Source organism: Phaseolus vulgaris, chromosome 11, assembly GCF_051622355.1.
Source record: "Phaseolus vulgaris cultivar YP4 chromosome 11, ASM5162235v1, whole genome shotgun sequence".
Lineage (NCBI taxonomy): Eukaryota > Viridiplantae > Streptophyta > Magnoliopsida > Fabales > Fabaceae > Phaseolus > Phaseolus vulgaris.
The window spans coordinates 38,314,872-38,386,960 of record NC_143508.1 but is presented as its reverse complement, the minus strand read 5'-3'; positions in this window follow the sequence as shown (position 1 = coordinate 38,386,960).

Here is a 72,089-nt window from a genome sequence, read left to right as displayed (position 1 = left end):
CGACATACAACAGATCTGGAAGAATTGTTTGCCACCATCTCAAAGTATCGCCTCAAACTGAACCCAGAGAAGTTTGTCTTTGGGGTTGAGGCAGGAAAGTTTTTAGGCTTCATGCTTACGGAGAGGGGAATTGAGGCAAACCCTGATAAGTGCGCAGCCATCATCGCTATGAGGAGCCCGACATCAGTGAAAGAAGTGCAACAACTGACAGGGCGAATGGCAACATTATCAAGGTTCGTTTCCGCGGGAGGAGAGAAGGGGCACCCCTATTTCCAGTGCCTCAAGAGAAATAGCCGTTTTGCGTGGATTGACCAGTGTGAAGCAGCATTCCTCAAGTTGAAAGAATACTTGGCGACACCACCAGTGCTTTGCAAACCAGTGGCAGGCGTGCCCCTCCGACTGTACTTTGCGGTAACAGAGCGGGCCATCAGTTCTGTGCTGGTCCAGGAGCAGGACCAAGTACAGAGGCCCATCTATTTCGTAAGTAAAGCCTTGCAGGGCCCGGGGACGAGGTACCAGACGCTGGAGAAGGCAGCATTGCCCGTGGTATTCTCGACCAGGAGGCTCCTCCACTACTTTCATAGTTTTACAGTAGTGGTGATGACGAACTTGCCCATCCAAAGGGTACTACAGAAACCTGACGTTGCTAGAAGGATGGTTCGCTGGGCAGTGGAGTTGTCAGAGTTCGATATTCAGTATGAGCCCAGGGGGTCCATCAAAGGGCAGGTGTTTGCAGATTTTGTTGCAGAGCTCTCACCAGAAGGCGTTCAAGAGGCGGAGGCAGGCTCCCAGTGGATGCTCTCAGTGGATGGGTCCTCCAATTAGCAGGGGAGTGGTGCAGGCATAGTCTTGGAGGGACCCAACAGGGTGTTAATTGAGCAAGCCCTACGCTTCGCTTTCAAAGCAAGCAACAATGAGGCTGAATATGAGGCGCTGATCGCTGGAATGCTCTTAGCCAAAGAGACGGGTGCCCAGAGCCTTGTGGTAAAGAGTGATTCACAGTTAATAACAGGACAAGTGACAGGGGAGTTTCATGCAAAGGACCCCTAGATGGCGGCGTACCTAAAGTATGTAGAGATGCTAAGGGGACTTTTGTCGCCTTTGAGCTAGTACATGTCCCAAGAGAGCAGAATGCCAGAGCTGACCTGCTTGCCAAGCTCGCCAGCTCAGGCAAGGGGGGTAGACAGAGAACAGTAATCCAAGAGACGCTCAAAGCTCTGCGGAAATTCGTGGAAGATAACAGGGTGGATGTCCTCCATGTTTGTGCAGCGAGAGGGAGACCGAGGAGCCATCGTTCTTTGACTCAAGATACGATGAAGGCACCTCGCATCAGCACATATGCGGACGCACCCGAAGAAGGAAAGCATGCGCAAGTATGCACTGTGGTCGAGGGGGACACTTGGATGACACCATACAGGCAGTACCTGGCAGACGGGATTCTCCCAGCGGAACCAGAAGAAGGTAAGAAGATTAAGAGGAACGCTGCAAGGTATACCCTAGTAGATGGGATGCTGTTCAGGCACGGGTTCGCACACCCTATCCTGACATGCGTAAGCGGTGACGAGTGCACCAAGATAATGGTTGAACTCCACGAAGGTATTTGTGGGAGCCACGTAGGAGGAAGGTCTTTAGCCTCTAAAGTGATACGTGTCGGCTTCTACTGGTCAACAGTGAAAGAGGATTGCGTGGGGCACGCCCAGCGTTGCAAGCAGTGTCAGAGGCACGCTGATTGGCACAAGGCGCCACCAGAGGAGTTGAGATCCATATATAGTCCATGGCCCTTTCATACGTGGGGAATCGACATCCTAGGCCCATTCCCACTGGCGGTAAGACAGATGAAGTACTTAATCGTCGCCATTGAATATTTCACCAAGTGGATAGAGGCGGAGCCCGTGGCCCAGATTACCGTGCACAAGGTGCAACACTTTGTTTGGAAGAACATCGTGTGTCGCTTCGGTGTGCCTAGGCGGCTGGTGTCCGACAATGGCACCCAGTTTGCAAGCCAACAGCTGAGAAACCTGTGCGTAGAGGTAGGCATCAAGCAGGTGTTCGCATCAGTCGAACACCCCCAGACAAATGGGCAAGTAGAGTCAGCGAATAGAGTTTTGCTGAGAGGACTGAAGAGAAGATTAGAGAAAGCTAAAGGGGCGTGGGCAGAAGAAGTGCCAAGGATTGTATGGGCGTACCATACCACACCCCAATCTGCCACCATGGAGACGCCTTTCAGTCTAGTATATGGGTCAGACGCGATGATCCCAGTCAAGATCCACAAAAGCTCGCCACGTTATCAGAATTTTGTGGCTGAAGAATCCAATGAAGAAAGGCGAGTGAATCTGGACTTACTAGACGAAGCCAGGGAGGAAGCAAGAATAAAGGCTGAGGCAGTAAAGAGAAGAGTTGAGCGACAGTATAGCTCCAAGGTGAAGCCGCGGCAATTCCAGGTTGGTGACTTAGTCATGAGGAAGTCTCACCCATATGAGCTGGAGAATAAGTTGTCTCCCAAATGGACCGGACCCTTCAGAGTCACCGAAGCCAAGGGGAATGGTTCATACAGTCTAGAGACTTTGGAAGGAGGTCCCATTCCGCGCAGATGGAATGCGGCCAATTTGAAATTTTATTTCAGTTAAGTTATGTCAGTTGAGAGTAATGAAATACAAGTTGTAAAGGGGACACTCTTTTTCCCTCTCGGGGGTTTTTTAATGAGGTCACCCAAGTAAAAAAGAAGTTCAAGAAAACTTTGTCTCAGTTTTGTCTCCTCCCACTCAAAGTGTAAGACCAAAAGCTAAAGAAGCAAAAGACAAAGACTCAAAGCAGCGTCAGGCGTCGCCAAGATAAGGCATCGCCAAGATGAGGACGTCGCCAAAGTGAGATGTCGCCAAGGTGGAACATCGCCAAAATGAGATGTCGCCAAGGTTGAACATCGTCAAAATGAGATGTCGCCAAGGTGGAACATTGCCAAAATAAAGAGTCGCCAAAGTGAGATGTCGCCAAGGTGGAACATCGCCAAAATGAGATGTCGCCAAGGTGGAACATCGCCAAAATAAAGAGTCGCCAAGGTGAGGTGTCGCCAAACATAGGCACCGCCAAGCAGGGAGCAGACATCAGAATTCGAAGCAAGTAGTAAGAGCACACGCGTGCGCCTAGAGGTCAATATGAGAGGTATGTCCAACATAAGGTGCGATCCGGGAGCTTAGTCCTTGAGCAGGGGTTAAGGGATTCCTTTGGGACGCCCCCTCCTCAGGTATGAATAGCTAACCCCGGTATCAAGCATTTGGTGAGCTAAAATCCGGGAGCTTAGTCCTTGAGCAGGGGTTAAGGGATTCCTTTGGGACGCCCCCTCCTCAAGTATGAATAGCTAGCCCCGGTATCAGATGTGAACAATTTGCTCTGGTGTTTTTAGACACCCTGAGGACGACACGGCGCTTCTGTAGTGGGCCTCTCCTCAGGCATGGGCACCAAGCATGAAGAGATAAGGGACAAGTTGCCTTGGTGTTTGAGACACTCCATGGACGATACGGCGCTGTTGCACAGGCCTCTCCATGGGCGTGGGCACCGAAGCGCGACTTTTGTCCCAAGTGTTAGACACGCTAAGGACACCCAGGGCAGGTCTCTCCTCGAGCGTGAACACACAGCACAGGTGAGATAAGCCTTCCACGCCCTCGAGCGATGTCGAGGCCACAGAAAAATAGATACGTCCTCCCTCGCCCTTGAGCGACGTCGAGGCCAGAGAAGAGACGAAACCCCTCTTTCCATCTTGAGGGGATGGAAAAGCCAGCTGTGCCTTTGGCAGTAAGTACCCGAGAGCTGGAAACAAGTAAGTAGAAAGCCAGTTGAAGGCTTTCATGAGCCCAGAAGGCCAGGGAGAATCGAAGAGTAAGAAAAAGAAGAAGCGTGAAAGCGTGAGATGCCAAAGGCAAGGAAAATACGAGGGCCAAGTGAAGCTCTAAGAGAAAAGATCAGGAGAAGGGGATGCAGACTCAAAAGAAAGGTGAAGAAAGAAGGGCGCGTGCTACCTAAAGGTTTATGATCAAAGCTACGAAGAGGTGTAGGGTGGATAACGCATTCGTTATGGTAAAGAAGGTAGAAACAGATGAAAAGACGAGAGAAGATAAAAGCGTACAGGCGTAAAGACAAAATTCAAAGGGGAGTTAAATAAGCAAGGTAAATTGTCAGAATTATCAACAAGTACAAATGTATGTATAAAACTACAGGGAAAGATTCAAAGAGATGTATAAGTTAAGCATTCTTCATTCCCCAAGGTCGAGGGGCACGACCTTCCCATCGGCGATGTGATTGCCAGGGTCGCAATTGGAAGTATTAACCCCCGGATTCTCACAAGCGACTTGGGCCAGGGCTTCCTTGAACCCCTCTTCGAAGGTGCCGGCCATGTCGTCGATAAGCTTTTTTCTGACCTTCTCCAGCTCCTCGATGGTAGAGTCTCTGGAGGCCACCCGCTTCTCCAGAGCCTCCTTCTCCACCTGGAGCCTGCTGACCTCAGTTTGGAGTTTGTCATGTCCAACTTGGAGAAGGCCAAGTGCCTTGACCTTAGCAGCCAACTCCCCCTTCATTTTCTTCAGCCTCTCCTCCCGTTCGCAACACTGATGTTCCAGGTCCTCCTGATGCTCCTTGGAAGCCTCGGCCATGTCCTCAAGATCTGTTATTTGGACCTGGAGAGACACCGCCTGAACGTAGAGGTCAGCCTGGATTCCCAGGGCCTCATCCAACTTCTTGGCGCTCCAAAACCTCTTTCTTCTCCTTCAGAGCGGCCACTTCTTCCTTCAGGGCTTGAAGGGCACGAGCGTTGGAAGTGGTGTTTTGGGCTTGAGCGCGCTAGTCAAGGGCAATAGCCAATAAGGCTCCCATGTAATAGGGCATTCCTTCTCTCCTGTTCGAGCCCTCTGGCACCAACCCTCCGTTGAAGCCCCTCATCAGTTGCCTGATAGAAGGAGGAATGGCGATGAGCTCTGGAGCAGCAGGGGCAGAGGCAGGAGCAGTGGCAGTTTCAGTTAGCAGTGGCGGCGGTGCAGACTCGGCCCCATTGCCCCTTTCCTCTTGGACTGTTGAAGGTGGTGGAGAAGTAGCGCTAGGGGGATGGTCCTTGAAGGACCCACCGCCCTGGAGGGATGCTGTTGGAGGGGTAGAGGCCCTAGCAGCCCTTCTCCTCTTGAAGACTATCCCACCGCTGTAGTCCTCATCGTCGGAGATAACTTCCAGCACCCTCTTTCCTTTGTCAAGGGGGGCTGGAGCAGGGAAAGAAGCCACAGCCAGTGGAACTGCGGCAATGCGTGGAGGAGAGTTGGGGGATTGAAGTGTTTGGGGACTGGGTGGAGGTGGTGAAGATGGGCCTAGTGGAGTTTTGGTGGTGGTTGGTGTTGGTGAGGTTGATGATAGGGGAAGATGGGGTTCAACAGGGGGGAGTGGTGGATGCGCCAGCCTTCAGAGCACGACCCTTCAAGGCCTTGGCCAGGGCAATCCTTGTCGATGAATCCATTACTGATCTTGCAAACCAAAGAACAGAGGTCAAAACCACCCCAAGTCAAGCACAAGGCATCAGATACACCCGAAAGCACAGGATACCAATCCCACCACTGACGCAGATTCATAGATCAACAATGCACGCAGGTAAATTAATATTAAAGAGGATAATCAAAATGCTTAGCAATAAAGGAAACACGTTGAGCGACAGACAAACTGTTCAAGCAATTCAAGTATATTCAAACAAGTTCAAGCAGAAGCAACCAAGGGCCAGTACCAAAGTAGGTGGAGAGGCCGTGAGCATTGAACTCATTGGCAATGAGCTTGGCAGTGTCGAAGACCACTCCGAGGCCAGCCAAGGCCTTGCATACCTCCCTGTCAGCAAAGGCAAGCTCATCCAACGCCTTGGGCTTTGTCAGTTTGGGTTTCTCCGTCCAGTATAGGGGAAAGCCCTCTAGTGCAGTGGGGTCGAATTTGGTGGCTCGCACCTTGAAGAACTTTCCCCTCCACCCCTTGAATGAATTTTGGAAGAGGGTGAGGATACTGCGGCTGGCGACGCCAGAGAAGCTTCTCCAGAGACTCTTACCCTGTTTCTTCACTTCGAAGAAATGAAGAAAGACATCCACAGAGAGGAGGATGCCCAGGTACCCGCAGAGAATTTGGCCTTACGAAGGCCCAGCTGTTGGGGTGAAGCTGGGCAGGGGCAATGTTAATCTCAGTCAGCAACTCCCTCTCGAAGGGAGTGAGGGGCAGGCGCAGACCCACTCGCCTGAACACCATTTGGTAGACGAAGAAGAAAGGGCTTCCCCCAGTCGCCCTTTCGTCTACACAAACGGGCTCCCCCGGCCTTGCACGACATACAAAGATGTAGGAGTCGTGGGTCTTGTGAAACTCGTTGAAGTTGTAGAGTGTGGGGTCCCCCCTGTAGGCTTCAACGTCTTCGACAGAGGTTAAGGTAGAACACTCCGCGAGAAGTTCATCAGAGGCCCAGCGGTATTCCTCTTTGTAGTTGGACCTGGGGGGTGGAGGATTAGCAGTAGTCTTGGTTTTTGCCATCAACTCAAGAGCTGAAGAATGAAGAAAAAGAAAGGGTTCAGCGAAAGGGGGTTTGAAGAAGAAAAAGGGGGAAAAAAGAGAAACCCTCGACAAACCCTACCCACGTGAGAAAGAGGAGAACGATGGGGGAACAGGAAAACACAAGAACAGTACAACAGAGCAAGAAGATAAACAGTCCCAGGCAGTTCATCCATACATCATAATAATGCAGTAAAGAGGGAGAGTCATCGAGGGGGGAAAAAACCATACCTTTGAGTATTGGAGTGGTTGAAGAGTGGAAGTGAGAAGGATGAAACAGAGATCGCAGAGAGAGAACTCGAGAAGATGAACAGTGTGAGAATGCGAAGAGAGTGAATGAAACAGTGGCTTCGAGCGCGGGGTTGAGTAACTTAAACGTTACGAGGGAGTGCAAAAGGCAACAGATGGTGATCGTTTGATGAGGCCACGTGTCACAGGATTAGGCGCTCACTGGGAGTGCAAGAGGCAAAGGATGGTGACCGCATGATGGGCCACGTGGCGAGAGATTAAGAGTGATCCAAAGCATCACTTTTCCCGCTCAGAGAATGTCCCATCAGCCATTAAAAGGATGTCACGTCAACTGTTTGGGGAATGTCACGTCAGCAAGAATGACACGTCACCAAAGTGCCTCGTGGATGGCGCGGGCGAGGCCTTAGTCTTTTCGCTGAAGACAAGTCATCAGCTCAAGACTGGTGGGCTTGTGTACCGTCCCGTCCCCGGGCATTGACCAAAGTCAAAGTCAACAGATTGATCGCATCAGGCGTCGCCTAGAGAAGGCGTCGCCAAAACAAGGCGTCACCAAGATAGGGCGTCGCCTAGAAAAGGCGTCGCCAAAACAAGGCGTCGCCAAGATAGGGCGTCGCCTGGAGAGGCGTCGACGGTGTTACTCCCTGATACCCATGGGTAGGAAAGACCATGGAGGGAGTCACACCACGGGGAGGCCTCAGACCTCGACAACTCAGAACTGTGATAAAGAGAAGAGTAAGGTGGCTTCAAGGCCATAGTACTAGCGTCAGTAGGGAGTAGCCTGACTCGTGAAGTACCCATGCCACCTCAAGGAGACCCTTGGGATAGATACGACTCAAGAGAAGGTCATACCCAGGGGAAACCAGGTGCAGGGTGCGAGAGGAAGGTGGATACACGTCCAGGGCGAGTGACTAGAGGTTGGGGCGCATGAGTTGGCACCCAAAAAGTCACCCCTTGCGCCAGATGCACTCCAAGGAATGAGGACTCACACGATGAAATATCCCTAAGTTGGGTTACGGTGCTGTGAGGCCCTCCACGTAGACTAACGGTCAAGTCAGGAGGACACGTGGCGGGACAAACAGAAACATCAAAGTTTTCCAGATAGTTTGTCAGGTATGCGGTAATTAAGATTATGTCAAAGTAATTAAGTTTACGTTTTGAACGCTTTAAAGCATTTTAAACACCTTAAGCGTTTTGGACGTCTTAAAGGCGCTGAACGTTTTATCCTTAAATGCGCTTTAAGACGCTTTAAATGCTAGGGGCGTTTAAAGGGGACTTTAGACGTGGGATAAAGGGATCGGGAGTTTTTGGGAGAACACACACAGATACACTCTAGTTGCTTGCTCGCGCACCCACTGTACGCACAGGCAATTAGGGAGAAAAAGCATTAGTTACTCAGTGATTAGACCACCTTCAGAGCATTCATTTGCGGTGCTCTGATACGGGGGTGTGTCACTTTGATGTGTCTCGCCAGCTGACATGATCGTCGGAGTGCAAACAGCCGCGAGGGCGCCCCTTTGTTCACTTGTTTTTCAGGTACACACAGACGGTGCAGAACGAAGGTGCCGTAGGTTGCGGGGATAGGCCACGCGCAAAGACGTCCCTGGTCAACCGGTCGGAACAAATTATATCCTTTGTTGTTGTCCTATTTCAAATTGAATTGTTTCTTTGCTTTAAATTTGTTGACCTCTACTGTTGGTGAAAGTTTTCAAAAGTGGTGCTTGGTTAAGTTTGGAATTAACTTTTGAGGTAAACATTACTACTTAGTTGGTACTGTTTTGAAGATTTAAATTGACTAAACTTGAGAGGTTGAACAAGGGTACTGCAGCAAGTGAGTTTACAAAAATACACAAAAAGTGGGTGCCAATAGAAAGAGTCACAACAAGAAGGAGTACCAAAAGCAAAAGAAGTGCATAGAATAGTTATTCTAAATTTTACTTTTGTAGTCCAATTTCCATTGTATTTCTTTTGAATTGTAATTGCATTCAACTTTGATTAATTAGTGGAATAATTACGCATTAGACGGTGAGTGTGTCTTCAACGGCTTTAAGTGTCTAGAAGCCTCACCTTAGGAAACGCCTAACTTTAAAGTCTTTGTAGTTAGTAATCTTTGATTGTACTTAGTTAATTGCTTTGCTTTGTTACTTTTTTTACCGATCAGGTAATCGGAAGTGATGACGTGGCAGCAAGCGATAATATAGGCGTGTTGAACGGGACACCTGGCTAACAGAAGGGAGGTGCATCGGGAAGTCTGTGTAGTCACCAATCGCTGAGTTGGCGTTCTCCGATCTCTAGTGTGTGTAACCGGCGGTCACCAGGCTTGCGTCATAGTCGCTGTATATGAGTTCTAGGAGATCAGGTGGTTAGAGACCGCCGAAAGGGGCACATCGCCGAAAGATCAGGAAGGCTTGCTTAAGGCTTTCAGGAGATACAAGTACGGAGGACGAGGGAAGGGAACGGTTTCCCAGAACATGCATGATGTGCAAGTAAAGCAGATCGTGATAGCGGCAGGCGAGACCACAGAGAAGGTGTGTATGGTGACACCCCGCACTCGCCACTTAAGGGGTCGCGCTCCAAGGAAGCTGTGCACCAAGTTACTCCTTGCATGGGTAACTTAGTCGAATAGCTTGAAGAGTAGAAGTGACGCTCAAGTGGAGGGGGCTCCAGATGGTGACACGTGTACAGCTGGATACGAGCCACGTGTTCAGAGGTGTAATCGTCAGGAGAGAGAAAGTGCTCAGGTGTATAAGGAACTCTAACAGACTTTTGAGGTACGCGTTTCAGAACACTTCAGTACGCTTTTTAGTACACTGAGATTCACTGCGCACGGTTCCTTGAGTTTTGATATTCTCTCTGAGTTTTTGGTGATTCCGTCACTGACTTGAGCGTCGGAGCGCAATCGGCCGTAGCGGCGCCACTCTGTTTCTTTGTTTTCTTCAGCGTTCCACGAGGAATTGAGACGTGAAGATCGGAGGCTAACGTGGTGCGAAGCTGATCCAGAAGGAGAAACCTTTGATGTGGCAAGACTCTTGCACTCAGGTCAACCGGCAGGATCACTTTTTTATTATTGTTCAATTGCTTTGCATTTTTTCTTGCATAAAATAGTGTTTTCCATTCTTAATTGTGATCTAAGTAAATTACTTAGAAAAATATTTGTGAAAAGTCTTGAGGGATAGATTTTGGCAAGGTTCTTAAGAGATCCTAGTGATCCACCTCTCTTTACTGGAAAGGTACCTTCATTACTCTCCTTGTCTTTTTTGGGGTAAATTACTTTTAACACAAAACATTAACCATGTCAGCCCATTCTTCTAGATCTAGTGAAAGTGATCTAAATTCCATTTAAAATCTTTTAAAACAATTATCAAAGGACTTTCAATCACTCTCATATAGATGTCTGAAACATGAGAAGAAACTCAAAGAGCTGAAAATGGCTAAAGAAAGGGATGAAAACTCTAGCAAATCTAAAAAGAGTTCACATACATCTAGTTCTAAACATCATGAATCTTTTGGGGAAGAAAGTCTTAGGATAAATGAATATTATCAACCATCCCCTAGGCGAACTAGAAGAGAAAGACAAGAAAAAGAAAGCCTAAAAGAGGTTAGGGTAGATTTACCTCATTTCCATGGAAAAGAAAATGTAGAAGTGTATTTAGATTGGGAGATGAAGGTAGAACAATTATTTACTTGCCATAGAGTAAGTGAGGAGAGAAAGGTACCCCTAGCCACTCTAAGTTTTCAAGGCAATGCTATGTATTGGTGGACAACCCTTGAGAGAGATAGGTGTCTTCATAAGGACCCTCCCATAGAATATTGGAATGATCTTAGGGAAGCCATAAGACACCGTCATATTCCCTCCTACTATAATAGGGAGTTAATGGACAAGCTCCAAAGACTCCAACAAAAGAACATGTGTGTAGAGTGTTGAACAAGATGCTTTGATCTCTCCAAATCCAAAAGGAAAGCTTGAAGACCTTATGTTGAACCTTGTGATGTTCAAGTTTTGAAGAATCCAAATCCTTTGAAGGATGTTGAAGCCTCTGCTTTGCTTGATGTTGCTGTGCTGGTTTAAGCTTTGTTCCGGGGTAGTTTATATGTTGTAATCCACCCTTTGATTAAATCTAAGGCATTAGCATTCTCAATCTTTGTGAAAATAAAATGTTTTTCAAACTAAGTTAAAACAACCGATTGTTATGTCGAAACAACCGATTGTTTATACTTAGGTGTTTTGAGAAAAAAATTGAAAACTGTTTTGAATGGTTGAACTGTTAAAGTACCAAAACAGTCGATTGTTTGTTTTGGGACCATAACAGAAAAACTGTTTTCTGTTTGACTAAGCTTTAAATGATCTAACTGCTTACGCTCCAGTCATTAAATGCTTTGACCAATCTTTTAATGCAATTTAAGAGATTGTTAAGATTTGATAACAAACTACATCTTTGAATATATTCAGAAAAACAGATTTGACAATTAAGAATCTTTTGACAAAGTTTTTCTAAAGAGTTTTTCAAAGTCCTGAGATTGCTAAGAGTTTGTGATTGATCAAGGTGTTGGAATAGGATTCAGTTTGTATTGATTTCACATTGTAATCCTTGTACTCTGTTGAACAATTCATTTTCTGTGTTTGCTGAGATTGGCTGTGTTCTTGAGGTGTTTAAGATCAGTAATCTTAGTGTTGGCCAAGGAGAGTGTGTTTCTTGAGGTGTTCAAGGTTATTCTCTTGGTTGTGGTGTAAGTGATCAAGTGGTGATTGCTTAGTGGATTTCCTCAGGGTTTCTGAGAAGACTGGATGTAGCTCTGGTTTGGAGTGAACCAGTATAAACAACTGTGTACAATCTCTCTATCTCTAACTCTTTAAATTCAGTTTATTTGTTGTTTGTTGGTATAAACAACCGATTGTTTCTACGAAACAACCGATTGTTTTTTCTGGTACTACAGCTTTTGCTTGCTGTTTTGGCTAACTGAATTGCTGAATCAATTGGTTCCTGAGATAAATTCATTCTAGTTTTGAAAAGTTTGCGAAAACCCTCTTTAAACAATTCACCCCCCCTCTAGTTTAAAGCCATATTTTCTAACACCTTACTGCTGGGTTTGTGTGTGTGTTGTCTAGTTGTTTGAAACTTGTTAATTCACTCTTTAAGTTGATCCAAGTTCATTTGAATCTTTAACCTTTTGAAAAGATGTGTTTTCTAAAAAGCTGTCAAAATTTCAACAGGTTGTTTTACCTTAGAAGTTTTTGAAAAGCTTGGTTGACTTTGCCGTCAAACCAAAACAATCGATTGTTTCGACAAAACAACCGATTATTTTCCTGCATGTTGAACCAAGTGGTGTTCAAGCTTTGAAGAATCAAAACCCTTTGAAGGATGTTGAAGTGTTGGCTGTGCTTGGTGTTGTTGTGCTGGTTTAGTATAGTTATGGGGTAGTTTGAGTATTGTAATCCACCCCTTGATCGAATCTAAAGCATAAAGCACCTCAATCTTTGTGCAAAAAAAATGTTTTCAAACTAAGTTAAAACAACCGATTGTTTATACTTAGGTGTTTTGAGAAAAATATTGAAAACTGTTTTTCAAATGGTTGAACTGTTAAGAACCAAAACAACCGATTGATTCGAGGAAACAACCGATTGTTTGCTTTGGGACCATAACAGAAAAACTGTTTTATCTTTGACTAAGTTTTAAATGATTTAACTGCTTACGTTCTAGTCTTTAAATGCTTTGACCAATCTTTTAATGCAAATTAAGAGTTTGTTAAGATTTGATAACAAACTACAACTTTGAATAAATTCAGAAAAAGAGATTTGAGAATTAATCTTTGACAAGTTTTATCTAAGAGTTTTTGAGTTTTTCAAAGAGCTGAGATTGCTGAAAGTTTGTGATTGATCAAAGTTTGTGGAATAGGATTCTGCTTGTATTGATTTCAGATTATCTTCTGTAACAAGTGTAATCCTTGTACTCTGTGAAACAAGTATTCGTTTCTGTGTTTGCTAAGATTGGTTGTGTGTTCTTGAGGGGATCAAGATCAGCAATCTTTGTGTTGGTGTGTTGGCCAAGGAGAGTGTGTTTCTTGAGGTGTTCAAGGTCATTCTCTTGGTTGTTGTGTAAGTGATCAAGTTGTGATTGCTTAGTGGATTTCCTCAGGGTTTCTGAGAAGAATGGATGTAGCTCTGGATTTGGAGTGAACCAGTATAAACATCTTTATGCAAATCTCTCTATCCCTAACTCTTTAAATTCAGTTTTATTTGTTATTTGTTGGTATAAACAACCGATTGTATTTGTGAAACAACCGATTGTTTTTCTGGTTGTGCTGATTTTGTTTGCTGTTTTTGGTAAACTGAATTTCTTATCAATAGTTTCCTATGATAAATTCATTCTTGTTTTAAAAGTTTACGAAAATTCTCCTTAAACAATTCACCCCCCCTCTAGTTTAAACCCATCCATTCTAACAATTGGCATCAAGAGCTTGGTTCTTGAAAGTTATTCATGTTGATCTTAAAAACCTTTTTTAATGACTGATAGACTACCTTTTGGGGAAGGTGCTTCAATTAACAGACCACCTCTGTTTTGTGGTTTGAACTACCAATTTTGGAAAGTAAGAATGAAAATATTTATGGAATCTCTTGACAAAGGAATTTGGGATGCAATTGAAAATGGTCCTTTTCTCCCAAAGTTTGAAAAGGGTGGATCTGTCATTGAGAAACCATGGTCTCAATGGACTGATGCAGAAAGCAAAAAGGCCAAATTCGATTGCATTGCCAAAAATATTTTAACCTCTGCTTTAAATTCTGATGAGTTTTTCAGGGTCTCGCAATGCAAATCATCAAAAGAAATGTGGGACACCTTGGAAGTCACTCATGAAGGAACAAATGAGATGAAAAGAGCTAGAAAGCATGCTCTAATCCAAGAGTATGAGATGTTTAGAATGCTTAAAGGAGAAACAATTGTTGAGGTGTAGAAAAGACTCACGCACATCATCAATCACCTTATGAGCCTTGACAAGACCTTTGATAAAGAAAAGCTGAACATCAAGATCTTGAAATGTCTTTATAGAGCATGGCAACCAAAGGTAACTGCTATTTCCGAATCTAAAGATCTAACATCATTAAGTATTGCTTCTTTCTTTGGAAAGCTTAGGGAACATGAGTTAGAGATGAATAGACTCAATGTTCAAGAGAGTGAAGATAAGCACACAAGGAGCATAGCCTTAAAAGCATCCAAGCACAAAGGAAAACAAGATTCCAGTGATGAGGAACACCTTAGCTTGCTGTCAAGAAAGTTCAGCAAATTCCTAAAGAGAAACTGCAACAAAGACAACAACAAAGATAGGTGTACCGACCAGGTCATCGGGTGCGATGACGTGTCTTGCGCGTGCCCAGGTGGGGCGTGCTCAGTGGAACACGTAGGCTAGAAAAGATGAATGGTTCAGAAGTAAGCATAGTTGCCGGTTACTCTGAATTGGCGTTCTCCGATCTCTAGTGTGCGTAACCGGCAGTCACCAGAGTTACGACGCAGTCGCCGTATGAGAGTGCTAGGAGATCAGGTGGTGAGAGATCGCCGAGGAATTCTAGGAGCTCGGGTGGTGTACACGTCGCCACGAGAAGCACATCGCCGGATCTCCCAGTAAACTCGGTTAAAACTGTTAGAGGCTCAGAAGGGTAATCTCAAGCCTGGGGCGTGAAGGCCGAGTGGGTTGAAGGGAACGAATTGCTCATCAGTGACAGGATTCCCAGAGGGGACATTCGTTGGTGGCAAGGTTTCCTCAGCTAGAGCATGCATGGCGTAGCAGTAAGGAGGATGGCACTTGCGACGAGCGATATCACAGAGATGATGCACTTTGTTGCATCCGATACTCGCCTTGTCGGGTGATGTTTCACAGCGCATTGTGCGCTAGCTTGCTCCTTGAGTGGAGGACTTAGCTGTGTGGCTGGTTACTACACAAGAATGACGTTCAAGTTGCCCCAATCCAGATGACGACACGTGTAGGGTTGGATGTTACCAGTTACTCCAACCTAGATGATGACACGTGTAGGGTTGGGAGCAATGGAATTAGAGGACTTAGCCGCGGGGCTGGTTATCACACAGAAAAGACGCTCAAATTGCTCCAACCCGGATGACAACACGTGTAGGGTTGGATGCTACATAGAAGTGACGCTCGAGTTACCCTCCCCCAGATGATGACACGTGTAGGGCTGGGTACTACCTGCTATCCCAGCCCAGATGGCGACACGTGCAGGGCTGGATGCGTGCCACGTGTCCAAAAGCATAACGGCCTGGAGAGAGAAGAAACCTAGCTATAAAGGTAACCTTAACAGAATTTGTAGAGGTACGTTTTTCATTACGGCTCATTCTGCTAGGGTTGTGTGCTTTTCAGTACGGTCCTACAGAGCATATTTTCTCTCAGTTTTGGGTGTTCTTGTCTCTGACTTGAGCGTCGGAGCGCCACCGGCCGCAGAGGCGCCACTGTGTGTTTTTCAGGTTCTCAGAGAGGCTATCTGTGGGCTGGACTTGGAGGGCACGTGGTGTCAAGCTGGTGAGGAAGATCGTGACGAGGCAACGCTCTTGCGCTAAGTCAACCGGCAGGATCAATAGGTATGGTCAAATGTGGTTTCCTGAAGTATTACTTGCTAGAGAAGCAAGCGGACCAAGCATCAGGGTCTCAACCGGCGAGCAGCGGAGGGCAACAGCACGAGGTGCCTATTCACGGCGAGATCCACACCATAGCTGGCGGATTCTCTGGCGGGGGTTGCACAGCGTCGCAACGAAAGAGGTACGCGAGGTCGATAATGTCAGTGGAAGTCTTTGAGGATCACTCGCCCGACGTGGACATCACGTTCACCAAGGGGGACCTCAGGGACGTGGTGCCTCACGACAACGACCCTATTGTGATCTCGCTTGTCACGGCGGGAAGGACCGCCCACCGGGTGCTGGTCGACCAAGGAAGCTCAGCAGATGTGATGTTTTGGCCAACCTTTGAGAAGTTACAACTGTCCCCTGATCAGCTAAGACCATATGGGGGCTGCTTGTACGGTTTTGCCGGCGACCAAGTGGAGGTGAGGGGGTATATCGAGCTGAGGACAACCTTCACTGACAGCTTGGCCTCACGAACGGAGAAGATCAGGCATCTTGTTGTAAATGCCCCGTCAGCGTACAACATACTGCTGGGGAGGCCAACGCTCAACAGAACAGGAGCTGTGCCTTCGACAAGGCACATGAAGGTCAAGCTGCCGTCTATGGAGGGTATGACCATCACTATTTGCTCCGACCAGAAGGAGGCGAAGAAGTGTTACGAAAACAGCCCCAAGAACAAGAGGTCTGTGTGCCACGTAACCACAACGCCTCCCCCTGGCGTGGAGCCGGAGCGCGAACCCCGGCGAGTTTCGGATGCGGCGTTAGAGGTGGTCGCCGAGGGCGATGTGCCGATGGGGAATGTAGAGGCGAGGTCGGAGAGAAACTGCTCGGAGACCGCCAGAGAAACCGGTATCACGAGGGCGCTGATCGCCAGCGAGAGGAAACCTCAGCCAGTAGAGGAATGGCTCGAGAAGGAGATCAGCGGTAAGGTGTTTATGTTGGGAAGAACCCTAGATAGCAAGACGCAGGACCAAATCGCCGAGGTAATAAGTACACACTTGGATGCGTTTGCGTGGGCTGCTTCAGATATGCCGGGGATCGACCCCGATTTCTTGTGCCATCGTTTGGCAATGGAGCCCCAAGTCAGGCCCATCCGCCAAAGAAGAAGAAAATTCAATGAGGAGAAGAGACAGGCGATCAAAGAAGAGACGCGGAAACTACTTGCAGCGGGCCACATCAGGGAAATCCAAAATCCAGAATGGCTCGCTAACGTTGTCCTGGTCAAGAAGAGCAGCGGAAAATGGCGGATGTGCGTTGACTTTACAGACTTGAACAAGGCCTGCCCGAAGGACTCTTACCCTTTGCCAAGCATTGACGCCATAGTAGACAGTGCATCAGGGTGCAAGCTGCTCAGTTTTCTGGATGCCTTCTCGGGGTACAACCAAATCAAAATGCACCCCATGGACGAAGAGAAGACCGCCTTCATGACGGAAAGGTCATGTTATTGCTACAAGGTAATGCCTTTCGGGTTGAAGAATGCAGGGGCCACATACCAAAGGCTGATGGACAAGGTGCTCGCGCCCATGCTCGGAAGGAATGTGCAGGCATACGTCGACGACATGGTCGTGACGTCCCTGGAGAAAGACAAGCACGTCACAGACTTGGAAGAGTTGTTCATCACAATAGCCAGGTACAAGCTAAAACTGAATCCTAAAAAGTGCGTTTTTGGTGTAGAAGTAGGGAAATTTCTGGGGTTTCTTCTGTCGGAGAGGGGAATTGAGGCTAACCCGGAGAAGTGCGCCGCCATTTTGGCAATGAGGAGCCCCGCCAATGTGAAGGAGGTGCAGCAACTCACGGGGCGGATGGCCGCCCTGTCTCGATTCGTATCGGCAAGCGGAGAGAAGGGCCACCCATACTTCCAATGTTTGAAGAGGAACAACAGATTTGTTTGGACAAAGGAGTGTGAGGAGGCCTTCGTAAAGCTCAAGGAATATTTGGCGAGCCCTCCAGTTCTGTGCAAGCCCCAAGACATGACACCCCTCAGGCTGTACTTTGCCATAACTGAGAGGGCGATCAGCGCAGTGCTAGTGCAGGATCAGGACCAGACCCAAAGGCCTATATATTTCGTTAGCAAGGTGCTGCAAGGCCCGGAGGTAAGGTACCAGGCCCTAGAAAAGGCAGCATTAGCGGTTGTATTCTCGACGAGGAGATTGCGCCATTACTTCTTGAGCTTCACGGTACTGGTGATGACTGATCTGCCAATCCAGAAGGTTTTGAAGAAGCCCGATGTGGCTGGAAGGATGGTAAAGTGGGCGGTCAAGCTTTCGGAGTTCGACATCAAGTATGAACCCCGGGGATCGATCAAAGGGCAAGTCTTCGCCGATTTCGTGGTCGAGTTGTCCTCCGAGGTGGCACAGAACGCCGAGGGTGACTTTCGCTGGGTACTCTCTGTTGATGGGTCGTCCAACCAGCTGGGCAGCGGGGCTGGGGTCATTTTGGAAGGGCCCAACGAAGTGTTGATAGAGCAGTCATTGAGGTTCGCTTTCAAAGCAAGCAACAACCAAGCAGAGTGTGAGGCTTTGATCGCTGGAATCCTGCTGGCTAAGGAAATGGGGGCGAGAGTGCTGATGGCCAAGAGCGACTCACTGTTGGTCACAGGACAAGTAACTGGCGAGTTCCAAGCCAAGGACCCGCAGATGGCAACCTACTTGGAGTACGTGCAAGAGCTAAGAAGATCTTTCGCTTCATTTGAAGTGGTGCACGTGCCAAGAGAACAGAATGCCCGAGCTGACTTGCTAGCTAAGCTCGCCAGTTTGGGCAAGGGGGGTAGGCAGAGGACTATCATTCAAGAAACTTTGAAAGCGCCTCGAGCATTCGTGGCAGACCACCAAGTTCTCCATGTTTGTAGATCAATGGGAAGACCGGCGAGAAGTCATAGATCCCTAACGCAGGAAACTCTGAGGGCGCCGAGGGTCAGAGCGCGCCCAGCGGAAGGGGCAAGATCGATGCAGATTTACGCTGTCCACGAGCCAGACACGTGGATAACGCCTTACCAACGTTATTTAGTGGATGGTGTGCTTCCAGTTGACTCAACTGAGGCCAGAAAAATAAAGAAGAGGTCCAGCAAGTTTACCCTTATTGACGGCGAGCTGTACAGGTTTGGATTCACGCACCCCCTTCTTGTATGTATACACGGAGAGAAGTGCACGAGGATTATGTCTGAGCTCCATGAGGGAATTTGCGGGAGCCACATTGGAGGTCGATCGCTGGCGACAAGGACTATCCGTGCAGGCTATTACTGGCCCACGATGAGAGAAGATTGCAAGAGACACGCCCAGCGTTGCAAGCAATGCCAGTAGCACGCCGATTGGCACAAGGCATCCCCAGAAGAGCTGAAGTCGATTTACAGCCCCTGGCCGTTCCATACTTGGGGAATTGACATTCTGGGACCCTTCCCATTGGCGATCAGGCAGATGAAGTACTTGGTAGTGGCGATTGAATACTTCACCAAGTGGATCGAAGCGGAGCCAGTGGCCCAGATCACCGCACACAAGATCGAGAGCTTTGTATGGAAGAACATAGTGTGCCGGTTTGGTGTGCCTAAACGCCTGGTGTCAGACAATGGGACTCAGTTTGCAAGTCACCTCTTGAAAAAGCTGTGCGAAGAGGTGGGGATACAACAGGTGTTTGCATCCGTCGAGCACCCACAGACGAATGGCAAAGTGGAGTCTGCCAATCGGGTGTTGCTGAGAGGTTTAAAGAGAAGATTAGAGAAAGTTAAGGGATCGTGGGCTGAAGAGGTACCCCGCATAGTTTGGGCATACCCCCTTTAGTTTGGTTTATGGATGTGATGCGATGATTCCAGTCGAAATCCAGGAAAGCTCGCCGAGATTCCAGAACTTCGTGGCGGAAGACTCGAACGAAGAAAGAAGAATGAATCTGGATTTGCTGGATGAGGTCAGGGAGGAGGCGAGAGTGAAAGCCGAAGCAGTAAAGAGAAGAGTTGAGCGAAGGTACAACTCTAAGGTAATGTCAAGGCAGTTTAGAAGCGGCGATCTGGTGATGAGGAAGGCCCATCAGTATGAGATGCAGAACAAGTTATCGCCCAAGTGGACTGGACCGTTCAGAATAACCGAGGCGCTCGGGAATGGCGCCTACCGCTTGGAGACGTTAGAAGGAGGGGCGATTCCTCGCACTTGGAACGCCACATATCTCAAGTCGTATTACAGTTAAAGCCTTGTAAGTAAAGACGAATATGAAGAGATTTGAATAGTTTCTGTTAAAATAATTTCAAGGGGGCACTCTTTTTTCCCTAAGGAGGGTTTTTAATGAGGCCACCCAATAAAGAAGAGTTTTTCAAAGTTTAAAGCTTCTATGTTTGCACGCTTATGGCTTCGAGAGTTTTAGAAAAAAGGCCTTATTACTCGTATGTGATCTAGGGCAACAGTAAAGTCATATTGCATGCTTCAAATAGTAAAAGTTTTAAAGTCCCCATCGTTTTTCGGCGATCGGTGGCAATAGTTAAAGTTTTAAAGTCCCCATCGTTTTTCGGCGATCGGTGGCAATAGTTAAGGTTTTAAAGTCCCCATCGTTTTTCGGTGATCGGTGGCAATAGTAAAAGTTTTAAAGTCCCCATCGTTTTTTGGCGATCGGTGGCAATAGTTAAAGTTTTAAAGTCCCCATCGTTTTTCGGCGATCGGTGGCAATAGTTAAGGTTTTAAAGTCCCCATCGTTTTTCGGCGATTGGTGGCAATAGTTAAAGTTTCAAAGTCCCTGTCGTTTTACGGCGATCGGTGGCAGAAGTTAAAAGTTTTAGAGACTTCATCGTCTTTTGGCGATCGGAGGTACCAGTAGTGCAAAAAGCCCTCAGCGCTCTCGTGCATTTTGAGGCAAGAGAAGAAGTCCTCCTCGCCCTTGAGCGAGTGCAGGCGAGAAAGAGTAAAAGACCTTCTCGCCGTCGAGCGAGTTCAGGCGAGAAAAAGTCCTCAGTGCATCCAGGGGGGAGGAGATGTAGACCCTGGGCAAGTTGAGGCACTAGATAAAGTCCTTCTCGCCGTCGAGCGAGTTCAGGCAAGATAAAATCCTTCTCGTCTTGAACAAGTTCAGGAATGGCGTGAAGGGTGGAAGAAGATAAAGGATAACTGAGGTAGGTTCGAAGAGAACACCTCACTATCCAGATCATTGTTCTGAAACTCAGGGAGGTAGAGAAGGATCCGAAAGGCGCCTCTACCCCTAGATGAGGGAACAATGATCAAGTTATGCAAAGAAGAAAGATAACGTCGCCAGAACCCTATGGCGTGAAGGTTGAGACAGTGAAGGGGTTGTGCGACGAGTGCCAGATCAGAAGAGTTCCGAGCGATGACAGAAGTAGGGGGCACTTCACTTGGCAGATCAGGTAAACTGTATTTTAATACTAGTTTGAGTCAAAACCTGCTGCCTAGTAAGTGATTTTATGTTAAGGTTTGTTGCCTTAAGTTCACAAGTTTTATTGAACGTCATCGCCGAAGAGTTGATAGTTGCTCAAATTTACTTTGAGTTAACAGTTTGCCAAGTTTGTTATAAGTTTAAACAATTCGTTCGAGTTAAAAGCGGTACGTGGAGGGTTAAGCTCAAGTATTGTTGAGTTCACGCAGTTGAGCAAGTTTCGCCAGTTATGTTAGCTAAATCAGTTGATTGCGCAGCAGATGAGTTAGAAGATTATATATATATATATATATATATATATATATATATATATATATGTATATGGGCATATATGTGCACGTGAGCATCGAACAGTTCGAACAAAATGAAAATTATTATAGAACAAGGTAAACCATAAGAGTCTTCAAGGAGATGAGTCGATCGGGGGCACGATCTTGCCGTCCACCACTTCGTTGTACACTGAGAACTCAGAAAGATCGAGGTCGGGATATTTGCAAGCAAGCTGCTCCAAAGCAACGCTAAAGCCGGAGGTTAGAACCTGGGCAGCCTCGAGCTGAAGCTCGTCGATCTTCGTCTTGAACCCGCTGTTCTCCTCGCGAACTCGAGCTAGCTCAGCGGCAGTTTCACTGAATTCCTTGGAAGCCTTATCCCGATCTTGCTCAACCTTTCCCAAAAGGGTCTCTCTCTCGATTGACCTCTTTTCCAGGTTGGCCATCTTCTGAGCGTCAGTCTTCTTTACCTCCTCCAGCGCGGCAATTTTCTCCCTCAGAGGGACGATCTTGCTCTCCAGCTCGACAGCGTCTTGGAGTTTGTCATGAAGCTTCTTACGCAGCTCTTTGTTATCTTGCCGCACACTCTGGAGCTCGTCCTTGAGGGCGTTTTCAACTCGCCAAAACTCCAAACCTTGCATCATCATATCGCATTTGGTCTTTTCGGCTTCAGCTTTCGCGGTGCTCGCCACCTTCTGGTTGATCCGATTGTCGAGCTCAAACTTCTCCAAGGAGTCTTTGAGCCCTTCCCGACGATTTGGGGAACGCAACCGTCAACCATGGCACTTAGGCGCACAGTGAAGGACTTCAAAGCTTCTTGAAGAGCGGCTGGGAGGCCTGAGCTTGCTAGTGGAGGTGAAGGTTGGTGTTCACCACCGCCCTCGCAAGGTTGAACGGCGGGGGGAGCTTCGAGGCGCGGTGGTGAGGCAGGCGGCTCCTCGGCAGCTTGTGAGGAGGCTTGCGTATCAGCAAGTTGATCAGGAGCAGCCTCAGCAATTGATGCGTTTGAAACAGGAACGCCCCCAGCGGACTCAAATGGAGTGGAGGCGTTGGGAGGGTCCTCGATGAAGTTTGGAACGTCGCTCTCAATTGCTGGGTGCTCGGAAACCGCCACCCTCCTTCTTTTGCAGATTAGCCCATCCTCGGTGCTCTCATCTGCCTCTTCATCAGATACTACCTTGGGGGCTTTCCTTTTGGCCTTCCTAAGAGGTAGCTTTTTGCGTGGGGGGGCTAGAAGAGCAGCAGCAGCGGTGGGGCCAGCTTGTGGGGATTGGCCCTGGGCGGCGGCGATCTCCGCAACAGAGTTCGGGATCGTTTGGAAGCCCGCCGCGAGTTCGTGGGCTCGGGCGATCGCCCTTAGTTCAGCCAGTCTTCCTTTGCCCAACATTGTGTCTGCACAAGGTAAAAGTTAATGAGTATGCCCCAAAGCAAAAACAGAGTGTGCAGGCATATTCATACGGAGATAACATAAGCAAACAGCACAAAGACATAGTGGTAAGAGCCCTAGGTCAGCTTATACACGAAGCGAGAATCTTGGTGCTGGGAAGGGGGCTAACCTATGTATATTTCGAGTTGGTCCTCAAGGAATTCGAAGGAGATTATCTGAGCAGTGGGGAGGGTGATGTTGGCAGAGGCCACATTCTTCCAGAAGAGACAAAGGTCTTTGTCTAGTTCCCCCATGTTGTCGAGACTCCTTGGTCTCCTGAAGTTGTCTTTGGAGTCTTTGTGCCCCTTGTTTACCCAATACAAGGGGAAGCCATCAAGTAGTGAAGGGTCTTGGTTGTTCTGGCACACCTTGACGAACTTCCCCTTCCAGTCTTTGTAGGATTGCTGGAAGATGGAGAGGATTGACCTCCCAGCAATCCCGTTCAGGCTGACCCAGGGGCGATCTCCAGGATTCTTTGCCTCGAACAAAAAGAGGAAGACATCCACCGAAGCTGGTAGCCCCAAGTGCGCGCAAATAATCTGGAATGCCCTCACGAATGCCCAGCTGTTGGGATGGAGCTGGGCAGGGGCGATGTCGAGTTCGGTCAACAACTCCCTCTCGAAGCGAGTGAAAGGAAACCTAAGTTTCACTTTCTTGAACAGCGTGGCGTAGATGAAGCAGAACAACTCACCGTTGCCCCCCTTATCGTCCACGCAAATCGGCTCTCCAGGAGGGCAAGGCAGCACTGTCATTTTGCTGTCGTGCTCCTTGTGAAATGAGAGATCAGATTGATCCCCTTTCCTCAGTCGATGTACCCCCACCTCAGTATTTATCGATGAAGTTTCCCTCAGTAGAATCGGGAAGGCCCAAGGGTAGAGCTTTTTGTAGTCTGGTGGAGGAAGGGAGGCTCCCCCGGCCTGCGGAGGGGTTGCTTGGTTAAGATTGGTATGGGATGAGGCAGGCCTCTCAGCCTGTGAGGAAGGAGCACCAGAGGCTCGTGGGGGGTTCCGTGTTGGTGGAGGGTTTGTCCCAGTGGTAACCCTACGAGTATTTTGAGGAGGGTTTCGCGATGAGGAAGGAGGGTTAGCGGTGGACTTTGTCTGAGCCATTGCAGGAACTGCAAAGGAAAGAAAAGGGAGGAAATGAGGATAGCAAAAGAATGACTCGATCGAAGACGAAGAAGACAGAACGAACGAATGAGAGTTCGCTGGGAAAGACGCTATCAAGAACGAAGCTCTAAGTTACGAGAAAAAAGAGAAACAACCCACAACGTATGCTCCAGGCAGTTAATGGATGATGCAAACCGATTAAAATGCAACAAATATCAGTAGAAGGCGTAAAAGAGTTACCTTTTGACGATCGGATGAGTGTTGAAGGAAGTTGAAGATTGAGGGAGACGTAGGTTTTGTAGTTCGCAGAGAGAGTGTTCAGAATGCTTGAAGACGAAGAACGATAATGAAACAGTGAATAGCGCAAAGGGTTTAAGGGTTTCGAACGTAGTGGGAAGCGCAAACGGCAGTGAACAATGGTCCTCGATGGGTCCACGTGTCGACTGATCGGAGGAGTTGGTGAAATGTCGAGTCAGTGAACAGTCTTAGCGCCAACGCGCAAAGCCACGTAAGCCGCCAGTTTTAAACCTCTTTAGTCTCCTCGCTAAACAAGTCACAGCTCGAGACTGGGGGGCTTGTGTACCGACCAAGGCATCGGGTGCGATGACGTGTCTTGCGCGTGCCCAAGTGGGGCGTGCTCAGTGGAACACGTAGGCTAGAAAAGATGAATGGTTCAGAAATGAGCATAGTCGTCGGTTACTCTGAATTGGCGTTCTCCGATCTCTAGTGTGCGTAACCGGCGGTCACTAGAGTTACGACGCAGTCACTGTATGAGAGTGCTAGGAGATCAGGTGGTGAGAGATCGCCGAGGAATGCTAGGAGCTCGGGTGGTTTACACATCGTCGGATCTCCCAGTAAACTCGGTTAAAACTGTTAGAGGCTCAGAAGGGTAATCTCAAGCGTGTAAGTTCAGTAAGATGACTGTTGCGCCAGCCTGGGGCCTGAAGGCTGATTGGGTTGAAGGGAACGAATTTCTCATCAGCGACAGGATTCCCAGAGGGGACATTCGTTGGTGGCAAGGTTTCCTCAGCTAGAGCATGCATGGCGTAGCAGTAAGGAAGGTGGCACTTGCGACGAGCGATATCACAGAGATGATGCACTTTGTTGTATCCGATACTCGCCTTGTCGGGTGATGTTTCACAGCGCATTGTGCGCTAGCTTGCTCCTTGAGTGGAGAACTTAGCTGTGTGGCTGGTTACTACACAAGAATGACGTTCAAGTTGCCCCAATCCAGATGACGACACGTGTAGGGTTGGATGTTACCAGTTACTCCAACCTAGATGATGACACGTGTAGGGTTGGGAGCAATGGAGAAATGACGCTCAAGTTGCCTTGGCTCAGATGACGACACGTGCAGGGCTGGATGCGAGCCACGCGTCCGAAAGCATAACGGCCTAGAGAGACAAGAAACCTAGCTATAAAGATAACCTTAACAGAATTTGCAGAGGTACGTTTTTCATTACGGCTGATACTGCTAGGGTTGTGTACCTAAAGTACGGTCCTACAGAGCATATTCTCTCTTAGTTTTTGGGTGTTCTTGTCACTGACTTGAGCGTCGGAGCGCCACCGGCCGCAGAGGCGCCACTGTGTGTTTTTCAGGTTCTCAGAGAGGCTATCTGTGGGGTGGACTTGGAGGGCACGTGGTGTCAAGCTGGTGAGGAAGATCGTGACGAGGCAACGCTCTTGCGCTAAGTCAACCGGCAAGATCAATAGGTATGGAAACAAGAAATCCAATGATTTTAATTCAAATAACTATTCTTGTTTTGGTTGTGGTGAGCAAGGTCTTATAAAGGCAGATTGTCCAAACAAAAGCAAGGAGAAAAAGCCCAATTATAAGGAAAAGAAAGGCAAGACTGACAAAAAGGGCCTACATAGCTTGGGATGAAAATGAGATATCATCATAAAGTTCTTCATCAAGTGAAGATGAGAAAGCAAACATCTGCTTGGTTGTTGAAAATGATGATGAATCTTGCAGCTCAAGTGAGGTAAGTTCATGTGCTTCCTTAAATGAACAAAATTACAGTGAATTACTTGAAGCTTTTCAAGAAACACATGATGAAGCTAATAGATTGGTTCTTTCAAACAACTGATTTAAAGATCTTAACAGTTGGCTTGAAAAGAGAGTTAAATCACTTGAAGAAGATCTGGAAAAAGAATTGTGAAAATGCTTCTTGCAAGTGTGACACTCTCATTTGTGAAAATTGTGAAAATCTTGAGAAAAAGGTTCACTATCTTGTTGAGACTGTGGACAAGCTTTCAAAAGGGAAATCTAACTTTGAGAATGTCTTGGCATCTCAAAGATGTGTTTTTGGAAAGGCTGGTTTAGGCTTTATTCCACAAAACAAGCAAGATAGGTTTTCAAAAAGTTTTTCAAGAAAGTCAGAAAAACAACCGATTGTTAAGACGAAACAATCGGTTATTACATGCTTTTACTGCATGAAGAGAGGCCACTCTGTTAGGTTCTGCAAAATAAGGAAATATTCTATTCCAAGAGGTTTTATGAAGTGGATTCCTAAGGGATGTGAAGTTTCTAACTACAAAGAAAAGTCAAAAGGACCCAAATTTGTAGGGGGACCAAATCTTGTTGCTTGAAATCTTTTATGCAGGAAATCTAAAGAAAATGGAGGGACTGAGTCATCTGATCAAGTTCTTGAAGAAAAAGACAGTCATTGAAGCTGAATCAATGCTATGCAAAAGACCTCAACAATGAAAAGAGGCTTCTTGATCATAAAGCACATGGCTCATGGAAGAATTAACATAAGGATAAGACTTTCCTTTATTTGTTCTTAATTTCTGTTTTAAAGTTCTTTCTCATGGTTAAAAATGTTTTTATTATGCTTAATGTTATCTTCTTTGAACTCTTTCTGCTCATGGTTAAAATTCAAAAACAATTTTAACTGCTGCAAAAAAACAACCGATTGTTTTGGGTCTGACAGCACTATGAAGAAATTGTTTTAATTGCTATTTTGAATTTCTATCTGTTGCAGATCAATTCAAAGAGAGAATCTTGGTGAAAGTATCTGTGTTGAAAGTTGATCACGTTCAGAAAGGAGTTACAACTGTCATAAAGGAAAATATTCCAAAAAATCTTGGGAATTCAAGATCCTTAATGACTAGTCAAAGATCACATGTGAAGACCATGTGATTTTCAGCTTTTTCTTACGTTTACTGTGCAGAGCAGAGTCAAGTCCTCTCTCTCTGAAATATCAGGTACCCACTAAATAAAATTGAATGCTAATTGATTCTTTTTCTGCTATAAAATCTGGTGCAGTTGATCTCTTCCACAAGAACAACCAATTGCAACCTCTCTTGCAACATCTCTTGCAAAAATCTGTGAAGAGAGCTCCTCTCTGTTTTCTTCTCTGCCATCATGGAATCAACTCCTCCCACCTCAAAGAGAGTCAAAACCAGGGCTGTAAGGTCTGGAGGAAGACTAGAAGGCTGGTTTTCTGGAGACAATGATCTTATTGAGAAATATAGGTATGGAACAAGTATCAAAAAGATAAACAACCCCAAGGTTGTATGCTTTGATTGGCTGAAAAGTCAAAAGCTTGATAATGTGAGAAGGCTGCTCAAGGATCAATCTCTCAGAAAGCTCCCGGAGATGAAGGGAAACATATATCCAGATTTAGTGAGGGTGTTCTACACAAACCTAAAGTTTGAGGGAAACAATCTAGTTTCTCATGTGAAAGGTGTAGAAATGGAGATAACTCATGAAGTATTGACTGTTGTTGCTGGTCTCAAGTTCTCTAGTCTTAGAATCAACAAGGGAAACCTTGGAGTAGTGGAGGATTTTAACAAAATCCAATACTACAAGAGTTGCTTGAAGAATCAACATGCTCAAGTAAGAACATGCTCGGTTGGAGGTCTAAAGCTTGATGAGAGATTTCTTGCTCTCATTATGACTTGGATTCTAACTCCAAGGGGGAGTAATCATTCTGTTCTTACTGAAGAAGATCTGGTATATATCTTCTGCATCATGAAGAAAATCAAAATCAATTAGATTCACATCATCAAAGAGCACATGCAAAAAGCCATGAGGTTAAGTGATTATCATTATCCATATGTTGTTTTGGTATCTAAATTTCTACTCTATTTTGAAGTGAACCTTGAAGATGAAACATTTGAGTTGGTCAAGTCAACTCAAGAGTTGAACAATGGATCACTCAGCAAAATGGGTTTTACCAAAGTAGGTGGAAAATGGATAAGCAAGGATGGCGATCTTGGTGCCTCATCTAGTGGTGCTGCTGATCTTGAACAAGATGAACCTGCTGATATGGATGTTCAACATGAAGATCCACCTGAAGATTATCAAGATGCTGGACCTAGTGCTGGTGCTGGAAATCAAGAAGAAAAGATGCAAACCATGTCTCCTTTTGAAAGACTCATGGTGAATAGGCTTGATAGCTTTGCTGAAAATCAAAGGAGCCTTCATGGTCTCTGTGTTAGTAATTTCCAGAGGATTGACACCAGGTTTGACAACATGGATGCGCGATTCATGACTCTAGATGAACAGATTGAGGCTGTCCATAACCAAATCTTTGATCTTCAGTTTGCTGATGAGGAAGAATGAAGGAAAAACAACAGATTGGTGTATCGAAACAATTGATTGTTTTTTTGGTGGTTATATCTGGTTTTTTAAATTTTTTTCTTTCTGCTGTTGCTGCTTTAATTCTAATGTAATCAAAACAATATCTTGTTTTATCTCTTCTCTTTGTCTATTTTGTGAAAACAAATAGGGGGAGATATATGCTGTGTTTAAGTTTTTGTGTTTAAATTTCTTTTTTTAGTTGTTAAAACAGTTTTTGGGATAAGTAATATTTTCTGATATTTAGCTCTGAAGTTTATTAATGTTTATTTGTGCTAACCAAATATCAGAAGTTCTATGCTTTGTTCAAAACTGTATCTTGCAGGAAATGCTTCAGATTCAATCAGGTACAACACAAACATCACGGATTTGTCTTCATCAAATAGGGGGAGATTGTTGAACCAAGTGGTGTTCACGCTTGGAAGAATCAAAACCCTTTGAAGGATGTTGAAGCCTTGGCTGTGCTTGGTGTTGCTGTGCTGGTTTAGTATAGTTCTGGGGTAGTTTGAGTTTTGTAATCCACCCCTTGATCGAATTTAAAGCATAAATGATGGAGATCAAGCTCAAGAAGACATGGAGGCCAATCAACAAGATCAAGAAGAGGTGGAGGCACAAATGGAGGATGCCCATGGAGGTCAAAGTCCACCTCAAAGGATTACAAGAAGCATGTTCAAAGCTTTGGGAGTTAGAGGACATTTATTTTCTCTTTTTGTAATTTCTTTAGTTGAAGGTGCTTAGAGGAAAACATTAGAAACCTCTTTTGTTTTAGCATCTTTTAGGCTTTAGTTAGGAGCTTTAGGAGGGGGGTGTATTAGTAGATAGGTGTAGGTGTAGTTTTTGGGAGGTGTCATAGTAGAAAAAGGTCACACCTCCCATATGACTTGTTTTTGGTGGGAATTTCAAATGAGTTTATTTGAAATTTCCCACCTATTTTTTCAGCACCTTAGGCTATAAATAGAGGTGCTTCCTTTGTAAAATTCAGATCGGAATTAATCTAAGAAAACTCTACTCCAATTTTGAGTGAACTTTGGAGAGCTTTGAGCCTTCTTCTCAAGTCTTATCTTGATGGATCATTGGAGTCCTCAAGTGGCGGCATCACTCTCATCTAGGAGCATTCCACACTTCTAGTGGCGAGATCATCCAACATTCTTCCATCTTCATGAGCACTCTCTTCTCCTTCCTTTCTTCTCTTTCTATTGTTTTTGTTAGCTTGTGTTCTTGAGTTTTGGTTTGGTGTTCTTGCTGTTTTTTTATGAGTTTTGGTTCGGCAGTTTTATATTTCAGTCCATTCATCTTGTTCCTTTGCTTTTCTTACTCTTTTGTTCGGTTCAATTTGACTAAAATTGGTTCATCCAAATGAGTTTGGGATTTGGTACTAGTTTTTGGTGAGTTCTTGTCTTAGAACAGTGATCCAACTCTAAGAAAAGTGCCTCTATAATGTCCAACTCAAGGTGATTCCTAAGAAGGTCAAGAACCTTTCTCTATATGGCTATTGGAATCACATCATGTGGTATCATGAGTCTTAGATTTTTCTTGCTTGATTGTTGAGTTGTGTGCACTTTAATTTCAAGAGCTCTTTAATTTTCTTGGAATTTAAGTTTCTGTTTTAGAATTTTAATTGAGTATTCTTGCTGTTTTTCTTTTACACCAAGTGCTTGTGAAAAGGTTTATGGCACTCATAATTCTTATGAGTATGGTTGCTCTTTTGGAATGGCATTATCCTTCCTAGAGTTTACCTTAAGCTTCCTTTCACTTGTTGATACATCTTGTGATATGTCTTTTAATTTTGTAATCATGTCAAGTTTTGTCTTAGTCATGTTATTCCATAATTGTCATTACTTCTAGTAGTACTTTTATTGTTTTTGATTGTTTCTTGCTTTAGTGTCATATAATTTTCTGAATTCATGTTGATCCTTTGTGCATTTTCTTTTTAGAATTGAGTTCATACTTGTATTCTAGACCTATACAAGTTCCAATACATCATTTTCTATTATGTCTTTGCTAGTTCATCATCCTGTTTTTTATTCCTATTAGGATTCCTCTGTTTCTGAAAAAAGTGCTTACTGTTTTTCCTTATTGCAATTGATTTACTTACTGGAAAATTCTGAAATTCTGGATTTGAGATATTCAAAGTGTTATAAAAGAATAGAAAAAAGAATCATTCAAAAATACGAAGTACACAAAAAATGATAAATAAAATAAAAAAAGTGTACAATTCTGCCGAAAAAATATACGGTAATCTGGCAGCGATTTTGAAAAATTTATTTCTCTCAATTGGCTTACTGTTTTTAATTGATTCCAGTGCCATTATTGAGTTAACATCTTGAAGTTTCTGTGGTTTAAATTTCATAATCCAGTTCGCTCTACATCATTCCAGTTAAATCAGTGAATATCGAGCACAGTTTGCCTTTTAAAAAAATAAAATTTCCAGTAGCTAATTTTTTTGTTTTCTTCATCTACTCTAGAACTTTTCCTTAAGTATTCTTTTGTGTGCCTACTTTTCTCATTGAGTTCTTTATTTTCTTGATTGTCTTTCATTCTTACTCTTTGAGTTTGTCTCACATATAGTTTTCCTTTTGCAATTACCTTTCTTTGCTTATACCTTTTCTTGTTTGTCTTTATTGTTTCATTGGTTTTGTGGTGGTTGCTTTTGAGATTGGTGTGCTTGCTTTGACATCTTTCATTTGAGGATTCCAAGGCGTCAAGATCAGATTGGTGCAAGAACATTATTTCTTTGAGAGTGACCTCTTTTTCTACCTCATTTCACTTCAGCAGTTTCAATTGCAAAGCTCACTGTTTTTGCTAATTTTTTAACTTGTTTGTTGTTTTGTGTGTTTGCTGTTTTTAATTACAAATGGCTGGATTTTCAAGTGATGCATCCTACAAGCAGAATTCTCCTTCCAAAGCTTCAATTCTTGGTGAATTACATGAAGCTCAAAGAACAATTAGACGGTTGGAGGAGAAAATGCAAAAGATGGAGGTCCAACAAGCTAGACCATCTCCTTCTATCCATGATGGACATCATTCTCATAGACCATCTTCAAGAGCTTCTTCAAATGATGTTGGCCGTGAAGATGAGCATAGGAGAAGGAGACCTCCACCCCAAGTCCATGGACAAAGACATCATCACCAAGGGGAAAGAATTCACTACGGCAATGGCTTCTATCATGATGCAAAGTCCAAGCTTGCTTCAGTCAAGTTACCTTGTTTTAATGGTTCTAGTGATCCAAATGTATATTTAGATTGGGAGGCTAAGTGTGAACAAATTTTTTAGATCCATGAGATCCAAGATGAGCATAAGCTCAAGCTAGCCACCCTAGAGTTTAGTGATTATGCCATGAAATGGTGGCATGGAATTGTAAAGGACATTATCTATCACAAGGGTCCTCCCGTGGACTCTTGGAACTCTTTAAAGGATCACATGCGCGCTAGGTTTGTGCCCCCACATTTTAGGAAAGACCTCATGTTGAGACTCCAACGGTTTCAACAAGGCACGCTAAATGTGGATGAATATTATAAGGAGCTTGAGACGCTTGTGCTTAAAATTGAATTAGAAGAAAGTGAAGAAGCCATGGTTGCTAGGTTTGTGAGTGGTCTTAGGAAGGATATTCAAGACATTGTTGAGTTACAAGAGTATTCATCATTGGGCTCTTTAGTTTATCTTGCAATGAAGGTGGAAGCCCAACTTGCAAAGAAAAACTCTTTTAAAAATGCTTCCAATGATGGATACTACTCCAAGTCTTGGAGAAACAAAACTTCTTTTTCTAAACATCCTTCCAAAGATTCTTCTTTCAAACCCAAGGAATCTAAGCCATCAACTTCTAGACCAAAGTCTCCCACTAGAACATCTAATACTAAATGCTTTAAATGTATGGGTTATGGTCATATTGCTGCAAATTGTCCTTCCAAACGAAGTATGTACATGCATGAGGGAATTGTAGTTAGTGAGCATGATTCGGATTCTCCTAAGCATTCATTGCATTCTCATGCATCTAGTGAGGAAGAGAGTGAATGTCCACTTGAAGGGGACTTGTTAGTTGTGAGAAGACTTCTTGGACAAGTTTCACAACCTTTTGATGAAAGTCAAAGGGAAAATATTTTCCATACAAGATGTCTTATTCAAAACAACATTTGTTCCTTGATAGAGGATGGGGGTAGTTGTGCAAATGTGGCTAGTACAAGAGTAGTAGATAAGCTTGGATTGCCTACTATCTCTCATACAAAGCCCTACAAATTACAATGGCTTAGTGAAGTAGGAGAAATAATTGTTAATAAACAAGTCCTCATCCATTTCTCCATTGGAAAATACAAAGATGAGGTATTATGTGATGTTGTGCCCATGGAAGCTACTCATGTTCTTTTGGGAAGGCCTTGGCAATTTGATAGAAAAGTTTTACATGATGGCTTTACCAACAAACTATCTTTTTAATTCCATGGTCACAAGGTTACTTTAAAATCTCTCTCTCCAAGAGAAGTCCATGAGGACCAAGTTATCATGAAGAAAAAGAGGGAGAGTGAAAAAGATAAGAGTTCTAAGCCTACACTCCTTGTGTCTAGGCGTGAAATTGAAAGGGAAATAGAGGCTCATCATCCTCTTTTTTTAGCCATCCCTAGAACTCTTAGAATAGAATCACTTGTTGATAGTTCTCATTGCTTGGAAAATTTGGTAGAAGAGTTCCAAGATGTGTTTCAAGATCCTCCAAATGGACTTCCACCTTTGAGAGGGATTGAGCACCAAATTGATTTGATACCGGGCTCTTCTTTACCAAATCGTCCAGCATATAGGACCAATCCAAGTGAAACCAAGGAAATTCGCCAACAAGTTGAGGCTTTGATTGAGAAAGGGTGGGTGCAAGATAGCATGAGTCCTTGTGCTATGCCTATCATCTTAGTGCCAAAAAAGGATGGCACAAGGCGAATGTGTTCGGATTGTAGGGCCATAAATAACATAACCATTAAGTATAGGCATCCCATACCTAGACTAGATGATTTGTTGGATGAATTACATGGTTCTAAAATCTTTTCAAAGATTGATCTTAAAAGCGGTTACAATCAAATCCGTATCAAACCAGGTGATGAATGGAAGACGGCTTTTAAGACCAACTTTGGTTTATATGAGTGGTTAGTTATGCCTTTTGGTTTAACTAATGCACCAAGTACCTTCATGCGCCTCATGCATCATGTTCTTAGACCTTTCATTGGTAAGTTTGTTGTGGTTTACTTTGATGGCATTCTCATTTATAGCTTATCTTTGAATGACCATAGGTTGCATGTTAGGCAAGTTTTGGAAACCCTTAGGAAGGAACATTTGTATGCTAACCTTGCTAAATGTATGTTTGCTCTTGATCATATAGAATTCCTAGGGTTTGTTGTGAGTTGTAAAGGGGTCCATGAGGACAAAACAAAGGTGGTGGCCATTCAAAATTGGCCTACACCGAAATCTTTGAATGAGGTCCGAAGTTTTCATGGGCTTGCTTCTTTCTATAGAAGATTTGTCCCAAACTTTGGTACCATTGCCGCACCACTCAATGACATAGTGAAAAAGGATGTGGTCTTTCATTGGGGAGAAGCACAACAAAATGCTTTTGATACTTTGAAAGAAAAATTGAATAATGCTCCCATCTTGGCCCTTCCTAATTTCACTAAGACATTTGAGATTGAGTGTGATGCTTCAAGCATAGGTATTGGGGCTGTTCTCCTTCAAGAGGGCCACCCCATAGCCTATTTTAGTGAGAAATTGAAGGGAAGTCATCTCAACTATTCCACTTATGATAAGGAATTATATGCACTTGTTAGGGCTTTGTTTACTTGGCAACACTATCTTTTTCCCAAAGAGTTTGTGATACATAGTGATCATGAATCTCTTAAATATTTGAAAACCCAAAACAAACTTAACAAGAGGCATGCTAAGTGGGTGGAATTCATTGAGCAATTTCCTTATGTGATCAAACACAAGCAAGGCAAAATAAATATTGTGGCGGATGCTCTTTCTAGAAGATACACCTTGCTAAATCTTTTAACCTCTCAATATCTTGGTTTTGATCACATTAAGGAACTTTATCATGATGACCTTGATTTTTCTCCCATCTATCAAGAGTGTCTTAAAGGAGGACACAAAGACATTTTTATTCAAGATGGCTTTCTTTTTAAAGGAAAACGTCTTTGTGTTCCCCAAAGCTCTATTAGATTATCTCTTGTTAGAGAAGCTCATGAGGGGGGTTTAATGGGACATTTTGGGGTTGCTAAAACTTTGGATGTGTTGCATGAACATTTCTTTTGGCCACATATGCATAAACATGTTCATAGTTTGTGTGATAAATGCATAGCTTGCCGCAAAGCTAAGTCTAAAATGCATCCCCATGGTCTTTATACTCCTCTTCCTATCCCTTCAATGCCTTGGGTAGATATATCTATGGATTTCATCTTAGGCTTACCCAAGACATCAAAAGGAAAGGACTCCATTTTTGTGGTAGTGGATCGTTTTTTAAAGATGGCTCACTTTATTCCTTGCCACAAAGTGGATGATGCATACCACATTGCAAACCTCTTCTTTAGAGAAGTGGTTCGCTTGCATGGGATTCCTAGGTCTATAGTGTCCGATAGAGATCCTAAGTTCTTGAGTCACTTTTGGAAGACCTTGTGGGGCAAGCTTGGAACTAAGCTTTTATTTTCTACCACTTGCCACCCACAAACTGATGGTCAAACCGAGGTGGTGAATAGAACTTTGGGACAACTATTGAGATGCTTTATTTCGGGGAATCCTAGAGTGTGGGAGAATTTACTACCTGTACCGCCCTGGTGGTCGGGTGCGATGACGTGGCATCCTGCTACAGTATAGGCGTGTTGACAAGGCGCCGGGTTGACAGTTGGGAAGGAAGTCGGGAGGCACGTGTAGTCGCCGATAGTTAAGTTGGCGTGTTCTGATCTCCAGCTTACCAGAATAGGCGATCGCCAGGTTGGGGACGAAGTCGCCAGATGCAGACTCAGGCGACTAGGCAGTCGGAGATCGCCAAGAACAAGCACATCGCCGAAGTTAAAGGAGAAGCAGATTATGAAGGCGAGACTACAGGGAAGGTGTATGAAGGCCCTCCCTCGCCAGTTTCAGTAGAGATCGCACTCCTGAGTTAGCTATGCACTGGGCAGTACCATGCATAGGTAACTTAGCCAAAATGAGAGTAGAAGCAGCGCCAAGTCAGGGAGCCTCCAGATGATGGCACGTGTACAGTTGGATACAAGCCACGTGTCCAAGTTTGTAACTGCTAGGAGAGAGAAAACCACCAGGTATATAAGAGTTCCTAACAGATTTTCTAAGGTACGCACGTTCAGTTCATACACTTTACGCTTGCGAGTGACAGAGCTGTTTGTGAGAGAAAGTTGCACGGTTCCAGTTCTTAGTATTTGGTGATACCGTCACTGACTTGAGCGTCGAAGTGCGATCGGCCGCAGCGGCGCCGTATCGTTTCTTTGCAGGTTCTTGAGACAGATCCAGAGGAGGAACAGAGGTGAGAAGCGGCGCGCACGTCGATCCTTTGACGAGGCATTCTCCAGCGCTCCGGTCAACAGGCAGGATCACTACCCCATGTTGAGTTTGCATATAACCGAGTAGTAAATTCTACCACCTCCCATTCTCCTTTTGAGGTGGTCTATGGGTTTAATCCCCTAACACCTCTTGATCTTCTTCCTATTCCCCTTCTTGGAGATGTCTTGTGCAAAGATGGAGATGAAAAGGCTTCTTTTGTGAAAACTTTGCATAAAGACATCAAGAAGAGAATTGAGAAGAAGGTTGGCAAGTATGCTGAACTTGCCAATAAAAGGAGAAAAGCATTGTTGTTTGATGAGGGCGATTGGGTTTGGCTTCACTTGAGGAAGGATCGTTTTCCTACTCAAAGGAAGTCCAAACTAATGCCTCGAGGGGATGGACCTTTCCAAGTCCTCAAGAGGATTAATGGCAATGCTTATGAGTTAGATATGCCTGATACATTCTTAGGTAGTCATACTTTTAATGTCAGCGATCTAACTCCCTTTTCTGTAGGTCTCCAGAATTCGTGGTCGAATTCTCTCCAACTCGGGGAGTATGATGGAGATCAAGCTCAAGAAGACATGGAGGCCAATCAACAAGATCAAGAAGAGGTGGAGGCACAAATGGAGGACACCCATGGAGGTCAAAGTCCACCTCAAAGGATTACTAGAAGCATGTTCAAAGCTTTGGGAGCTAGAGGACATTTATTTTCTCTTTTTGTAATTTCTTTAGTTGAAGGTGCTTAGAGGGAACCATTAGAAACCTCTTTTGTTTTAGCATCTTTTAGGCTTTAGTTAGGAGCTTTAGGAGGGGGGTGTATTAGTAGATAGGTGTAGGTGTAGTTTTTGGGAGGTGTCATAGTAGAAAAAGGTCACACCTCCCATGTGACTTGTTTTTTGTGGGAATTTCAAATGAGTTTATTTGAAATTTCCCACCTATTTTTTCAGCACCTTAGGCTATAAATAGAGGTGCTTCCTTTGTAAAATTCAGATTGGAATTAATCTAAGAAAACTCTACTCAAATTTTGAGTGAACTTTGGAGAGCTTTTAGCTTTCTTCTCTAGTCTTATCTTGATGGATCATTGGAGTCCTCAAGTGGCGGCATCACTCTCATCTAGGAGCATTCCACACTTCTAGTAGCGAGATCATCCAACATTCTTCCATCTTCATGAGCACTCTCTTCTCCTTCCTTTCTTCTCTTTCTATTGTTTTTGTTAGCTTGTGTTCTTGAGTTTTGGTTTGGTGTTCTTGCTGTTTTTTTATGAGTTTTGGTTCGGCAGTTTTATATTTCAGTCCATTCATCTTGTTCCTTTGCTTTTCTTACTCTTTTGTTCGGTTCAATTTGACTAAAATTGGTTCATCCAAATGAGTTTGGGATTTGGTACTAGTTTTTGGTGAGTTCTTGTCTTAGAACAGTGATCCAACTCTAAGAAAAGTGCCTCTATAATGTCCAACTCAAGGTAATTCCTAAGAAGGTCAAGAACCTTTCTCTATATGGTTATTGGAATCACATCAATAAAGCATCTCAATCTTTGTGAAAATAAAATGTTTTCAAACTAAGGTAAAATAATCGATTGTTTTGTCGAAACAACCGATTGTTTATACTTAGGTGTTTTGAGAAAAAGATTGAAAATTGTTTTTCAAATGGTTGAACTGTTAAGAACCAAAACAACCGATTGATTCGAGGAAACAACCGATTGTTTGTTTTGGGACCATAACAGAAAAACTGTTTTATCTTTTACTGAGCTTTAAATGATTTAACTGCTTACGCTCCAGTCATTAAATGCTTTGACCAATCTTTTAATGCAATTTAAGAGTTTGTTAAGATTTGATAACAAACTACATCTTTGAATAAATTCAGAAAAACAGATTTGAGAATTAATCTTTGACAAGTTTTTGCTGAGAGTTTTTGAGTTTTTCAAAGAGCTGAGATTGCTGAAAGTTTGTGATTGATCAAAGTTTGTGGAATAGGATTCTGCTTGTATTGATTTCAGATTATCTTCTATAACATGTGTAATCCTTGTACTCTGTGAAACAAGTATTCGTTTCTGTTTTTGCTAAGATTGGTTGTATGTTCTTGAGGGGATCAAGATCAGCAATATTGGTGTTGGTGTGTTGGCCAAGGAGAGTGTGTTTCTTGAGGTGTTCAAGGTCATTCTCTTGGTTGTTGTGTAAGTGATCAAGTTGTGATTTCTTAGTGGATTTCCTCAGGGTTTCTGAGAAGACTGGATGTAGCTCTGGATTTGGAGTGAACCAGTATAAACATCTTTGTGCAATCTCTCTATCCCTAACCCTTTAAATGCAGTTTTATTTGTTGTTTGCTGGTATAAACAACCGATTGTTTTTCTGGTTGTGCTGATTTTGTTTGCTGTTTTTGGTAAACTGAATTTCTTATCAATAGTTTCTTGAGATAAATTCATTCTTGTTTTAAAAGTTTACGAAAATTCTCTTTAAACAATTCACCCCCCGGCCCCTCTAGTTTAAAGCCATCCATTCTAACACTGTAAACCTTAACAGAATTCTGTTAAGCGGTTTTAATATGTTTTAAATGATCCTAACTAACTTGGCTCCTTTATTAAATGCTTTTGACCACTTGGTATGTCTATATAAAGGTGGTTTTACGCTCCTAATCTTGAAGTAACAGGAAGAGTTTATCAAAACAGTTTTTCCAAGATTTGAAAGAGCTTTGGATCATTCTTATGTGTGTGAAATAGGATTGGGTTGTGATCCTACCGGTAGACTTAGCGCAAGAGCGTTGCCTCGTCACGGTCTTCCTCACCAGCTTGACACCACGTGCCCTCCAAGTCCACACCACATATAGCCTCTCTGAGAACCTGAAAAACACACAGTGGCGCCTCTGCGGCCGGTGGCGCTCCGACGCTCAAGTCAGTGACAAGAACACCCAAAACTGAGAGAAAATATGCTCTGTAGGACCGTACTGAAAAGCACACAACCCTAGCAGAATGAGCCGTAATGTAAAACGTACCTCTACAAATTCTGTTAAGGTTACCTTTATAGCTAGGTTTCTTCTCTCTCCAGGCCGTTATGCTTTTGGACGCGTGGCTCGCATCCAGCCCTGCACGTGTCGCCATCTAGGCTGGGATAGCAGGTAGTACCCAGCCCTACACGTGTCATCATCTGGGCGAGGGTAACTCGAGCGTCACTTCTATGTAGCATCCAACCCTACACGTGTTGTCATCTGGGTTGGAGCAATTTGAGCGTCTTTTCTGTGTGATAACCAGCCCCGCGGCTAAGTCCCCTATTCAAGGAGTAACCTAGCACGTAATGCGCTGTGAAACACCACCTAACAAGGCGAGTATCGGATGCAACAAAGTGCATCATCTCTGTGATATCGCTCGTCGCAAGTGGCACCCTCCTTATTGCTACGCCATGCATGTTCTAGTTGGGGAAACCTTGCCACCAACGAATGTCCACTCTGAGAATCCTGTCGCTGATGAGCAAGGTGTTCCCCCCAACCCATTCGACCTTCATGCCCCATGCTGGTGCAACAATCATCTTACTGAACTTACACGCTTGAAATTACTCTTCTGAGCCTTCAACAGCTTTAACTAAGTTTACTGGGAGATCCGGCGATGTGCTCATACGGCGACTGTGACGTAACTCTGGTGACCGCCGGTTACGCACACTAGAGATCGGAGAACGCCAATTCAGCGATCGGCGACTATGCTCACTTCTGAACCATTCATCTTTTCTAGCCTACGTGTTCCACTGAGCACGCCCCACCCGGGCACGTGCAAGACACGTCATCACACCCGATGACCTGGTCGGTACACAAGCCCCCCAGTCTCGAGCTGCGACTTGTTCAGTGAGGAGACTAAAGAGGTTTAAATTCGGCGGCTTACGTGGCTTTGCGTGTTGGCGCTAAAACTGTTCACTGACTTGACATTTCACCAACTCCTTCGATCATTCGACACGTGGACCCATCAACGACCATTGTTCACTGTCTTTTCGCTTTCTACAACGTTCGAAACCCTTAAACCCTTCGCGCTATTCACTGTTTCATTATCTTTCTTCATCTTCAAGAATTCTGAACGCTCTCTCTGCAAACTACGAAACCTTCATCTCCCTCAATCTTCAACTTCCTTCAACACTCACCCGATCATCAAAGGTAACTCTTTTACTCCTTCTATTGATATTTGTTGCATTTTAATCGGTTTGCATCATCCATTAACTGTCTGGAGCATACGTTGTGGGTTGTTTCTCCTTTTCTCGTAACTTAGAGTTTCGTTCCTGATAACGTCTACCCCAGCGAACTCTCACTCGTTTGTTCTGTCTTCTTCGTCTTCGATCGAGTCATTCTCTTGTTATCCTCACTTCCTCCCTTTTCTTTCCTTTGCAGTTCCTGCGATGGCTCAGACAAAGTCCACCACTAATCCTCCTTCCTCATCGCGAAACCCTCCTCCCAAAACTCGTAGGGTTACCACTGGGACAAACCCTCCACCAACACGCAACCCCCCACAAGCCTGTGGTGCTCCTTCCACACAGGCTGAGAGGCCTGCCTCATCCCACGCTAATCTTACCCAAGCAACTCCACCACAAGCCGGGGGAACCTCCCTTCCTCCACGAGATTACAAAGAGCTGTACCCTTGGGCCACCCCAACTCTATTGAAGGAAACCTTGTCAATAAATAATGAGGTGGGGGTGCTTCGCTTGAAGAAAGGGGAACGACCCGACCTTTCATTTCACAAGGAGCACGATAACAACGTGACAGTGCTGCCTTGCCTCCCCGGAGAACCAATTTGTGCGGACGACAAAGGGAACAATGGCAAGTTGTTCTACTTCGTCTACGCCACACTGTTCAAGAAAGTTAAACTTAGGTTTCCTTTTACTCGTTTCGAAAGGGAGCTATTGACCGAGCTCGACATCGCCCCTGCCCAACTCCATCCCAACAGTTGGGCGTTCGTGAGGGCGTTCCAAATCCTTTGCGCGCACTTGGGGCTGCCAGTTTCGGTTGATGTCTTCCTCTTTCTGTTTGAGGCAAAGAATCCTGGAGATCGCCCTTGGGTCAGCTCGAATGGAATTGCTGGGAGGTCAATCCTCTCCATCTTCCAGCAATCCTACAAAGACTGGAAGGGGAAGTTCATCAAGGTGTGCCCGAACAACCAAGACCCTTCGCTGCTTGATGGCTTCCCCTTATAGTGGGTAAACAAGGGGAACAAGGATTCTAGGGACAGCTTCAGGAAAGCAAGGAGTCCTGACAAAATGGGAGATTTGGACAAAGACCTTTGTCTTTTCTGGAAAAGCGTGGCTTCTGCCAACATCACCTTTCCCACTGCTTCAATAATCTCCTTCGAATTCCTCGAGGGCCAACTCGAAATGCACATAGGTTAGCCCTACCCTAATACCAAGTCTCTCATTCTGTGTTGAAACTGACTTAGCATTTTGTCTTTGACATTCTTGTTCGTTCTGTATGTATACATTTGCATGTTCTGCTTTTGCTTTGGGGCATACTCATATATTTTTACCTTGTGCAGACGCAATGTTGGGCAAAGGAAAACTGGCTGAACTGAGGGCGATCGCCCGATCCCACAAACTCGCGGCGGGCTCCCAAACTGTGCCCAACTCGGTAGTGGAGATCGCCATCTCTCAAGGGAAAACTCCTCCCCAAGGTCCAACTCCTTCTGGGGCCCTACCCGCCCCAGAAAGGAAAAAACTGGCGTTGAAAAGACCAAAGAGGAAGACAACTCAGGTGGTGTCGGAAGAAGAAGACGACGACGAAGCCACTGAGGATGGTCTTATCACCAAGAGAAAAAGGGTAACCACCTCCACTCCACCTGCACTTCCAACGCCAACACCGCCATCACCTCCCGTTCCGTTGGAAACAGTCAAAGCAACACCACTGGCCGCCGCGCCCATAGTGATCGAGAGTGGTAGCCCTAATTATGCAGAGGACCCTCCGAGCGCCTCTACACCGTTTGTATCTGTTGGAGAGGGTCCTCCTTCCACCACATCCATCGCTGGGGCTATATTAGGAGAAGATGAGGGTGCTCAAGTTTCTCCAACGCCTATAGCGGAAGTTCCAGCCTCACCACCACGCCTGGAAGCCCCCCTTGCTGCACAAACTCAAGAGGGTGGTGGTGAAAGCCAACATCAAACTCCACCAGCACCTCCAGCATCAGCCTCAAGCCTCCTAGATCCCTTTAAAGAGACCTTGGGACCCTTCGCAGCTCAACTGAAGATCATGGCGGAAGATCTCCCTTCGCTGGTATCAAGAGCTGTGAAGGATTCACTCAAGAAGCTTCAAGAGGAAAACTCTGAGCTCAAGGAGTCGAATCTTATGATAAAGGTTGAGGCTGAAAAGCTCACTTGCAATCTGCTGATGACGGAAATGGAACATTCAAGGCTGAGCTGAGGAATACACGCAAGGAAGCCTCTGATCTGCGCCAAAAACTGCACCTCCAACTCCAAGAGAAAATTGACTTGGAGAGCAAGTTGGTCCCACTCAGGGTCAAGGTGGCAGACTTGGAGGCTGCACGAAAGGCTGAAGCTTCCAAGGTGGAAAGAATTGAGAAGAGATCAACAGATAGGGAGATCCTTTTGGGGAAGGTCGAGGCAGACAGAGATAAGGCTCTCGCTGAGCTCTCCCAAGCTCGTGAGGAAGCTACAAAAGTTGCTGCAGAGCTTGCCCAAGCTCGAGGTGAGAGTAAGAAAGCTATTGAAGAACTTGCTCGAGCTCATGAGGACAAAGAAGGACTGAAGAACCAAATACATGAGCTCGAGCAGAGTGCTGCTCAAATCCTCACCTCTGGGTTCGAAGCCGCTCTGGAGCAAATGTCATGCCAATATCCTGAGCTCGACCTTTCCATGTTGTCAATCTGCAACGAAGTGGTGGATGGGAAGATTGTACCTTTTGAAGACTAACTGCCTTTTCCCATCACCTCTTCTTCGAAAACTTGTTGTTTATCTTTTGTTTGTAATGACCGATCTGTGTAAAAACTTGAATTGACACTGCTTATATAACTCTTATTGCTTGAATATCGTCTTTCTATTCACCTTGTATGCCTTTGCCTCTATTTGTTGTGGGGTTAACTAACATGACTGGTGAAACTTACTCAACTGCATTAACTCAGCAATACTTGAACTTAACCCTTCACATAGTGCTTTTAACTCGAGCAAATTGTTAACCTTATAACAAACTTAGCAAACTGTTAACTCAAAGTAAATTTGAGCAACTATCAACTCTTCGGCGATGGCATTGAATAAAACTTGTGAACTTAAGGCAACAAACCTTAACATAAAATCACTTACTAGGCAGCAGGTTTTAACTCAAACTAGTATTAAAATACAGTTTACCTGATCTGCCAAGTGAAGTGCCCCCTACTTCCGCCATCGCCTGGAACTCTTCTGATCTGGCACTCGCCGTACAACCCCTTCACTGTCTCAACCTTCACGCCATAGGGTTCTGGCGATGTTACCTTTCTTCTTTGCATAACTTGATCATTGTTCCCTCATCTAGGGGTAGAGGCGCCTTTCGGATCCTTCACTACCTCCCTGAGTTTTAGAACAATGATCTGGATAGTGAGGTGTTCTCTTCGAACCTACCTCAGTTATCCTTTATCTTCTTCCACCCTTCACGCCGTACCTGAACTCGTTCAAGACGAGAAGGATTTTATCTATCTTCACATCGCCCGCAAGCGTGGAAGCTTTATCTGGTCTTAATGGGTCAATACTAATGTTTCACTTAAAGGGGAAAAGGCGTTTTCCATCAACCTTCCCTTCCCTCCGTTTAAGTTCACGAACACCCCTGACTTTTCAGTTTCATCTTGCCTAAACTCACTCTGAGGTGAGAAGGACTTTCTATGGTGCCTCAACATGCCCAGGGTGTACATCTCCTCCCCCCTGGATGCACTGAGGACTTTTAATCTTGCCTCAATCTGCTTATGCAAAGAGGTCTTTTAATTTGTTCTTGCCTTCACTCGCTCAAAGGCGAGGAGGACTTCTTCTCTTTCTCGCCTGCGCTCGCTCAAGGGCGAGGAGGACTTCTTCTTTTGCCTCAAAATGCACGAGAGCGTTGAGGGCTTTTTACACTACTGGTGCCTCCGATCGCCGAAAGACGATAAGATCTTTAAAACTTTTAACTATTGCCATCGATCGCCGAAAAACGACGGGGACTTTAAAACTTTTAACTATTGCCACCGATCGCCGAAAAACGATGGGGGCTTTAAAACTTTTAACTATTGCCGCCGATCGCCGAAAAACGATGGGGACTTTAAAACTTTTAACTATTGCCGCCGATCGCTGAAAAATGATGGGGACTTTAAAACTTTTAACTATGAAGCATGCAATATAACTTTATTGTTACCTTAGATCACGTACAAGTGATAAGGTCTTTTTTCTAAGAACTTTCAAAACAATAAGCATGCAAACTTAGAAGCTTTAAACTTGAAAAACTCTTCTTTATTGGGTGGCCTCATTAAAAACTCTCCTTAGGGAAAAAAGAGTGCCCCCTTGAAATTGTTTTAACAGAAACTATTCAAATCTCTTCATGTTCGTCTTTACTTACAAGGCTTTAACTGTAATACAATTTGAGATGTGTGGCGTTCCAAGTGCGAGGAATTGCCCCTCCTTCTAACGTCTCCAAGCGGTAGGCGCCGTTTCTGAGCACCTCGGTTATTCTGAATGGTCCCGTCCACTTAGGCGATAACTTGTTCTCCATCTCATACTGATGGGCCTTCCTCATCACCAGGTCGCCACTTCTAAACTGCCTTGACATTACCTTAGAGTTATACCTTCGCTCAATCCTTCTATTTACTGCTTCGGCCGTCACTCTCGCCTCCTCCCTGACCTCATCCAGCAAATCCAGATTCATTCTTCTTTCTTCGTTCGAGTCTTCCGCCACAAAGTTCTGGAATCTCGGTGAGCTTTCCTGGATTTCGACTGGAATCATCGCATCACATCCATAAACCAAACTAAACGAGGTCTCGTGGGTTCCTGACTGCTCAGTGGTATGGTACGCCTAAACTATGCGGGGTACCTCTTCAGCCCACGATCCCTTAGCTTTCTCTAGTCTTCTCTTTAAACCTCTCAGCAACACCCGATTGGCAGACTCCAATTGGCCATTCGTCTGTGGGTGCTCGACGTATGCAAACACCTGTTGTATTCCCACCTCTTCGCACATCGTTTTCAACAGGTGACTTGCAAACTGAGTCCCATTGTCTGACACCAGGCGTTTAGGCACACTATGTTCTTCCATAGAAAGCTCTCGATCTTGTGTGCGGTGATCTGGGCCACTGGCTCCGCTTCGATCCACTTGGTGAAGTATTCAATCGCCACTACCAAGTACTTCATCTGCCTGACCGCCAATGGGAAGGGTCCCAGAATGTCAATTCCCCAAGTATGAAACGGCCTGGGGCTGTAAATTGACTTCAGCTCTTCTGGGGGTGCCTTGTGCCAATCGGCGTGCTGCTGGCATTGCTTGCAACGCTGGGCGTATCTCTTGCAATCTTCTCTTATCGTGGGCCAGTAATAGCCTGCACGGATAGTCCATGTCGCCAGTGATCGACCTCCAATGTGGCTCCCGCAAATTCACTCATGGAGCTCAGCCATAATCCTCGTGCACTTCTCTCCGTGTACACATACAAGAAGAGGGTTTGTAAATCCAAACCTGTACAGCTCGCCATCAATAAGGGTAAACTTGCTGGAGCTCTTCTTTATTTTTCTGGCCTCAGTTGAGTCAACAGGGAAGCACACCATCCGCTAAATAGCGTTGGTATGGCGTTATCCACGTGTCTGGTTCGTGGACAGCGCAAACCTGCATCGATCTTGCCCCTTTCGCTGGGCGCGTTCTGACCCTCGGCATCCTCAGAGTATCCTCAGAGTTTCCTGCGTTAGGGATCTATGACTTCTCGCTGGTCTTTCCATTGATCTGCAAACATGGAGGACCTAGTGGTCTGCCACGAATGCTCGAGGCGCTTTCAAGGTTTCTTGAATGATAGTCCTCTGCCTGCCCCCCTTGCCCGAACTGGCGAGCTTGGCTAGCAAGTCAGCTCGGGCATTCTGTTCTCTTGGCACGTGCACCACTTCAAATGAAGCGAAAGATCTTCTTAGCTCTTGCACGTACTCCAAGTAGGCTGCCATCTGCGGGTCCTTGGCTTGGAACTCGCCAGTTACATGTCCGGTGACCAACAGCGAATCGCTCTTGGTCATCAGCACTTTCGCCCCCATTTCCTTCGCCAGTAGGATTCCGGCGATCAAAGCCTCATACTCTGCTTGATTGTTGTTTTCTTTGAAAGCAAACCTCAATGATTGCTCTATCAACACTCCGTTGGGCCCTTCCAAAATGACCGCAGCCCCGCTGCCCAGCTGGTTGGACGACCCATCAACTGAGAGTACCTAGCGAAAGTCATCCTCGGCGTTCTGTGCCACCTCGGAGGACAACTCGACCACAAAATCGGCGAAGACTTGCCCTTTGATCGATCCCCGGGGTTCATATTTGATGTCGAACTCCGAAAGCTCGAATGCCCACTTCACCATCCTTCCAGACATATCGGGCTTCTTCAAAACCTTCTGGATTGGCAGATCAGTCATCACCAATACCGTGAAGCTCTGGAAGTAATGGCGCAATCTCCTCACCGAGAATACAACCGCCAATGCTGCCTTTTCTAGGGCCTGGTACCTCACCTCTGGGCCTTGCAGCACCTTGCTAACGAAATATATAGGCCTTTGGATCTGATCCTAATCCTGCACTAGCACTGCGCTGATCGCTCTCTCGGTTATGGCAAAGTACAGCCTGAGCGGTGTTACGACTTGGGGCTTGCACAAAACTGGAGGGCTCGCCAAATATTCCTTGAGCTTTACGAAGGCCTCCTCACACTCCTTTGTCCAAACAAACCTGTTGTTCCTTTTCAAACATTGGAAGTATGGGTGGCCCTTCTCTCCGCTTGCCGATACGAATCGGGACAGGGCGGCCATCCGCCCCGTGAGTTGTTGCACCTCCTTCACATTGGCGGGGCTCCTCATTGCCAAAATGGTGGCGCACTTCTCGGGGTTAGCCTTGATTCCCCTCTCCGACAGGAGAAACCCCAGAAATTTCCCTACTTCTACACCAAAAATACACTTTTCAGGATTCAGTTTCAGCTTGTACCTGGCTATCATGATGAACATCTCTTCCAAGTCGGCGACGTGCTTGTCTTTCTCTAGGGACGTTACGACCATGTCGTCGACGTATGCCTGCACATTCCTTCCGAGCATGGGTGCGAGCACCTTGTCCATCAGCCTTTGGTATGTAGCCCCTGCATTCTTCAACCCGAAGGGCATTACCCTGTAGCAATAGCATGACCTTTCCGTCATGAAGGCGGTCTTCTCTTCGTCCATGGGGTGCATTTTGATTTGGTTGTACCCCGAGAAGGCATCCAGAAAACTGAGCAGCTTGCACCCCGATGCACTGTCTACCAGGGCATCTATTCTTGGCAAAGGATTGTGTACCGTCCCGTACCCGGGCGTTGACTAAGTCAAGGTCAAAGTTAACACCTGAGGTCAAAGTCAACACAGGGCGTCGCCTGGGTGAAGAGACACTAAGTGCCAGCGCCGTCAAGAAAGAAGGCATCGCCAAGGCAAGGCGTCGCCTAGGTGAAGGTGTCGCCCGACCAGGGCGTCGCCAGGTCAAACATTACCAAAGCAAGGCAATCACAGTGTGGTTCCCCGATACCCATGGGTAGGAAAGACCATGGAGGGAGCGACGCCGTGGGAAGGCCCCAAACCCTGGATGACCAAGGAACAGTAATAAAGAGGAGGGAAAGGTGGCTTCAAGGCCATAGCAACAACACCAGTGTAGGGCAGCCTGACTCGAGAAGTACCCCTGCCGCCCAAGAAATGCCTTTGGGACAGATACGACTCAAGAGGATGGTCACGCCCAGGGTAGCCGGGTGCAGGGTACGAGAGGAAGGCAGATACGCTCTCAAAGTAAGTGACTAGATAATTGGGGGCATGAGTTGGCACCCAAAAAGTCACCCCTAGCACAGTAGCACTCCCAGGCGGGAGGACTCACACGTAGAAACGTCCCCAGATGGGCAGAAACGCCCAGATGGGGTCAAGGCATCGTGAGGCCCTCCACGTGTACGACAGCCAGGTCAGAATAGAAACACCCTTTAGTCAGGTGCCAGGTAATCAAGTCATTCAATACAGTTTCCGTTTCGAGCGTTTAAGTACTATGATGGCTCGCAAGCGTTTCAACGTCTTAAATGCGCTACGTTTTCTAATTAAACGCTTTAATGAGTGCGTTACGTTTGTAATTAAAAGCGCTTTAAGACGCTTTAAATGCTTGGGTAGTTTAAATAGCGTGGAGAATGTTGGGAACGGGGTTGGAACTTTTGGCAAATTTACCAGAACTCTCTAGTTGCTTGCTCGTGCTTCAAGGTTACGAACAAGGGACTGGGGAATATCTTTGCCTGAGAGAGAGAACACAGACACACAATACACAGTTATTTTTTACCACCTTCAGAGTGCCATACGCGGTGCTCAGAGATGGAGGTGAACAGTTTTGGTGTTTCTTGCTGGCTGACTTGAGCGTCGGAGTGCAAACGGCCGCTAGGGCGCCTCTTTGTCCTCTTTTTTGCAAGAATCCACAGGTAATCAGTGGGAAGGAGTCCCTAGTTGACAGTTGAGGTCGCGCACGAAGACGTCCCGGTCAACCGGACGGAACATTTGGCGCCCACCATGGGGCTGGTATAAAACATCAGTCCCATCACAAGTTCGAGGAAATCTACTAAGTCGGAGTAACGTTGGAGGAGGTTGGAGTGACAATGGCCCCAACCAGACGAAGTACAGCACGCGCAGCCCCAGCAGAACTATCCATGCAACAGGTCCTGGAGATAATGAGGGGGCTGCAGCAGGACATGGCGGAGTCGAAAATGGAACAGGAACGCATGCAGGCAGATCTCGATGCCTCGCATGAGCGAAATGAAGAGCTCCACCGTGTAAATGAGGAGTTGCGCCAGGGCCTGAGAAATGATTGGAGGCGGCCTGGACATGACGAGATGGAGAACCATTCCCCACCAAGGGAGTTTTCCACCCCTTTCTCGCAGGAGATCCTAGATGCAGTGATCCCGAACACGTTCACGGGGCCCAAGGTGATCTTCACCGGGATGGAGGACCCAAAGACGCACCTTGCTGCATTTCACACACAGATGGTCCTGGTAGGCGGTTCTGACGCTGCCAAGTGCAAGCTCTTTATGAGCACCCTGACCGGGATGGCTATGGACTGGTTCATCAGCCTTCCAGATGGTCATATCACATCTTTCCGCCAATTGTCACGATTGTTCAGGGAACAATACTTAGCAAACAAGGCCCCGCCGCCGGTCTCTTACGATCTGTTTGATGTGAAGCAGTATCAAGGGGAGACCCTGAAGGAGTATATCAATCGCTTCGGGGCCAGGTCGTGAAGGTTGGTACGACCGAGGAGCCTATGATCGTGTACACATTTGTGAAAGGCGTATGCCCCGGTCCTTTTGGAGAATCCATCATCCGCAACCGCCCTAGGACTTTCGTTGAACTACGGCGTAGGGCGGTAGAACATATTGCTTCTGAAGGGGAGGTGTGTGTGAAGCGCACCAGCGTCGTGCCCCCACGCCCGAGGGGACCGGCGCGAGCTCAACCTGTCAGGGTCAATGAGACCACGACGGGAAGAAAGAAGCCAGAGGCGAGACGCCCCTACGAGGCCAGAAAGCCCCAGCTCCGGGGTCCAGCAGGAGGCGATCGCCCGGCCAGAGAAAGAGCGAGACCGGCAAGGTACAACTTCGTGGTTGAGTTGAAGGATTTGATCGTCGTGCCTAACATAGCTGAGAGGCTGAGGCGACCGCCGAAGACCGACAAGGTGTTAGGGCCTCGTAAAGACTCTTGGTGCGAATTCCACGAGGCTTTCAGGCACCACATTGATAATTGCCTGTCGTTGGGCTACCAGCTAGATGAGCTGGTGAGGACTGGGTTTTTGAAGGACTATGTCGCAGAGCCCACAACGACCGCCACCTTGCCGCCGCCAGCAGAAGAACCAGCACACGAGATGCCTGTGCTTGGTGAGGTCCACACCATTGCTGGAGGTTTTTCCGGCGGGGGACCCACCGCTTCCCAGCGGAAGAAATACGCGAGGGGGGTAAATTCAATCGAAGAGAGGCTCTCAGGGGAGCCATGGGAGTCGGATCTCGTGTTCACGAGAAGAGACCTCCGAGATGTGGTACCCCACGACAACGACCCCGTTGTCATCTCAGTCGTCACAGCCGGAAGGAAGGTGCACAGAGTGCTTGTCGACCAAGGAAGTTCGGCAGACGTCATGTTTCTGTCGACCTTTAATAAGCTACGGCTGTCCCCCGATCTGTTGAGTCCCTATACGGGGTGCCTGTATGGGTTCGGGGATAACCAGGTGGAAGTCCGGGGGTACTGGAGTTGAGGACTACGTTCACAGGCGGAGAGGCCTCCCGTACCGAAAGCATCCGGTACCTGGTCGTGAACGCCAATTCTGCCTACAATATTTTGCTGGGCAGACCGGCGTTAAACCGTCTGAACGCGGTGTCCTCCACACGCCACATGAAGATGAAGCTGTCGGATCTCAATGGCCAGGTGATAGTCATCAGGTCAGACCAGGAGGAGGCAAGGAAATGCTATGAGAACAGCCTGAAAACGAAGAGAGGCGTGTTCATGGTGTATGAACGTCCGCCGAGCGCAGACACGACGATGATTGAGGCGACGCCCGCTGGGTTGACGCCTAAAGAGGCCATAGCGGAGAGGGCGATGCCCGAAGCAGATGCGCCTATGGAGGAAGGCCCTGACGACGCGGCGCCCGTGGAAGAGGCGGCGCCCGTCGAAGATGATAGCAGGGAACGGCCCGCGGCTAACGCCGTAGAAAGGGAGATTGGCGGCAAGACTTTCAAGTTAGGAAGTTCGCTGAGCCCAGAAGAACAGGAAGGGGTGGCAGAAGTGATTTCACGCCACCTGGATGCCTTCGCATGGTCCGCCTCGGATATGCCAGGCATCGATCCCGATTTCCTGTGTCACCACCTCAGCATGGACGCTACGGTCCGTCCCGTGCGTCAGAGAAGGAGAAAGTTCAATGAGGAACGACAGCACGTGGTGAAAGACGAAACGCAGAAGCTGTTGAGTGCTGGCCACATCAGGGAGATTCAATACCCTGAGTGGCTTGCCAACGTCGTCTTGGTGAAAAAGGCGAACGGAAAGTGGAGGATGTGTGTTGACTTCACGGACCTGAACAAGGCATGCCCAAAGGACTCGTATCCGCTGCCCAGCATCGACGCCTTGGTAGACAGTGCGTCCGGCAGCAAGGTGCTGAGTTTCCTGGACGCCTTTTCAGGGTACAACCAAATCAAGATGCACCCAAGAGACGAGAGCAAGACTGCATTCATGACTGAGACCTGTAGTTACTGCTATAAGGTGATGCCTTTTGGGCTGAAAAATGCGGGCGCCACGTACCAAAGGTTAATGGACAAGGTCCTGGCGCCAATGCTCGGGAGGAATGTGTACGCCTATGTAGATGACATGGTGGTGGCGTCGCAGAATAGGGCGCAGCACATGGCGGACCTGGAGGAGTTGTTCGTCACAATATCCAAGTACCGCCTCAAGTTAAACCCTAAGAAGTGTGTTTTCGGGGTAGAGGCCGGTAAGTTCTTGGGTTTTATGCTCACAGAGAGGGGGATAGAGGCGAACCCCGAAAAATGCGCGGCGATTATCGCCATGCGGAGCCCGACGTCGGTAAAGGAGGTGCAACAGCTGACAGGGCGGATGGCGGCGCTCTCGAGGTTTGTTTCCGCCGGAGGAGAGAAGGGGCACCCATATTTCCAGTGCCTCAAGAGAAACAGTCGCTTTGCATGGACTGATGAATGTGAAGCGGCTTTCATTAAGCTGAAGGAGTACCTGGCGACGCCACCGGTCCTCTGCAAGCCGGTAGCGGGCGTGCCCCTCCGGTTATATTTTACTGTAACGGAGCGGGCCATCAGTTCTGTGTTAGTCCAGGAGCAGGACCAAAGTCAGAAGCCCATCTATTTTGTAAGCAAGGCATTACAGGGAGCTGAGAGGAGGTACCAAGCGCTAGAGAAGGCGGTGCTAGCGGTAGTATTTTCTGCCAGGAGGCTCCGTCATTACTTCCACAGCTTTACAGTGGTGGTGATGACCAACCTCCCTATACAGAAAGTGCTGCAGAAGCCTGATGTGGCGGGAAGAATGGTTCGCTGGGCGGTAGAACTATCAGAATTCGACATCCAGTATGAGCCTAGAGGATCCATCAAAGGGCAGGTGTACGCAAATTTTATAGCGGAACTTTCGCCCGGAGATGAGCAAGAGGTGGAAATGGGTTCGCAGTGGCTGCTCTCGGTTGATGGCTCTTCCAACCAACAAGGGAGCGGTGCGGGAATAGTCTTGGAGGGACCCGACGACATACTGATCGAGCAGGCCCTGCGCTTCGCCTTCAAGGCAAGTAATAATCAGGCAGAATATGAAGCCCTGATAGCAGGAATGCTCCTGGCCAAGGAGATGGGCGTGCAGAACCTCCTGGTGAAAAGCGACTCCCAGCTAATTACGGGGCAGGTATCGGGTGAGTTCCAGGCGAAGGACCCACAGATGGCGGCGTATTTGAAATACGTCCAGTTGTTGAAGGGAGCATTCAACGCTCTTGAGCTGATACATGTCCCGAGGGAGCAGAATGCCAGAGCTGACCTGTTTGCAAAGCTGGCCAGCTCAGGCAAGAGGGGTAGACAGAGGACAGTGATCCAAGAGACTCTCAAAGCTCCGCGTAGGTTCGTGGAAGACAACAGGGTGGATGTCCTCCAGATTTATACATCAAGGGGAAGGCCAAGGAGTCATTGCTCTTTGACCCAGGATACGCAGAGGGCGCCCCGCATCAGCACATACGCGGACGCGCCCGAAGAAGGGTAGATGCAGGTATGTGTTTTGACCCAGGGAGACACCTGGATGACGCCCTACAAGCGATACCTGGCGGATGGGACTCTCCCAGTAGAGCCTGAAGAGGGTAAAAAGGTCAAAAGAAATGCCGCAAGATACACCCTGGTGGATGGGGTGTTGTTCAGGCACGGTTTCACTCACCCTATCCTAACATGTGTAAGTGGCGACGAGTGCACCAGGATAATGGCAGAACTACACGAAGGCATCTGCGGGAGCCACGTAGGGGGAAGGTCCCTAGCCTCCAAAGTAATACGCGCAGGTTTCTTCTGGTCAACAGTGAAAGAGGACTGCGCACGACACGCCCAGCGGTGCAGGCAATGCCAAAAGCACGCCGACTGGCATAAGGCGCCGCCGGAAGAATTGCGATCCATATACAGCCCGTGGCCTTTCCATACATGGGGAATCGACATCCTGAGCCCGTTCCCACTGGCAATCAGGCAGATGAAGTATTTGATCGTCGCCATCGAATACTTCACCAAATGGATAGAGGCAGAGCCCGTTGCACAGATCACTGCGCACAAGGTACAACATTTTGTGTGGAAAAACATTGTGTGCCGTTTTGGCGTACCTAGGCGCCTGATATCTGATAACGGGACCCAGTTTGCCAGTCAGCAGCTGAGAAACCTGTGTGCTGAGGTAGGAATCAAACAAGTGTTCGCATCGGTCGAACACCCCCAGACCAACGGACAAGTGGAGTCGGCAAACAGAGTTCTGCTGAGGGGGTTAAAAAGAAGGTTAGAAAAAGCCAAAGGGGCGTGGGCGGAAGAGGTACCAAGGATCGTATGGGCATATCACACCACGCCCCAATCCTCTACTATGGAGACGCCTTTCAATTTGGTGTACGGGTCGGACGCGATGATTCCGGTAGAAATACATGAGAGCTCGCCACGTTTTCAAAACTTTGTGGCGGAGGAATCCAATGAAGAGAGGCGGGTAAACCTGGATCTACTAGATGAGGCCAGAGAAGAAGCCAGAATCAAAGCGGAAGCAGTAAAGAGAAGAGTAGAGCGACAATACAGCTCTAAGGTAAAGCCGCGGCAGTTTCAGATTGGCGACCTAGTGATGAGGAAAGCTCACCCATACGAGTTGGAGAATAAACTGTCTCCTAAGTGGACCGGACCCTTCAGAATTACTGAGGCTAAGGGCAACGGTTCATACAACCTAGAGACCTTGGAGGGAGGTCCTATCCCGCGCAGTTGGAATGCAGCCAACTTAAAATTTTATTTCAGTTGACTTATGGAAGCAGTTATGTAACAATTTAGTTGAAGAGGACGCTCTTTTTCCCTCTTGGGGGTTTTTTAATGAGGTCACCCTAATAAAAGGTAAAACCAGTTTGAGAAAAAGAAGTGCCTTGGTTTTTAGCCTTTATCTTTCTCCGTTTGAAGTAAGGTAAGGCCTCGCCAAGAGAAGACGTCGCCAAGAAAGAAGGAGTCGCCAAGAAAGAAGGTGTCGCCAAGAAAGAAGGCGTCGCTTAGGTCAAGGCGTCGTTAAGAAAGAAGGCGTCGCCTAGGTCAAGGCGTCGTCAAGAAAGAAGGCGTCGCCTGGATGGAGGCGGGCGCCGTTGATGAACATGGCGAAGGAAAGCGCACAATATGCGAAATGTATGCAGAGTAAAGTGACGTTGCAAAAATCAATTATGATATAGAAAAAGTTGGTGTTACAAGCAATGTTCAATACAATGGAAGTAGCCCAAATGGGGCGAATATTACAACTCATGCAAGTCACAAAAGAGCCACTTTTCAGTGGCCATCAGAGTCAGCACTGGAAGAGGACGAAGCCCTGATCCCAGCCCGCAGAGCTCGAGTAAGTCGTGTCCTCCTTTCTTGGCTTATTTTCGAACCTGCACCAAGGGAGATAAATGTGTCAGAGATGCCATGAAGCAAGACATGCACGTTTGGAAAGCGATAAAGGCCAAAGTTTCTAGGGCAGTGACTCTTACATATGTACTTTTCGAGAGTCCCAGCGTTGAACTCCAGGCTGATCAAAGTGGTAGAGTCAAAACCTCCCGCCTCAGCAAGAATCCGGCAAGCTATTTGATCACTTGGAGCCAGTCTTTTGAAGGGTTTGGTTTTGAGGGCCCTCGCTTCTCTCACCCAGTACAGCGGAATCCCGTCCAGGGCGTCGGGAACAAGGTCGGTGCAGCAGATCTTGAAGAACCGGCCTTTCCACCCGGTGAACGAGTTTTGGAAGGGTGTGAAGAGAACTCTCCCGGGTACGTTACTGAGAGTTACCCAGAGGTTGTGTCTCTGCCTCTTCACCTCAAAGAAGTGAAGAAAGAGGTCAACCGAGGGTGCACAACCCAGAAACCCGAAGAGAATGTCGAAGGCTTTGACAAAGGCCCAGCTGCTGGGGTATAACTGGGCCGGAGCAACGTTGATCTCCGTCAGCAGTTCCTTCTCGAACCAGGAGAAGGGTAGGCGCACTCCGATGGTCTTGAACACCACCTGGTAAAAGTAAAAGAAAGGGACCCCTTCGTTGGCCCGTTCGTCTCCACATACTGGCTCCCCTAGAGTGCAAGGGAGCACAACGATGTCGTCGTCATGCCTCCTCGCGAAGGCCCGGTGGTCATAAGAACACGAATCCCCTTTGTGCTCCCTTATGGCCCTGGTAGCGAGTAAGCATGAACACTCATCAAGAAGTTCACTCGAAGCCCAAGGGTACAAGTCCTTGGGACTGACCCTGGAGGAAGCAGCATGAGAAGACATTCTTTAACAAGATCAGAGATTGTCAAGGGTGTAGGGACTGCCGGAAATGCAAGAGTCGAGCGAGGGGAGCGAATGCTGGAACAACCCTTCGTGAGAAAAGAAAGGGTGCAAGAAGGAAGGGTGCAAGAAGAGAGAACGTAAGTAGGTTATGAAGAGTGGGAAAATGATGAGGATAGTTTCAGAGTTTGAAGAGTTAAATAAAGCGGTTAGAGCGCCAAACGACGCGAATGGATGCACCGCACGGTCGAGCCACGTGGCAGCAGATGGAAGGGTGGCCCTGGCACCCCCGGTTAAACTCAGAACACGTCGTATCAATAGAATACCTGATGGTACGATGCGCCGTTGAAAGGGGATCAGGGGCACAGTAGGAGTCAGGATCAAATCGAATGACTGGATGTCCCATCGGCCATTCAGAAAGCGCCACGTGGATCAAGTTGAATGACCGAACGTCTCATCAGCTATACAAGGAGCGCCTCGTGGAATATACGAGAAGGGCCTTGAGCTCTTCGCTGCCCCCAGGCATCAACCAAGCCCAAGGTCAAAGTCAATGTCAAGATAGGGACGACGCCCAAGGCGACACTAGCATGAGACACCCGAGGCGTCGCGGGCGTCGCCCACCAAAATATCAGCGAGTTTGCCTCCTCGATACCCACAGGTAGGAAAGACTGTGGAGGGAGATTAAGTCGAAGAAGGTGAAGTTAGTTACTGGCGTCGCATCCCTGAGACCCACAGGTAGGAAAGACTGTGGAGGGAGGCGGGACCGCCAAAACGCCAGCGAATCGCTGGCAGGGCGTTCCCCGATACCTATGGGAAGGAAAGACCATGGAGGGAACGACCACCTCTCAGAACACTCGGCGTTTCAGACACCCGAGGACGATACGACGCTGCTGTAGCAGGCCTCTCCTTAGGCGTGGGCGTCGGGTGCTAGGAATCAGAGGAAGGACAGTTTGGGTGTTAGAAGCACCCGTGGACGATACGGCTCCATTAGATGAGCCTCTCCGTGGGCGTGGGCATCGGCGCGTGACCTTTCCCAAGCCTACCAGGCCGCCTGACAAAGTGAAAGAAACGGGCAAAACACAAATAAAATAACCGAAGCGCGAGGAAGGGCAGAGAAAGTGGATGTAACAGTGGTTGCAAGCGCGGGGTTTGGGTAACTTAAACGTTACGAGAAGCGCGAGGGACAACGAATGATGACCGTGTGATGATGCCACATGTTGCAGGATTAAGTGCTCAAGGGGAGCGCAAGAGGTTCTTAAAGATGACCGCACGATGAACCACGTGGCACGCGATTAAATGTAGCCCCAAAGGGCATTATTTTTCCCGCTTCAGAGGATGTCCAATCAGCCATTAAGAACACCACTGTGGTTCAGCAAGTGTCACGTCAGTAATTCGAAGAATTGTTGAGTCAGCAGGGAATGACACGTCATCAGGATGGCACGTGGATGGCGTGGGCGAGGCCTTAGTCTTTGCGCTGAAGACAAGTCTTCGGCTTAAGACTGGGGGGCTTATGTACCGTCCCGTATCCGGGCGTTGACTAAGTCAAGGTCAAAGTCAATGCAGGGCGTCGCCCAGGTGGAGAGACGCCAAGTGCCGGCATCGCCAAGAGGAAGCGTCGCCAAGGCAAGGCGTCGCCTAGGTGAAGGCGTCGCCCAACCAGGGCGTCGCCAAGATCAAACATCATTAAGTCAAGGCAATCACGGTGCGGCTCCCCGATACCCATGGGTAGGAAAGACCATGGAGGGGGCGACGCCGTGGGAAGGCCCCAAACCCTGTATAACCAGGGAACAGTAATAAGGAGGAGAGAAAGGTGGCTTCAAGGCCATAGTAACAGCACCAGTATAGGGCAGCCTGACTCGAAAAGTACCCCTGCCGCCCCAGAGACGCCTTTACGACAGATACGACTCAAGAGGAAGGTCACGCCTAGGGTAGCCGGGTGTAGGGTACGAGAGGAAGGCAGATACGCTCTCAAAGTAAGTGACTAGATGATTGGGGGCATGAGTTGGCACCCAAAAAGTCACCCCTAGCGCAGTAGCACTCCCAAGCAGGAGGACTCACACGTAGAAACGTCCCCAGATGGGCAGAAACGCCCCCAGATGGGGTCACGGCGTCGTGAGGCCCTCCACGTGTACGACATCCATGTCAGAATAGAAACACCCTTTAGTCAGGTGCCAGGTAATTAAAGTCATTCAATACAGTTTCCGTTTCGAGCATTCAGGTACTATAATGGCTCCCAAGCGTTTCAACGTCTTAAATGCGCTACGTTTTCTAATTAGATACGCTGATTGAGTGCGTTACATTTGTAATTAAAGGCGCTTTAAGGCGCTTTTAATGCTTGGGTAGTTTAAATAGCGCTGAGAATGTTGGAAAGGGGGTTGGAACTTTTGGCAAAATTACCAGAACTCTCTAAGTTGTTTGCTCGTGCTTCAAGGTTACGAACAAGGGACTGGGGAATATCTTTGCCTGAGAGAGAGAACACAGACACACAATACACAGTTATTTTTTACCACCTTCAGAGTGCCATACACGGTGTTCAGAAACGGAGGTGAACAGTTTTGGTGTTTCTTGCTGGCTGACTTGAGCGTCGGAGTGCAAACGGCCGCTAGGGCGCCTCTTTGTCCTCTTTTTTGCAGGAATCCACAGGTAATCAGTGGGAAGGAGTCCCTAGCTGACGGTTGAGGTCGCGCACGAAGACGTCCCGGTCAACCGGACGGAACACTTTTCAAACTTTGAAGGATAAATTAACTAAAGCCCCCATTCTAGCCCTTCCTAACTTTGCTAAGACATTTGAAATAGAGTGTGATGCCTCTAATATAGGCATTGGGGTCGTCCTCCTTCAAGAAGGACACCCCATCGCTTATTTTAGTGAGAAACTCAAAGGGAGTCATCTCAATTACTCCACTTATGATAAAGAACTTTATGCTCTTGTTAGAGCTTTGCAAAATTGGCAACATTATCTTTTTCCAAAGGAATTTGTGATTCATAGTGATCATGAGTTCCTTAAATATTTGAAAAGCCAAAGCAAGCTTAATAAGAGACATGCTAAGTGGGTGGAGTTTATTGAGCAATTTCCTTATGTGATCAAACATAAACAAGGTAAAATTAATGTGGTGGCCGATGCTCTTTCAAGAAGATATACCTTGTTAAATGTTTTAAATGTTCAATATTTAGGTTTTGATCACATAAAGGAACTTTATCATGATGACTTAGATTTCTCTCTAATCTATCAAGAGTGTTCCAAGGGAGGTCACAAAGACTTTTTCTTACATAATGGTTTTCTTTTCAAAGGAAAAAGACTGTGTTCCCCAAGGATCCATTAGACAATCTCTTGTTAGAGAGGCTCATGAGGGTGGGCTTATGGGACATTTTGGGGTAGCTAAGACCTTAGAAACATTGCATGAACATTTCTTTTGGCCTCACATGCGCAAATCCGTACTTACCTTCTGTGATAGATGTATAGCATGTAGGAAGGCTAAATCTAAGGTCCAACCCCATGGTTTATATATCCCTCTTCCTATCCCTACAATGCCTTGGGTTGATATTTCTATGGATTTTATCTTAGGACTACCCAAGACATCGAAGGGTAAGGATTCCATCTTTGTGGTAGTGGACCGTTTTTCTAAAATGGCTCATTTTATTCCATGCCACAAAGTGGATGATGCATGCCATATTGCAAATCTCTTATTCAAGGAAGTTGTTCGTTTGCATGGACTTCCTAGAAGTATAGTATCTGATAGGGATTCTAAGTTCTTAAGTCACTTTTGGCGGACCTTATGGGGGAAACTTGGCACCAAACTTCTGTTTTCGACTACTTGCCACCCCCAAACTGATGGTCAAACCGAAGTGGTTAATAGAACTTTGGGTCAATTATTGAGATGCTTTATTTCCGGGAATCCAAGGGCTTGGGAGGATTTACTACCTCATGTTGAATTTACCTATAATAGGGTAGTAAATTCCACCACTAACCATTCTCCTTTTGAGGTTGTTTATGGGTTTAATCCCCTTACTCCTCTAGATCTTCTTCCCATTCCTGTACTTGATGAGGTTCTATGCAAAGACGGTTTTGAAAAGGCATCTTTTATTAAAGATTTGCATAACCGCATCAAGTTACAAATTGAGCAGAAAGTTGGTAAGTATGCTGACACTGCCAACCAAAGGAGAAAGGCATTAATCTTTAAGCCTGGTGATTAGGTTTGGCTTCATTTGAGAAAGGATAGATTTCATTCTCTAAGGAAGTCCAAACTTATGCCTCGTGGTGATGGCCCTTTCCAAGTCATCAAGAGGATTAATGATAATGTCTATGAGTTAGATATGCCCTCTACTTATCTTGGTAGTAATTCTTTCAATATTACTGATCTCACTCCTTTTGCTGCAGGTTTCCCAAATTCGTGGACGAATTCTCTCCAACCTGGGGAGTATGATGGAAACCAAGTAGAGGATGCTCAAGCCCATGAAGCCCAAGCCCAACAAGGGGCCCAAGCCCAACAAGGGGTCCAAGCCCAACGAATTACTAGGAGCATGGCAAGAGCTTTGGGACAAGAGTATAATAAGATGGCTCTTCTTATTTCTTTTGTAGAATAGGGGTGCAGATGTAATAAAGAGGTGTAAGTAGTAAGGTAGTCTAGGGGGAGTGTGGATAGGAGATTAGGAGGTGCCAAACTAGGAAGGAAATTCACACTTCCTTCATTGTCTAGATTGGCGCCGAATTTCATTACATTTAGGTGTCATTTAGCTTGCATTTTCAGCACCTCATAGGCTATAAATAAGGTGCTTCTCTTTGTATTTTGCAGATTGGAATTTTATAGTAGAGAGACTATACTCAAATTTGGAGAGAAATTGTGAGTCTAGAGTCTTCTTCTTCCTTTGCCTTATCTTGTGAGCTATGGTGAGCTTCAAGTGGCGGCACTCCATCACTTATCTTGGATCAAGGTGCCAAGTGGCGTGAATGGCTTCTTCCAATTCTCAAATTCCTTTTCTTCAATTTTCCATTCGGTAGTTTTAATTCCTAGTATTTTCCTTCATTTTCTACCGTTTACATTTGCATTTCCAGCTTTGTTCTTTGTTTCTATTCGGTTCAGTAGCTAGCTTTTCAATTCTGTCCAGTTTTTAATTCTTGTTCTTCATTCCTTGTGTTTTTTATTCCATTTGACAATATATGGACTTCCATATGAGTCTTGGTTGGTGCTAGGTCTTGGTGAGTTCTTGATCCAATTCTAAAGTAAGGTGCCATTTATGACCAGCTCAAGTTGCTCCTAAGAATGTAAAAGAATCATGTATTCTTGTTGTTGCATTCACATCAGGTCTCAAGCCCCTTTCTATAATTATTAGTATAACAACTTTCAATCACGAGAATATAATCTCAACTAAAACCATACTCATTAGGAAAACATTTTGTTTACGGGCACCTTCTCTCAAGGTGCTACAAAATAAAAGAATCTTATCTCTAAGAAGTGCATAAAATAATAACAGAACAACCACCTGCCAGCAAGGCACCAACTTATGCGCCAACATTAAGGGAATATTTTGTCTACGGGGTCACCCTACTCATGGTGAAATGTTATCTTTTATCATGCATGCAACTTAGCCCCTACGTGCCCTAAAACACACGTACTTAAGCTAAAAGAAACATTTACTTAACCTATGCACCATATGTGTTATGCGTACCCTACGTTCAAAAATACCCTTTACCAGTGGCCATAAAAGGGTAACTTATGCCAAAATGGGTTTACTAACCAGATTGGGCCCAATCACATGGCTCCCTTATACTGGCCCAACCGCCGAGCTGACCTGCCTCTGTCGTGCACCAAGATCCAACCATTGAGTATTGAGCCCTAAGCACTCTGTCCAGTACACTTCTCATAGGTGAAACATAAAGTCATTTTAAATATTTTTCCATGCAATATATAATACAAACATAAAAAGTGAGTGTGAGTGAGTAATTTATTCTTAATTGTTAGATTACTACAATATCCAAAGTGTCGCAAACTTTACCACATGCTCTATAAATTCAAGTTGAATATATAACATAATTATTCTTTAATGTAAATAACAAAATAGTAATAAAAGAAGTAAATGTGTTAATATAGTTCCCCAATGCAATGAATAACAAATTCATAGATTTAGCTTCTTTTATTGTATGTCATTAACCTGTTATTAAGTGACAATCCTGATTACATGAATAATAGTTCTTTGACATATAGTGATTTTACTAGGCTTAGCTCTTAAATATGTAATTATAGGAAATTTGAAGTACTTAATTTTTTTTTCCAAATTCCAAGAAGAAAATAAAACTGCATATGTTTTGATCTTAGGTAATTAATATTTATAAGTGTGAATTTAATCAATAAACACTTATAAACAATTTCATATATTTTTCAAAACATTTCTATATCATACTCTCAATCATTTATCTTTAGGAAGAAGAATCAGTGAAGAAGTATCAATTTCTCTCTCAATAATAACAAATTTAACATTGAATGTTGCTATAACATTGAATATTTTTCCAATCCAAGGTTTAGTTTAATATTTTTTTTTTTTTTGTTGTATGAATTAAATTATTTTGTTTAAACTTCTATTTTATTTTATTAAGATGTAACTAATTGCTAAAAATATTATAAAAATGGTAAATTATATCTCAATTAAATTTAGTTGATTAATTTTTTGGAATGAATTAATAAAAACATACATTTATGTGTAATATTTATTAATTATATTTGTACTGAGATTTTAAGTTAAAAATTTAATCACAAAATCGTAGAAGTACATTTTGCGTCGATTCAGGTCGATGCAAAGTAGGTTTCCAGTTTTGTGTCGTTTAGAGTGGGTCTTGATCGACTCAATTTTAATATATAACGAGATTTTGCTCTGCAGCGCCACTCTCTCCCAAATTAAAAAACTAAACCTAAATTTCTTTCTTCTCTCACTGCACTCTCGAGCTTCTTAGCCTTAGTGCCTCAGCCTCCGCCCCGACGAGTCCTGCCTCCAGTGCCTTTGCCTCCGCCTCGCCCCCACTGTGTTCATTGGCCATTCCCGCCCTCGCACTGCATCCATCGCGGCAGTCCCGCTGCTAGTCTTTTGTGCATTCTTCTCTTTGTTTATTTTTTGAAATTTATTGTTAAGTTTTTTTCTTCTTCATTTAAAGTTCACCACCGTCGTCGCGCCGCTACACCCTGTGGACTTCCAGCTTCAACTACAAGTTCCATTTGCTCTTCCACTTAATTAGCGAAAGGTAATTGTAAAATTTTCAAATTTGTTTGTGAAGTTTTGATTCATTATTTATTTTGTTGTTTATGTTATTTTTTATGTTGTGTGAATGATGAGTGGTTTATTTTATCATGTTTATGTTGTTTATGATTTTATGTAAATGGTTTATTTTACCCTTTGCGGGGAGAAAGGAAATGCAGAGAAAATCATTATTAATTTTTGTTCTAGTTTTCATTTTTGCATGGGTTAGACTCACGTAAGATTTTTTTTTTAACATAGTTTGTGTTAACTAGACTAATGCATTGTGCGATTTTAACTTTTTATTTATTTATTTTGTGTCGGCCTGACAAACGCATAATATTGTTTATGAACCATTTGCGTCCATCTGACCGATAACATTTTCTCCCTCTTTATGTTGACTAGAACTTGTGTTTGTTTCACGTCGGCTTATTTCATGCAATTTGCATCTCTTTTGCTGGTCTATGCAAAATATACAATTTGTTCCACACTTTTCTAGTTGGCTCCATGATCGACGTCAATCCGACCATTTTTCATCCGTTTTCATTCGTTTGGGTTCGCGTTTGACCGATTAAAAAGTGATTTCTGTTTTAGTGAAACTAAATGCAAATATTACAATTATACCCACACACCTGCTATTGATCTTTGCTATTTTTACCCTATAAATTTTTTTTTCTATTTTTTATTTATTGTATTCCATATTTTATGTATATTTTAATCTTATCAATCGAACCACTAGTCATAAAAATAATATGATATAATTTATATCATTTGTCATACTTTTGTTTCCTGTCTAAACTCATAATTTGTACAATAATTTATTTTGCACGGATTTAATGTGTATGTTGAAAAATGTGAAATGCAGACAAATGAATACATCACTGACTTGGACTACTCGTTTACTTGTCTAATGTACCTTACTCATAATATCATTCATGCCTACAGATAATTAAAGTAGTGGCACCTAATTTTAAGTCACTTGTTCACCATGAAATGCGGAAATTTGTTTTGTCATTAAAACGAATTATTAGTCATGAAAATTAATAAAAACTGATGTAATGTTATTTATACTGTTATTAGGTCATGATGAAATTAGAATCTATTTATATTTGGAAACGATGTGAATTAAGGAAAGAATTTTGGATTAGGAATTTTATCAAACTATTAGTCATAAAGTTATATATTCTTACATCGCAAGGAAGAGGTCGTCTTCTCAAATAATTGTTTGTGGTTCCAGATTTTGGTTGTAGTCTTCGTTTTTCGGTTACGATTGAAGGTTCGGTCGGAGATGAGGTACCTACAAAAGGCACTCAAATGTTCAAGTTAAAGTTCAGCGGTTTTCGGTTGTGGTCCATGTTTTTCTGTTACGGTGTTTAGAGTATTGATTCCTATTATAAATGCGTACGACTCGAAGACAAGTCCCTTGAGTGAGCAAAGAAGATTTAACCAGTACACCAGATAAGTTCTTTTGTCATATTGTGATTTTTATTATACTTATTATCATTATTATTAATATTATGAATATTATTAAATATTGTTAATATTATTAAATATTGTTAATATTATTAAATATTGTTAATATTATTAAATATTGTTAATATTATTAAATATTATTAATATTATTAAATATTGTTAATATTATTATATATTATAAAAATTATTAATATTATTAATATTATAAACATTACTAATATTATTAAATATTATTTATATTATAAACATTATTGATATTATAAATATTATTAATAATATTAATAGTAATATTAATATTAATATTATATTAATAGTAATATTAATATTATTAATAATATTAATAGTAATATTAATATTAATATTATCATTAATATTGTTGTTGTTATTATTAATATTAATAACAATATTATGATTAATAACAATATTATGATTAATATCAAAATTATTATTATTACAATCTGTATGTAATACTTTAGATACGGATACAATCCGTATGTTATTATTCCCGCTTCATGCTGCCGAAATTACATACCGATTAAATTCGTATGTAATCACTTTTGGTTTACATACGGAAAAATCGTATGTAACGTCTATTTACATATTGAATTAAATTTGTATGTAAATATTTGTATGTAATCATTTTTGGCTTACATACGGAAAAATATATAAGTAATCACTTTTATTCTTATATATAGAAAAATCTGTATGTAATCACTTTTATTCTTGCATAAGGAAAAATTCGTATGTAATGTCTATTTACATACTGGATTAAATCTGTATGTAAATATCCGTATGTAATGCTCACTTTACATACCGATTCAGATCTGTATGTAATAATCGGTATTTAAATGGACAATTTCTTGTAGTGTAAAATAGAGTAGAAATCATAGGTCAATTAACATGTATTTTGTGTAGGAAATCTATAAAAATGAATTGGAAAGCATGCTAATTCCCTTCAAAGGAAATTGCACTCAAGGGAGAAGAAGAAAAGATGAAATTTGCAAAATTCTTGCTGAAAAAGGCAACAAATCAACAAAATTGGGAAAGAGCAAAAAGAGTCAATTTGCTCAGAGCATGAAAAAAGACTTAGTGGTTTTAGTGCAAATAACAAACTTCAAGAAAACACTTAAAACGATGATCGCTTTTGCAATGCATTAAACGCATTGAGGCCAAATCAAATGAAGAAGTCTATAGCTCAAATGGCAGAGAGAATCCAAAAGGGTTGAGCACATAGAGTCCTTCACCATGAAGAAAACCCATTTTCTCTTAGAAAAGGCTTGAAACCCACATGCACCCAAAATAGAAGGAGATAGGTTTTTCTTGAAGCCAAAACCAGGCCAAATTTACTTCATGGCCAAGAAAAGCAAAGAATTGGGCTCAGATTGGAGTGAATATTTGTCAAATCACGAGTTTGAGAATTCAAAGAAGCATAAGAATGAAGCTCTACAAGACAACAACTAGATCTTGGCAATGCAATAAGAGCTAAATTAGTTTACAAGGAATGAGGTATGGTCTCTAGTTCCAGGAACATCTGAAAAGAAGTTGTCATACTTCTCCTAGCTTTCTCAGGCACAATGGGATTCAAACTGTTTCACATGGATGTCAAGAGTGCCTTCCTGAATGGTTACATAAATGAAGAAGTCACAACCCCTTGGATTTGAAGATCATAATTTCCATATCACGAATTCAAATTTAAAAAGGCTCTATATGAAGTCAAGAAAGCTCCTAGGCAATGGTATGAAAAATCCAACAAGACCTTATTCATCAAGAAAAAGGATGAAGATATTATACTTGTGGCAACTGACGTGATAGTTTCTCAGTGGGTAGGTGTAGCGCGGCGCACGAAGTATGTCTGAGGTGACGTTTTTCCATGCTCAATCTCGAGCGTACACGTGGCATAAAATCAACGGCAAGATGACCCTACCGTTTCAAATTCCATTTTCGCATACATGTTCGCTCCACCCTCTTTGTTTCATTTCTACGTGAACTCAAAATCCTTTCTCTTCCACGTACTTATCAAACTTCTCGCACTCTCAGTCTTCTCATCTTCTAAGATTCTTTTCGACTATAACAGGTATTCCTTTTCACAATCCTCTCATTGCACATTCATCTCATTCATTATCTTGCCTGATCCTCCCTCTGATCATTCATAGTTGTATTGCCTTAGCTGGGGTTCCATTTCTGTTCATCTTCTCTGTCGATGATGACTGATTATCTGTTGCTCGCATTGCATAACCCATACATACACTCATTTTGTCTGTAACTTGCTTGCTTTGCCTGGACTAGACTTGTTCTTATATCCTAATTATGCTCGTGTTTTAGATTTACCTCCGCAAATGGATTACAAAACCTTGTACCCCTGGGCACCTTAAAATTTTCTAGGAGAAACCTCTGATTACACCTCCTATGAGAGTATAGTAGCCCTTAGGAAAAAGAAATGTCGATTCGGTAAAGATAACGATAGAGTAAGAGTAGTTCCTTGCGGGGAGGATGAGCCAATTTGCTGTGATGAATCCTCAAACCCAAATGATCCATTTTGCTTCTTCTATTCCATTGTTTTAAAAAAAAGTCCTTTTGCGGCTTCCCTTGACCATTTTCGAAGAAGAACTTTTAACCGAGTTGAACGTCGCACCTGCCCAGCCACACCCAAATAGCTACGCATTCATTCGTGCCTTCCCTATCATTTGCTCCCAGTTCTGCTTTTCACCAACTGTGGAAGTCTTCTTATACTTTTTTGAGACCAAACGCCTAGGCCGCCAACTGTGGGTTTCCTTCAACGGTGTATCTGGAAGAGCCTTGCTTTCCCTCTTCCAATCCTCATACAAAAAATTTAAGGAAAAATTCTTGAAACTCAGTAGCAATAAGTGCAATCTAACCCTTCTGAATGGGGTTTCCCTTGTACTGGATCGAAAAACCACGCTTCCAAGGTGTTCGGCGCCTCAAAGATCTGCCAACTCCAGATCAAGAAATCTACAAGTTCCTCTCCAATCTGAAGGTAGTCTTCGACACGGCTCGCCTCATAAGAGAAGAATTTTCACCCAAACTCTTAAAGATTTATACTGGTACTTCCCATTCATTGCCCCCTATGAGACAAAATTTTATTCATGTGCTAATCATTCACTTCTTTTTCTTTGCAGAGAACGTGTTATCACAATTCAACAAGAAGAAGCTAGTGGAGAAGGCCAAAAGGATGAAGGCAATTTCCAAAGTGCTTAAGGAATAAAAAATGAAAGGCCTCCTCACCGCCCTAGCCCCTACTGAAGAAAAAGAAACAATCTCGGGGCTGGTCTTCACGAGGAAAAGGAAGTTCCTGGCAACCCCCACCGAGCGCTCATGCTCAGTTGGGCGGGTTCCTTCCCATCATGTCGCTCCATCTGGAGGCCAAACTACTCCTCTAGACGTGGTAGATGTCCAGGAGTGCGAAACAGAGAGCTCGAAGAGGCTAAACCTATGGAACCCCAACTTGGACGCCTCCTCCTACCTCAAAGAAATCCTGCTGCCCAACTAAGAGAAGGAGAAGCTCATAGCTCATAATGAAAGCTACTTATTCTGCGAAGCCATGAGGAAGTTTGGTCAAACCCTGACAACCAGCTGTTTAGCTACTTCTAAGATGAAAGAGAGAGTGACAGTAGAGGACACAAGAGCTCAAGAGACCTCCAAGTTGCACAAAGAGGTAGAAAGGTTGCAGAAGGAGCTTCAACTTTCAAATACTTCTTAACAAGAAACGGAGCAACACCTAGCCGCCACGATCAAGATGACTACTGCGGAGAAAGAGAAGTTCTTGGTCGAAGCTACAAAACTTAAGGAGGAGTTGTCCGACCAAAATGAAGAGTTTGCAAAAAAAATTGAAGCATGTAAGCAAGATGTCGCCCATGCCTTCCTTATGGGATTTGAGGCGACTGTACAACAAGCTTCAGGTCTTCATCCAACCATAGACTTTTCTGAACTTGGCTGGGGCAAAACCGTGGTCAACGACCAACTTGTGGAGGAGTAGCCTTACTCTCCACCTTACTTGTAATTTACCACTATTTAGAACACTTTGGACATCATATGCACTTTCTAACTTACAAGAACTTTCCATTTATGCGTATTAACTACAACTTTCTTCGCTAGCTATTTGACTTCACAAACTTCGACTAGTGTATCAGATGCATGTCTTGTTGTTTAACTTAGTCAAACGCGATTAGCATAAGCTTGACACCTATTGATGGCATACCAATTTAACATCTATGCTAACCTACCTAAGCTAAAAAAACAGCAAGATTAATGCATCAATCAAGTATGAAAAATGACAACGCTCTTGAAAAGCTAACCTTTGGATTAACCATACCCTCTGGTCGCAAAGAGCCTCTTGACTCACATGAGTTCTCTTCAGCTACTTAAGTAGGGATCATAAACTTTGACCTTGCTAAACAGGGTCTTCTGTACCTAGAGGATCGTACCCTTTCCAAGCTTGGTCTTTTCCCCGTGCACCAAGAATGATTCGTTTATATTCTTTGAGCATTTGACTCGAGTGTTGGCCTACGCACGAAGTCAACTCTTAAACAATCACCTTTGCTAGGAGTATCAAACTCGGGTGTTGGCTTACACACCAAGTCAACTATTAATCAATTACCTCTGTTTAGAGCATCTAACTCAAGTGTTGGCTTACACGCCAAGTCAACTCCTAAACAATTATCTTTGTTTAGAGCATCTAACTCGGGTGTTAGCTTACACACCAAGTCAGCTCCTAAACAATCACCTACGCGGTGTATTACTACCCCCTAGGGTGCTCGAACTCGGGTGGTCGCTCTCTCAACAGACTATCCCGAATTCTTAGACAATCTTAGTCGCGAATGCTCGCATCGTTGTGCATGTCTCATACAGTCCTCCTTCGTAGTTGGCCAATAATACCCAACTCGGATGACCTTTAGCGAGAAAGCTCTTCCTCCCACATGACTCCCACAAATGCCTTCATGGAGCTCTGCCATGATTTGGGTACACTAATCCCCACTTACGCAGGTGAGGATGAGATGGGTATAAGCATGATGAAACAGCTTTCCATCCACAAGGGTGTACTTTCTCGCATTCGTCTTAATCATCTTTTCCTCTGTAGGCTCTGTCGAGAGCAAACCATCAACTAGGTAGTGTTGATACAGTGTCATCCAGTTCTCCACAGTGACAACGGCTTACAGAGGACAGGCGGGCTGGCCAAGTACTCCTTCAATCTGATGAAGGCCTTTTCACACTCGCGAGTCCACACAAAATGGTTATTCTTCTTCAAGCATTGAAAATAAGGGTACCCATTATCTCCACCAGCTGATAAGAATCTAGACAAGGCAACCATACGCCCAGTCAGTTGCTAAACCTCCTTTACAATGGCAGGGCTCCTCATTTTTATGATCGTTGCGCACTTGTCCGGGTTCGCTTCTATACCCCGTTCAGTGAGCAAAAACCGAAGGAACTTCCCTGCTTCCACCCCAAACACACATTTTTCTAGGTTCAGCTTCAAGTTGTACTTGGCTATCTTGTTGAACAGCTCTTCCAAATCAGCAATGTGCTGATCCTTCTCTTCTTAAGTGACGACCATGTCGTCTACATATGCCTGTACATTTTGTCCAATCATTGGGGTGAGGATTTTATCCATCAACCTTAGATGGGTGGAACCAACATTCTTGAGGCCAAAGGGCATGACCTTGTAGCAATAGCTGGAGAGTTCGATCATGAAGGCGGTCTTGCTCTCATCTTAGGGGTGCATACGGATCTGATTGTACCCCGAGAACGCGTTTAGGAAACTCAACAATCGACAAACAAGGATTCTATGTTGGGCAATGAATAAGATTCCTTGGAACAGACCTTGTTCAGATCAGTGTAGTCGACGCACATCCTCCACTTTCGATTAGCCTTTTGCACCAACACTACGTTTGCTAACCACTCATGGTATTGTATCTCCCTAATGTGGCTAGCCTTTAGAAGCTTCTGCTTCTCTTCCCTGATGATCAGGCGTCTCTCCTTGTTAAACTTCCTCCTTCTCTACACTATCGTTCTGACTTTCTCGTCCATAGTAAGCCTATGGCACAAGTCTAGATCTATCTCGAGCATTTTCGCGGATGACCAAGCGAAAGCGTTCATGAGCTTCGATATTACCCCAGCTATCTTGTCTTGCAACTCTTGACATATCGACATGTTGAGCTTGAACTTCTTGCCTCCTATCTCTTTCTCCTGAACCTCACTAGCAGGTCCAGGTCACCGTTTGCTAGCGACTTCAGTTTGCATGATCTCCTTTGGCTCTCGCGCCTGAACAATGACTGAGTACACCCCCTTCTACTCTTAAAACTGCTCTCATAACACTTCCTCATCGGCTTCTGATCAGACTTGATGGTGATTACTCCTCCATCTAGGGAAGGCAACTTCATCTTCATGTGCCTCGTTGAGACCACCACACCTAGCATGTTCAAGGAGGACCTTCCCAAGAGCAAATTGAGGCTGAGACAATATTAACTACTATATACATGATGTTGATCGTTCGAGCTGAGGTGCCATCTGAAAAAGTTGTCTTCAACTCAACATGTCCACGTACTTCCACCTCATCTCCTACAATGCAAAATAAGCAACCATCATATGGCCTTAACTGGTCAGTAGATAACTGCAAATTATTGAATGTTAGCCAAAACATCACAATAGTTGAGCTCCCCTAGTCGATGAGAACTCGGTCTACTTTTCTTCCAATGGTGACGACGGATATCACCACCGGGTCATCTTCATGTGGGACCATGTCTTCCAAATCAGAGCGCGTAAAGAAGAGGGCAGACTCTACTGGTTGGTCAGGTCTCCTCGCCTCTACTGCCATTACCTCTCTCGCATATTTCTTACGCTTAGAGGTAGTGCACCCCCCTCCCGAGAATCCTCCTGAGATGGTATTCAGCTCGCCATGGTACCTCATGCACTTGATCCCCAGGAGCAACCTCTTGCTTTGTCCCTTCCTAGTTCCCCTCCAGATATTCCTTCAAGAATCCGTCCTTCACTAAACCTACCAATTGATAGCCTAGAGCTATACATCGCTCCACGTTGTGCCCAAATCTTTTATGGAATTCGCACCAGGTATCCTTTCGTTGCCCCAAATTCCAATCAGACTTCTGGGGGAATTTCAATTTTTCCACAACCCCGGGCATACTCAGCAACTCCTTGTAGGTCATTCACAACTTGGGTCGAAATGCCAAATCTCCAATGCTTTTGCCTTGGGTGCGTTCTTCCTAGCTGAGTATGGTGCTCGCCTTTCATCTGTCCTCTTCTCGGTCGTGGCTTCGTTGACCCTCAGAGGTTGGGCTCGGCTACCCTCCTTGGGCTTGGACTGCCCTAGATATGTGTTGTTGTGCTTCACAGACACTGCTTCCTTCGCGCTGATGTGAGCGACAACCCGACATCGTATCTCAATGAATGTTACTGTCAAATTCCTGATCAGCGAGTCACTGAATGGTCCTGTCGTGTCTCCCTGCCTGAAGGCATTGACCATCACGAGCTCGTCATGGGTCGGAGCTTCATTGTGAACGCCCATAACCTGTTCAAATAGTTTTTCAAAGACTCACCTTGCCTCTGCTTCATGTTGAAGAGATCAAATGGGACTCGTGATTAGGCCTGGTTGACAATGAATTATTCCCTGGACAACTCGGAAAACTGGTCGAAGGAGGTGAGGTGGCCGTCAGGAAGGCCACTAAACCATTGTAAGGTTGTACCCGTGAACGTACCCATCAACATTTTGCAATGTATAGTGTAAGTTCCTGCATAAATAAGCATCTGGGCGTTTAACGCCGTAAGATGGTTTTCAGGGTCTTCTCCTCTCAAAAACATGATCTTAGGTGTTATGTAGTTCGCTGGTACGAGAGCATCCATGATCGCCTGCGAGAATTGCTTGGGACGAGCTATTGGTTGTACACTCAGACCTCGCTCCACTGTAGAGTGTTGATCAAGTTGTTGTAGATTCTAGAGCAATTCCTCGTTGACCTTGCGTAATTCCTCACTGTTTGCTCACGAAGCATCTATCTCTGCCATCACTTTAGCCAGTGCCTCTGCCATCAACCTCTCTTACTCGGATTTGGCTTCG